The sequence below is a fragment of the Eschrichtius robustus genome, chromosome 8 (assembly GCF_028021215.1).
Source record: "Eschrichtius robustus isolate mEscRob2 chromosome 8, mEscRob2.pri, whole genome shotgun sequence".
Lineage (NCBI taxonomy): Eukaryota > Metazoa > Chordata > Mammalia > Artiodactyla > Eschrichtiidae > Eschrichtius > Eschrichtius robustus.
This window is the reverse complement of record NC_090831.1, coordinates 66,083,317-66,155,405: the sequence shown is the minus strand read 5'-3', so window position 1 is coordinate 66,155,405 and position 72,089 is coordinate 66,083,317.

Genomic DNA, 72,089 nt, shown 5'->3' with positions numbered 1-72,089 from the left:
AAACAAGATATATGAAGAGTAATTCCATGTTCATGAATTGAAAAATTCAGTATTTTAAAGATTCCACTTATACTCAATTTGATAAATATGTCTAATTCAATTCACTGAAAAGCCCAACATATTCTTTTTGGGTATTTATCAACTGGTACTAAAATTTATATGAAAATGCAACATCTCTAGAATAGTCAAGAAAATGATGAATAAGAAAAGTTCAGGATTGACCCTACCTGATCTTAAGACTAACTATAAAGATACAAAAAATAACAAAGCATGCAATTGACACAAAATAAACAAACAGATTAAAGGAGCAGAAGAGAGGGCTCAGAAATAGACACCCCTTTGGTGATCATTTAATACGTGACTAAAATATGATTGAAGCAGACACAAAGAATACACATTGTATGACTCCATTTGTATAAAGTTCAAAATCAAGCAAAACTAATCTATAGGTTAGGAATTAACATAGTAGTATTTGGGTAAGAGGACAGTAACTGGGAGAAGAAAGAAGAGAACTTTGGAGGCTCTTGAAATGAACTATTTCTTGATTTAGGTGCTGGGGTGTTCACTTTGTGGAAATTCATTACACTTACAATTTGGGCATTTTATTTATGTTTGTTATACTTCAACAAAAAGATTACATAAAAATCAATAATTATTGTATCAGCGATAACCAAATACACATTTTATTTTAAAAAATAGAACTGATTCAATTTATGAAAAAAAAAACCAACTGTAAGATATCTAAGAATAAATTTAAGATGTGCAGAATCATTAGGAATTACCAAATGTTATAATAGAGAAGACTTGAATAAATGAAATATATACTCTGCTCATAAATGAGAAGGCACAGTATCATAAATGTTGATTAAACCTCAAGTTAAAATACAAATTCAATAGGAAAAAATATCAACATCACTTCTCATGGAATTTCCCAAAATGACTACTTTACACAATAAATTTCAAAATAGCCAAGATTAATCTAAAAAATAAGATAAGAAAGGGTATTTGTCCTAACAGGTATTAATTAAATTTAAAAATCTTAAGTCAGAGACAGACAAACAGATCAAAAGAACAGCAGAGTTCATGTAAACATACATATATGGAAACTTAGTGTACAGGAAACCAGCAAAAAATGGGTAAACTACTCACTATCTGATGTGGTAATAATTGACTCTTGGTATGGTGATGATTTCCTACCTTGAAAAATATTCAAAAACTAAATTCCAGATCTAGTTCTATTAAAAACTCCAAATAAAAAATTAAACTTTATAACTGCTAGAAGAAAACATAAAATGGTTATCTTTATGATCTCTGTGAAGGGGAAGTATTTCTTAGAAAAGTTGCTCAAAACAGAAGACACTAAAAGTAATAAATTTGAACATATCAAAATCTAAATATTCATCTAACAAAAAAAATACCCATAAAGAGGGGGACTTTCAAGATGGTGGAGGAGTAAGACACGGAGATCACCTTCCTCCCCACAAATACATCAAAAATACATCTACATGTGGAACAATTCCTACAGAACACCTACTAAACGCTGGAAGAAGACCTCAGACTTCCCAAAAGGCAAGAAACTCCCAACGTACCTGGGTAGGGCAAAAGAAAAAAGAAAAAACAGAGACAAAAGAATAGGGATGGGACCTCTGGGAAGGAACTGTGAAGGAGGAAAAGTTTCCACACACGAGGAAGCCCCATCACTGGCAGAGACAGGGGGTGGGGGGGGAAGCTTCAGAGCCAGGGAGGAGAGCGCAGCAACAGGGGTGCAGAGGGCAAAGCAAAGAGATTCCCGCACAGAGGATCAGTGCCGACCAGCACTCACCAGCCTGAGACACTTGTCTGCTCACCCACTGGGTGGGTGGGGGCTGGGTGCTGAGGCTCCGTCTTTGGAGGTCAGATCCCAGGGAGAGGACTGGGGTTGGCTGCGTGAACACGGCCTGAAGGGGGATAGTGTGCCACAGCTAGCCGGGAGGGAGTCCAGGAAAAAGTCTGGACCTGCCTAAGCGGAAAGAGACCATTGTTTCGGGGTGCACGAGGAGAGGGGATTCCTTCTTTGTCTGCCCACAGAAGGCAGAGCACCGCCTAAGCGAGCTCCAGAGACGGGTGCAAGCCACAGCTATCAGCTCAGATCCCAGAGACGGTCATGAAATGCTAACACTGCTGCTGCTGCCACCAAGAATCCTGTGTGCAAGCACAGGTCACTATCCACACCTCCCCTCCTGGGAGCCTGTGCAGCACGCCACTGCCAGAGCCCCGAGATCCAGGGACAATTTCCCCAGGAGAACACACGGCACACCTCAGGTTGTTGCAACATCATGCCAGCATCTGCCAGCACAGGCTTGCCCTGCATTACAATTATGACTACCTTACCCCTCCCTCCACCCATCCTGAGTGAACAAGAGCACCCAAATCAGCCGCTGCTTTAACCCCCTCCTGTCTAGGCAGGGAACAGACACCTGAGGGTGACCTACACACAGAGGTGGGGCCAAAATCAAAGCTGAAACCCAGGAGCTGTGAGAAAAAAGAAGAGAAACAGAAATTTCTTTGTGCGGCCTCAGGAGCAGCAGATTAAATACCCAAAATGAACTTGATGTACCCTGCATCTGTGGAATACCTGAACAGACAATGAATCATCCCATACTTGAGACAGTGGACTTTGGGAGCAACAGCAGGCTTGGTGTTTGCTGTCTGTGACTGATTTGATTCTGATTTTTATGTTTATCTTAGTTTACTTTTCACTGCTTGTTATCATTGGTGGATGTGTTTATTGCTTTGGTTGCTCTCTTTTTTTAAAAAATATTTTTAAAAATTTATTTATTTATTTATGTATTTATTTATTTATTTATTTATTTTTCTTTCTTTTTTTCTCCCTTTTCTTCTGAGCCATGTGGCTGACAGGGTCTTAGTGCTCCTGCCTGATGTCAGGCCTGAGCCTCCAAGGTGGGAGAGACGAGTTCAGGACATTGGACCACCAGAGACCTCCCGGCCCCACGTAACATCAGTTGGCGAGAGCTCTCCCAGACATCTCCATCTCAACACTAAGACCCAGCTGCACGCAATGGCCAGCAAGCTCCAGTGCTGGACGCCCCATACCAAACAACTAACAAGACAGGAACATTACCCCACCCATTAGCAGAGAGGCTGCCTAAAATCATACTAAGTTCACAGACATCCCAAAATACACAAACGGACGTGGCCCTGCCCACCAGAAAGACAAGATCCAGACCCACCCACCAGAACACAGGCACCAGTCCCTTCCCCCAGGAAGCACACACAACCCACTGAACCAACCACACCCACTGGGGACAGGCGCCAAAAACAACAGGGACTACAGCCCTGCAGCCTGTGAAATGGAGACCACAAACACAGTAAGTTAAACAAAATGAGAAGACAGAGAAATATGCAGCAGATGAAGGAGCAAGGTAAAAACCCACCAGACCAAACAAATGAAGAGGAAATAAGCAATCTACCTGAAAAAGAATTCAGAGTAATGATAGCAAAGATGATCCAAAATATTGGAAATAGAATGGAGGAGATACAAGAAACGTTTAGCACGGACCTACAAGAACGAAAGAGCAAACAAACAATGATGAAGAGCACAATATATGAAATTAAAAATTCTCTAGAAGGAATCAATAGCAGAATAGCTGAGGCAGAAGAACAAATAAGTAACCTGGAAGAGAAAATAGTGGACATAACTACCGCAGAGCAGAATAAAGGAAAAAGAATGCAAAGAATTGAGGAGGCCTCTGGGACAACATTAAATGCACCAACATTCGAATCATGGGGGTCCCAGAAGAAGAAGAGAAAAAAAAAGTGTCTGAGAAAATATTTGAAGAGATTATAGATGAAAACTTCCCTAACATGGGAAAGGAAGTATTCAAACAAGTCCAGGAAGCATAAACGGTCCCATACAGGATAAATCCAAGGAGAAACAAACCAAAACACATATTAATCAAACTATCAAAAATTAAATACAAAGAAAAAATATTAAAAGCAGCAAGAGGAAAACAACAAATAACATACAAGGGAATACCCATAAGGTAAAGAGCTGATCTTGCAGCAGAAACTCTGCAAGCCAGAAGGGAGTGGCAGGACATATTTAAACTGATGAAAGGGAAAAACCTACAACCAAGATTACTCTACCCAGAAAGGATCTCATTCACATTTGATGGAGAAATTAAAACCTTTACAGACAACAAAAGTTAAGAGAATTCAGCACCACCAAGCCAGCTTTACAACAAATGCTAAAGAAACTTCTCTAGGCAGGAAACACAAGAGAAGGAAAGACCTACAAAAACAAACCCAAAACATTTAAGAAAATGGTAATAGGAACATACATATTGATAATTACCTTAAATGTAAATGGATTAGATGCTTCCAACCAAAAGAAATAGACTCGCAGAATGGATACAAAAACAAGACTCGTATACATGCTGTCTACAAGAGACCCACTTCAGAGACTGAACCAGGAAGAAATAGAAAATATAAACAGACCAATCACAAGCATTGAAATTGAAACTGTGATTAAAAATCCTCCAACAAACAAAGGCCCAGGACTAGATGGCTTCACAGGCAAATTCTATCAAACATTTAGAGAAGAGCTTACAGCTAACCTTCTCAAACTCTTCCAAAATACAGCAGAGGAGGAACACTACCAAACTCATTCTATTAGGTCAGCATCACCCTGATACAAAAACCAGACAAAGATGTCACCAAAAAAAACTACAGGACACTATCACTGATGAACATAGCTGTAAAAATCCTCAACAAAATACTAGCAAACAGAATCCAACAGCACTTTAAAAGGAAAATACACCATGATCAAGTGGGGTTTATCCCAGGAATGCAAGGATTCTTCAATATACGAAAATCAATCAATGTGATACACATATTAACAAATTGAAGGATAAAAACCATATGATCATCTCAATAGATGCAGGAAAAGCTTTCAACAAAATTCAATACCCATTTATGCTAAAAACCCTCCCGAAAGTAGGCAGAGAGGGAACTTACTTCAACATAATACAGGCCATATATGACAAACCCACAGCCAACATCATTCTCAATGGTGAAAAACTGAAAGCATTTCCACTAAGATCAGGAACAAGACAAGGTTGCCCACTCTCACCACTATTATTCAACATAGTTTTGGAAGTTTTAGCCACAGTAATGAGAGAAGAAAAAGAAATAAAAGCAATCCAAATCGGAAAAGAAGAAGTAAAAGTTTCACTGTTTGTGGATGACATGATATTAAACATAGAGAATCCTAAAGATGCAACCAGAAAACTACTAGAGCTAAACAATGAATTTGGTAAAGTAGCAGGATACAAAATTAATGCACAGAAAGCTCTTGCATTCCTATACACCAGTGATGAAAAATCTGAAAGAGAAATTAAGGAAACACTCCCATTCAACAATGCAACAAAAAGAATAAAATACCTAGGAATAAACATAAGGAGACATAAGACCTGTATGCAGAAAACTATAAGACACTTATGAAAGAAATTAAAGATGATACAAACAGATGGAGAGATATACCATATTCCTGAATTGGAAGAATCAATATTGTGAAAATGACTATACTACCCAAAGCAGTCTACAGATTCAGTGCAATCCCTGTCAAATTACCAATGGCATTGTTCACAGAAGTAGAACAAAACATTTCACTATTTTTATGGAAGCACAAAAGACCCCAAATAGCCAAAGCAATCTTGAGAAAGAAAAATGGAGCTGGAGAAATCAGGCTCCCTGGCTTCAGACTATACTACAAAGCTACAGTAATCAAGACAGTATGGTACTGCCACAAAAACAGAAATATAGATCAATGGAACGGGATAGAAAGCCCAGAGGTAAACCCACGCACATATGGTCACCTTATCTTTGACAAAGGAGGCAAGAATATACAATGGAGAAGACAGCCTCTTCAATAAGTGGTGCTGGGAAAAATGGGCAGCTACATGTAAAAAATGAAATTAAAACACTTCCTAAGAGCTTCAAGATGGTGGAAGAGTAAGACGTGGATATCATCTTCCTCCCCACAAATACATCAGAAATACATCTACATGTGGAACAACTCCTACAGAACACCCACTGAACGCTGGCAGAAGACCTCAGACTTCCCAAAAGGCAAGAAACTCCCACGTACCTGGGTAGGGCAAAAGGAAAAAGAAAAAACAGAGACAAAAGAACAGGGATGGGACTTGCACATTGGGGAGGGAGTTGTGAAGGAGGAAAGGTTTCCACACACTAGGAGGCCCCTTCACGGGCGGAGACTGCAGGTAGCGGAGGGGGGAAGCTTTGGAGCCATGGAGGAGAGCGCAGCAACAGGGGTGCAGAGGGCAAGGCAGAGAGATTCCCGCACAAAGGATCGGTGCCGACCAGCACTCACCAGCCCTAGAGGCTTGTCTGCTCACCCGCCGTGGCGGGCGGGGGCTGGGAGCTGAGGCTCGGGCTTCGGAGGTCGGATCGCAGGGAGAGGACTGGGGTTGGCTGCATGAACACAGCCTGAAGGAGGCTAGGGTGTCACAGTTAGCCCCGAGGGAGTCCGGGAAAAAGTCTGGAGCTGCGGAAGAGGCAAGAGACTTTTTCTTGCCTCTTTGTTTCCTGGTGCGCGAGGAGACCAGATTAAGAGCACCGCTTAAAGGAGCTCCAGAGACGGGCGCGAGCCGCGGCTATCAGCATGGACCCCAGAAACGGGCATGAGACACTAAGGCTGCTGCTGCAGCCACCAAGAAGCCTGTGTGCAAGCACAGGTCACTATCCACACCTCCCCTCCCGGGAGCCTGTGCAACCCCGCCACTGCCAGGGTCCCGTGATCCAGGGACAACTTCCCCGGGAGAACGCATGGCACACCTCAGGCTGGTGCAACGTCATGCCGGCCTCTGCCACCACAGGCTCGCCCGGCATCCGTACCCCTCCCTCCCGCAAGCCTGAGTGAGCCAGAGCCCCCGAATCAGCTGCTCCTTTAACCCCGACCTGTCTGAGCGGGAACAGACGCCCACAGGCGACCTACATGCAGAGGGGGGTCCAAATCCAAAGCTGAACCCCGGGACCTGTACAAACAAAGAAGAGAAAGGGAAATCTCTCACAGCAGCCTCAGGAGCAGTGGATTAAATCTCCACAATCAGCTAGATGTACCCTGCATCTGTGGAATACCTGAATAGACAACAAATCATCCCAAATTGAAGAGGTGGACTTTGGGAGCAATGATATATATACATTTTTTCCCTTTTTCTCTTTTTGTGAGTGTGTACGTGTATGCTTCTGTGTGTGATTTTTGTCTGTATAGCTTTGCTTTCACCATTTATCCTAGGGTTCTGTCTGTCCCTTTTTTATTTTATTACTTAAAAATTTTTTTTTCTTAATAATCATTTTTTATATATTTTTAATAACTTCATTTTATTTTATTTTACTTTATTTTATTTTATCTTCTTCTTTCTTTCTTTTTTTCCTCCCTTTAATTCTGACCGTGTGGAGGACAGGCTCTTGGTGCTCCAGCCAGGCATCAAGGCTGTGCCACTGAGGTGGGAGAGCGAAGTTCAGGACACTGGTCCACAAGAGACCTCTCAGCTCCACATAATATCAAACGGTGAAAATCTCCCAGAGATCTCCATCTCAACGCCTAGAACCAGCTCCACTCAAAAACCAGCAAGCTACAGTGCTGGACACCCTATGCCAAACAACTAGTAAGACAGGAACACAACCCCATCCATTAGAACAGAGGCTGCCTAAAATCATAATAAGGCCACAGACACCCCAATACACACCACCAGACATGGACCAGCCAAACAGAAAGACAAGCTCCAGCCTCATCCACCAGAACACAGGCACGAGTCCCATCCACCAGGAAGCCTACACAACCCACTGAACCAACCTTAGCCACTGGGGACAGACAACAAAAACAAAGGGAACTGTGAAACTGCAGTCTGCGAAAAGGAGACCCCAAACACAGTAAGTTAAGCAAAATGAGAAGACAGAGAAACACACAGCAGATGAAGAGGCAAGGCAAAAACCCAGCAGACCTAACAAATGAAGAGGAAATAGGCAGTCTACCTGAAAAAGAATTCAGAATAATGATAGTAAAGATGATCCAAAATCTTGGAAATACAATGGAGAAAATAAAAGAAACGTTTAACAAGGACCTGGAAGAACTAAAGAGCAAATAAACAGTGATGAAGAACACAATAAATGAAATTAAAAATTCTCTAGAAGGGATCAATAGCAGAATAACTGAGGCAGAAGAACGGATAAGTGACCTGGAAGATAAAATAGTGGAAATAACTACTGCAGAGCAGAATAAAGAAAAAAGAATGAAAAGAATTGAGGACAGTCTCACAGACCTCTGGGACAACATTAAATGCACCAACATTCGAATTATAGGGGTTCCAGAAGAAGAAGAGAAAAAGAAAGGGACTGAGAAAATATTTGAAGAGATTATAGTTGAAAACTTCCCTAATATGGAAAAGGAAAGAGTGAATCAAGTCCAGGAGGCACAGAGAGTACCATACAGAATAAATCTAAGGAGAAACACGCCAAGACACATATTAATCAAACTAACAAAAATTAAATACAAAGAAAAAATATTAAAAGCAGCAAGGGAAAAACAACAAATAACATACAAGGGAATCCTCACAAGGTTAACAGCTGATCTTTCAGCAGAAACTCTGCAAGCCAGAAGGGAGTGGCAGGACAAATTTAAAGTGATGAAGGATACAACCAAGATTACCCAGCAAGGATCTCATTCATACTGACGGAGAAATTAAAATCTTTACAGACAAGCGAAAGCTAAGAGAATTCAGCACCACCAAACCAGCTTTACAACAAATGCTAAAGGAACTTCTCTAGGCAGGAAACACAAGAGAAGGAAAAGACCTACAATAACAAACCCAAAACAATTAAGAAAATGGCAATAGGAACATACATATCGATAATTACTTTAAGTGTAAATGGATTAAATGCTCCTACCAAAAGACATAGATTGGCTGAATGGATACAAAAACAAGACCCGTATATATGCTGTCTCCAGAGACCCACTTCAGACCTAGGGACACATACAGATTGAAAGTGAGGGGATGGAAAAAGATATTCCATGCAAATGGAAACTGAAAGAACGCTGGAGCAGCAATTCTCATATCAGACAAAATAGACTTTAAAATAAAGACTATTACAAGAGACAAAGAAGAACACTACATAATAATCAAAGGATCAATCCAAGAAGAAATAAGAATTGTAAATATTTATGCACCCAACATAGGAGCACCTCAATACATAAGGCAAATGCTAACAGCCATAAAAGGGGAAATCGACAGTAACACAATCATACTAGGGAACTTTAACACCCCGCTTTAACCAATGGACAGATCATCCAAAATGAAAATAAATAGGGAAACACAAGCTTTAAATGATACATTAAACAATGTATGGACTTAATTGATATTTAAAGGACACTCCATACAAATACAACAGAATACAACTTCTCAAGTCCTCAGGGAACATTCTCCAGGATAGATCATATCTTGGGTCACAAATCAAGCCTTGGTAAATTTAAGAAAATTGAAATCGTATCAAGTATCTTTTCCAACTACAATGCTATGAGACTAGATATCAATTACAGGAAAAAATCTGAAAGAAATACAAACATATGCAGGCTAAACAACACACTATTTAATAACCAAGAGATCACTGAAGAAATCAACGAGGAAATGAAAAAAACCTAGAAACAAATGACAATGAAAACATGATAACTCAAAACCTATGGGATGCAGCAAAAGCAGTTCTAAGAAGGAAGTTTATAGCAATACAATCCTACCTTAAGAAACAAGAAACATCTCAAATAAACAACCTAACCTTACACCTAAAGCAATTAGAGAAAGAAGAACAAAAAACACCGCAAGTTAGCAGAAGGAAAGAAATCATAATGATCAGATCAGAAATAAATGAAAAAGAAATGAAGGAAACGATAGCGAAGATCAAAAAAACTAAAAGCTGGTTCTTTGAGAAGATAAACAAAATTGATAAACCATTAGCCAGACTCATCAAGAAAAAAAGGGAGAAGACTCAAATCAATAGAATTAGAAATGAAACAGAAGTAACAACTGACACTGCAGAAATACAAAGGATCATGAGAGATTACTACAAGCAACTCTATGCCAATAAAATGGACAACCTGGAAGAAATGAACAAATTCTTAGAAATGCACAACCTTCCAAGACTGAACCAGGAAGAAACAGAAAATATGAACAGACCCATCACAAGCACTGAAATTGAAACTGTGATTTAAAAATTTCCTACACACAAAAGCCCAGGACCAGATGGCTTCACAGGCGAATTCTATCAAACATTTAGAGAAGAGCTAACACCTATCCTTCTCAAACTCTTCCAAAATATAGCAGAGGGAGGAACACTCCCAAACTCATTCTACGAGGCCACCATCACCCTGATACCAAAACCAGAAAAACATGTCACAAAGAAAGAAAACTACAGGCCAATGCCACTGATGAACATAGATGCAAAAATCCTCAACAAAATACTAGCAAACAGAATCCAACAGCACATTAAAAAGATCATACACCATGGTCAAGTGGGGTTTATCCCAGGAATGCAAGGATTCTTTAATAAAGGCAAATCAATCAACGTGATACACCATATTAACAAATTGAAGGAGAAAAACCATATGATCATCACAATAGATGCAGAGAAAGTTTTTGAGAAGATTCAACACCCATTTATGATAAAAACCCTCCAGAAAGTAGGCATAGAGGGAACTTTCCTCAACATAATAAAGGCCATATAAGACAAACCCACAGCCAACATTGTCCTCAATGGTGAAAAACTGAAACCACTTCCACTAAGATCAGGAACAAGACAAGGTTGCCCACTCTCACCACTATTATTCAACATAGTTATGGAAGTTTTATCCACAGCAATCAGAGACGAAAAAGAAATAAAAGGAATCCAAATTGGAAAAGAAGAAGTAAAGCTGTCACTGTTTGCACATGACATGATACTATACATAGAGAATCCTTAAGATGCTACCAGAAAACTACTAGAGCTAATCAATGAATTTGGTAAAGTAGCAGGATACAAAATTAATTCACAGAAATCTCTTGCATTCCTATACACTAATGATGAAAAATCTGAAAGTGAAATTAAGAAAAGACTCCAATTTACGACTGCAACAAAAAGAATAAAATATCTTGGAATAAACCTACCTAAGGAGACAAAAGACCTTTATGCAGAAAATTATAAGACACTGATGAAAGAAATTAAAGATGATACAAATAGATGGAGAGATACATACCATGTTCTTCGATTGGAAGAATCAACATTGTAAAAATGACTCTACTACCCAAAGCAATCTACAGATTCAATGCAATCCCTATCAAACTACCACTGGCATTTTTCACAGAACTAGAACAAAAAATTTCACAATTTGTATGGAAACACAAAAGACCCCGAATAGCCAAAGCAATCTTGAGAAAGAAAAATGGAGCTGGAGGAATCAGGCTCCCTGACTTCAGACTATACTACAAAGCTACAGTAATCAAGACAGTATGGTACTGGCACAAAAACAGAAATATAGATCAATGGAACAGGATAGAATGCCCAGAGATAAACCCACGCACATATGGTCACCTTATCTTTGATAAAGAAGGCAAGAATATACAGTGGAGAGAAGACAGCCTCTTCAATAAGTGGTGCTGGGAAAACTGGACAGCTACATGTAAAAGAATGAAATTAGAACACTCCCTAACACCATACACAAAAATAAACTCAAAATGCATTAAAGACCTAAATGTAAGGCCAGACACCATCAAACTCTTAGAGGAAAACATAGGCAGAACACTCTATGACATAAATCACAGCAAGATCCTTTTTGACCCACCTCCTAGAGAAATGGAAATAAAAACACAAATAAACAAATGGGACCTAATGAAACTTAAAAGCTTTTGCACAGCAAAGGAAACCATAAACAAGATGAAAAGACAACCTTCAGAATGGGAGAAAATATTTGCAAATGAAGCAACTGACAAAGGATTAATCTCCAAAATTTATAAGCCGCTCATACAGCTCAACATTAAAAAGCAAACAACCCAATCCAAAAATGGGCAGAAGACCTAAATAGACATTTCTCCAAAGAAGATATACAGGTTGCCAACAGACACATGAAAGAATGCTCAACATCATTAATCATTAGAGAAATGCAAATCAAAACTACAATGAGATATCATCTCACACCGGTCAGAATGGCCGTCCTCAAAAAATCTACAAACAATAAATGGTGGAGAGGGCGTGGAGAAGAGGCAACCCTCTTGCACTGTTCGTGGGAGTGTAAATTGATACAGCCACTATGGAGAACAGTATAGAGGTTCCTTAAAAAACTAAAAATAGAACTACCATACGACCCAGCAATCCCATTACTGGGCATATACCCTGAGAAAACCATAATTCATAAATAGTCATGTACCACAATGTTCACTGCAGTACTATTTACAATGGCCAGGACATGGTAGCAACTTAAGTGTCCATCGACAGATGAATGGATAAAGAAGATGTGGCACATATATACAATGGAATATTACTCAGCCATAAAAGGAAATGTAATTGAGTTATCTGTAGTGAGGTGGATGGACCTAGAGTCTGTCATACAGTTTGAAGTTAGTCAGAAAGAGAAAAACAAATACCCTATGCTAACACATATATATTGAATCTAACAACAACAAAAAAATGGTCTGAAGAACCTAGGGGCAGGACAGGAATAAAGATGCAGACGTAGAGAATGGACTTAAGGACATGGGGAGGGCAAAGGGTAAGCTGGGATGAAGTGATCCAGTGGCATTGACATATATACACTACCAAATGTAAAATAGATAGCTAGTGGGAAGCAGCCGTACAGTACAGGGAGATCAGCTCGGGGCTTTGTGACCACCTAGAAGGGTGGGATAGGGAGGGGCGGCGGGAGACCCAAGACGGAGGGGATATGGGGATATATGTATACATATAGCTGATTCACTTTGTTATATAGCAGAAACTAACACAACATTGTAAAGCAATTATACTCCAATAAAGATGTTAAAAAAAAAAAAGATCCATGATTGTTCCTTGAGGACATTTTAAGGATTGCATTAAGGCAAAAATAATACTGTCGTAAATTTAATGCTTAATATGTCTTCCATTGTTACTACCGTCATAAAATCATGAATTCGGTTTCCAGTTTTTAATTGCTTAAAGGACACATTATTTCACTAATATCAATCTCCCCCATAGTACCAAGTAGAATAACAAAGTATAAATTTGTTGTAAGAGACATGTTTTAACAAATTAAAATAAGAAACAACTCTGCTCTTCTTTAGCTATAAAAAAAAAAGTCACTCCTGTTTTGTTTTCAACAAAATTGCAAAAGGAGAGGGAAATACAGCGGCTATTCAGATACCTCAAAAACTTTAGCCATTTTTTTACATATATATATTTATATATATATCTATATGTTTACACACATATAGATATGTATACATATATAGTGAGCACACTGTATGTATGGTGAGCACAAGAAGCAGAGTGTAATTTGATTCCTGCTGCCTAAACCTCTAAGTACCCTTGCTTATTTTCTCAAACCTGTTCTCTTAACCTCTTCTCAATTCTTTGAGCATCTTCCACAGATTTTTTTCTAAGTAATTCTTTTTTTTTAACTAAACATAGAGTTATTTTCTGTTACTTGCAACTCAAAACCTTACTGATATGCTAATAATCAAGGTAAAATTATATAATTCAATTGAAAACCTTAGTAAAACTGGCACATAGTACATAATTTAGTGATGGTAGTTGTTTTATTATATTTATTACTTTTCTTGTGATTTTTTTCACAAAGGACTTATAAATGCTAGAAGTATTTAAACATCATCTTTACATTTTCCTCAGGAAGAACATCCCTATGAGCAAAACACATTGCTACGAACCTAGAATAATACGTGCGTGTCTCGTTTAGCATTTTATCTCAAGTTCTTAGCAGTGTGCTTTGTACATTGGGGAGCTCAATGAATATTTGTATAACGGATGAATTAATAAAAGCCTGGCTGAAAGAATGAATAAATTAATGAATGTGTAAGGATGTTCTTATTTTTCATGTACTCTGCTCTAGGCTTCCTGAGGATCATGTGTGGAACATTGTACTAAATGCAAACAAAAACTGCATGAGTTAGATGCTATTCAAGTTCATTTTCAGTTAAGAAAACTGAGGCACAGAGAGATTAAGCAAGTTTCTCCAAATCACAGAGTTAATAAATGACAGTTTTTGTTAGAACCCAGGCAGTCTTATTCCAATACATTCTCTTACTACGTACTGTTTGTGCTTTCTTTGGAGTTACTTAATTGGAGAAAGGAACACGAAGAAGGAAGAGAGGGAAAAGGTGGAAAGAATGCAAGGAGGAAGAAATAACTAATTGCTAACAAACCTCCTTTAAAAAACCCTATTATTTTAACCCACTTAAAAAAAAAATCTTACTTGGCTCACACAGAAAATATTATGTTGAAATAATTATAAATTTAACCATACGTACTGCAAATTAGCATTGTTCTGCCATGTCTTGGTAATAAACCATATCAAATCCATGCTCATCTAAAACTAAAAATACATTTCTACTTTTATCACTATTATGTTTGTTGTATTTTAAACCAAATACAATGTAATAGTTTCTCTCACAAAAGCTTTTGACTTAATAGGAAAATGTTGCCTGATAAAGTTTCACTCACTCTCAAAGGCCAGAAACATCACTTGAAATGCTAAAAAATATTATCATTTATGAAAATATCATTTAATCTTTTCCAGGTAGGATCTATGGTAATCCTAGAAAACAGAAAGTAGCAAGACAAAGTGATTGATGATAAAGTCCATGGGACCAACTGATGAACACTGAAACTATGATCACCATTACACTTTTCACTAACAGGACTCCAGCAGTCTGACAAGGCTATCTTTTGGTTGTGAGTTAAAACAGGGCAGGCACAGCTGGAAGAGCTGGAAAAATTGCTTTGAGGCCCCGTTTACTCATGCAGAACAAATGCTGCAGGAGAAAAAATGAGTCCCAAGTTTAAGTAATTTTGGGTAATGAAGCAAAACACACTCCCCCATTGAAGATCCACATGGTACATTAGTATATTGAAGATTACGATAAGTCATACAGTAAAGGAAGTGATTCAGTTTTGTTTATTCCATGATTTTCAATTTTTATTTGACCACAAACTTCACCATTTTTATATAAAACATTTAAACTTTCAACAGCACTAGTGTTCCTTGGAACACACAATGAGAAATAATGCTTTGAGAAATAATGCTTTAAGGAATGCCTGAAGCACCCTGATAAACTATGTACCATAAGACACCAAGAGAAAGATGGTAGTGGTAGCAACTTAGTTTTTTAATTTCTTCAAATTCCCCCATTAAACATACAAAATAACTAAGCAAAACAAAACAAAATGACAAGATTTAAAAATCATATGGTAAAATGTTATCTCCAGGAACCACAATAGATAAATAGATGTGTTCCAACTATTAATAGCTTTAAGACATGACTGGTGTAGCATATTAACAAATAAATAATATTAATAAATAACTGAGATATTTGGAAAAATATCTCAAAGTATGAGGCCATTTTTCAACCACTTCACAAGCAAAAGAAGAGGGATTTCTAGAGCAACAAAGCCAAAAAGGAAATGTTGATCCATGCTTACTTCTAAAAATATAAGAGAACATTTTTACCTAAATACAAACACTAGAAAATGATTACAGTCAAATCCTACACAATATTATTATAAGAAAAGAAAAAAGTAAGAAATTACATCTCCACACAAAAGGAAAGAGCACCAGAAAAAAATGTTCAGAAAACTAATGAAAATTTAACAATGCATATTTCAAAACAGACCAAAAGAAATTGAGAAAATGGAAAAACCTATGAAAGAATCATGGATAGTGCCATAAGAAAATTGAGGCAAATATATAAAATATTTCAAAAGAGAAGTTATAGAACTGAGAAAAACATTTTAAAATTAAAGAAAAATTCATTTCAAAAATGAAGTGTAAAATAAAATAAAAGTAGAAGAACAAATATTTAAATTTAATGGGGAATTCCTTAGGAAAAGCAGAAGATGGGAAGGATGAAATTTTCCAAACTCTAAAAGCAAAGAAGAAAGAGATTAAAAAAAAAAAAAAAGAGGAATTTCAGAGAAAGTAGTAGAGAACATAAAGAAGATCCAATAAACCTATAAGTTTCTTAAGAGGGACACATTAATGGAACACAACAAGTATAAAAAGTGTGACTAAAGAAAATTTTACCAAAGAAAAAGAAATGTTAAACTATATATTGAAAGAATAAACTGCACACTTGAAAAAAAAAATCAAAGCAAGATGACCAAAACTGAGAAAATTTTAATAAAATTATTGAACTGAAAAAAGAAAAAAAAATCCTTTAAACTTCTAACCAAGAAGACCAAGTTAAGAGGAATGAAAGAAAAACATATTATTATTAGAGGTTTTTGTTGTTGATGTTGTTTTGATATGTTTTGTTTTATTTAACAGCAACACTTTATTCCAAAGACATTGGAATAATGTGTTTAAGTTACTCAAGGAAAGAAACAATAAGCAAAGTTTTTATATGCAGTTAAGGTGACCTTTCAGTAAAAAATGAAAAGCATGCTGCCATCAATGTGGAAGAACACAAGAATGTTTTATTAATCTGTTTTTGAGGATTCTCCTAGAGAATGAGTTTCATACAGCCAATGCTAGAGAGCTATTGACTTATGGACTGGTGGTGATTCATTATATATATTTATATATATTATTTACTGCAGAACTAAGATAAACGATGAATTAAAGGAAGCCAGTATAGAATATAATGGCTCTATGCTCTGACCACTTGTTTTGATAAATGGGACAAAAATGTGAGAGTAGAAAAACTAAGATAAATTCACTGATTAAACTATAATTAAAAGCATATTATTTAAAATGAGATGATGAGAAAATAGAGAGCAGAGCGGAAGACATGGTTACTAGCTAATTTCAATATTATTCATAGAAGTGAACCTTTTCTTGCTTATAAAAGGAGTAGGACTAAGGCTATTATATAACCATTAGAACAATACCAAATAATGTGGAGGTAGGAGGAATCATTATTATGTGCATGTAAGTTGAACAGATGAAGTCAAGCAGAAAGGACAGGAATAGAAGCTAGACTTATTAGAATATATTTTGTTTTGCAAATTTGACTTTGGTTAACTGCATTTTACATACTGTAAACTTCAAGACCCTAAAACTGTAAAGGAAATAAAACAACTAAACTCATCATGTGTTGAATTGGTGGTGTAAGTACACAAAGACCATTTACTTCAAAATTACTTTAATACAATATACTGTAATGTGATTGTACGATTTTAATGAGATATATCCTAGGGACAACAAAATTTTAAAATCTTACTTTGTAAGCTATTTTCAGTAATAATCCTGTTGGTACCTTTTTACTTAGTTTTATTCTGAAACTATTTTGTGAGTATATGGGATAAAGCAAATGAATATTTAAGCTGATGTTCTTCACAACTGGGATTTTCAGCTTGGAAGAAAAAAGAGATCTGAGATCTGTGACACTGGAATAATACTCCATATTATTGAATTTGATTTTGAAATGTCAGTATGAATTCATAATGTATTTTATCTTTTAAATAAATATATGTATATACACACACCCACCCACACTCACTTGATATCTCTGTTCCCAGGGAAAGCCTAAAAACAATGTACCAATGCAGCTTAGACATTTCTACCATTTTTTTTTTTTGGCCGTGCCACGCAGCTTAGTATATCTGGGTGGCAATCCACAGACAATATCTCTTTTATCTACATGGATAAACCAACTTTTTAAAGTAAAGTTACAGGTCAAATATGAAAGTAGGAATTAGCATTACTGATAGAATGAGGAACTAGGTTCCTATTTTTTAGAGACATTAATTAAAAGGCCTGCTTCCATGCATTTCTGGACTGAAATGTGTAACCATACTTACACATCTAAAGCTTATAATTTCTATAACAAAAGCATCACTGAGAAACAGTTAATAGTGCACACATGCATATATATTACTTTGAAAAAAGTACTTCATAATGATTTTTTAAATGCCTCCTGTGTGTTCCAACTTGTTTCCTACGAGCATTCTGAGTAGGAATTAACACACTCACTAGTTAGCATTTCAAATAACTATAGCTGTGATGAGCTGAACAGAAAAATTCATAGACTTTGGAGTCAGATAAACAAGTTAAATATCGTCTCTGCCACATAATACCTGTGCAAAGTTGGAAAAGTTATTTAATTTCTTTTAACCTAAATGTCCTCCTCATATAAAATGGAAAAAATAATATTACATATATTATATATAACACCCAGCACATAGTAAGTACTCACTCAGTAGTTATTACTAGTGTCATTATATTGGAATTCGTATATTTCTGAAATAATTCTTCAACTGCCTGTAGAAAGATCTAAAAATGAATTTTTCACTATTAAAATTTTTTCTATTTATAGTCACTTGAGTTCATATTATCTCAAAACCATTTATGGAGAAAATGAATTAATTCACTCAATATATGAATACAAATGGGCTTACACATTCATTTTTCACCTCTGGAAACTTCCGTTCAAATCCTTGCTTCAGTCTTGAGTGAAAATGAATTTAATGGTCTGCCTCATCAATAGACCCAATATCACAAAGCTGCCATGCAAGTCAGTATAATTTAGTACAGTTGCCATTCTGTCATTCTCTGCTCAAAATTAAGCCAGGATCAAAAATAGCAAATTGTTTTACAATTCTTCACAGCACATTGACAGAGCAGTATCCATAAGTCCTGCTGCCCATATTATTTTAGCTCTAAGCAATGTCATAAAGAAAGTTTATTCATGGCTTAGAGGCTCCAGAGATATGGTTTTCAAGCTGGTCTCAACATTATAATCAACTGTAACTTTTTAAGAAATATTTATGCCCAGACTCAAATCCAGAAATTCTGATTTGTTGGTCTTGGATTGGAGTCAGGCAAATAAAAATTAAAATTATTAAAAAGCAAATAAGTAAATGCTCAGGGGATTTTCTTTGGTGAGAAAGATTAGTCTCTTGCAACTCAAAGTTGGTCTGTGGACCAGAAGCTTTGGCATCATCTGGAAACTTGCTAGAAATACAGAATTACAGGTCCTACCACAGCACTGCTGAACAGAACCTGCATTTGACAAGATCCCCAAGTGAATCATACGCACGTTATAGTTTGCCGAGTACTGTCCAAGTTTGCCTAGAATTCACTGAATTTCCTTCCACTTAGGCTATAAATTGGGGCTCTACACAAGGTTCACTAATTAATCTTTTTGGTTACATTAGTAGAGAACGTAGAAAAAATGAGGTGAAGGTAGTATTCACACAGTTATAAATTATTTCAAGCCTGATAAAAGAATATTTGGGTGCTTTAGAAAAGAAAACTCAGAGCATGTTTAAGCATCACCATCATCATCATAAATGGGTATTCAAATTTTCCACTGGAGTACAAGAAATGTCATCTGAATCACACGTTAGAATTATAACTGAGCATTTAGATGAAGAGCAAGTAAAATTTTGGAAGTTTTTAAACAGATTGAATCAAGTAGTTTATATTCAGTTCCTAAAAGAATATGCGTATCAATATCTATAGATAAATATATATGGTATTCATTTTATGTTCATAGAGGCTGTATAGAAATTATCACAAGTCCACACACTTCCGAATCACGATTCTCTTCCTTGAGAATAACCAACATAGGTTTTAAAAAAACCTGAGTGAATTTATATAACATGAGAATTTAGTTGAAAGTTTTTACTTTCATTCCTTCCATTCTTAGCTATACAGCAGAGTAATATTTTAAAACATAAACCTGATCATTAAACTTCCCTGTATAAAATTCTCCAAAAGCATTCCATTCCATTAAAAACAAAACAAAACAAATAAACAAACGAACAAACAACCCATCTTAGTCTGGCATAAAAAGCCCAGGCTAGCTCTCCCCTTCACTTACTCACACACAGAGATCCACCTTTTTTCCCTTGGTCACACCAAGCTCACTTCCTACATGGAGCCTGGGGACAGTTCCCTCTGCTATAAGGCTCAGCCCTCTGGCTTTCCCATGCTTGGCTCCTTCTTGTCATTTAAATCAGAGACCTGCTCTAAATACCCAACCTACAATAGCTACCTAGCCACCCTCTATCGGACATTTCAATCTATTTTCTTGTTTATTAAGTTATTCATTTTTTATTTTCCGTTTTACCAGTTAAGGATATAAGGCTCATGAAAGAAGGGGCACTGCCTCTATTGCTCACTACTGTAACAAGAAGTTTTAAAGAAGCATTGTACAATTATAAACCCCATAGAAAAAAAATAGAGGCCAATCAGAATCAGTTAGATGGGTATGTGTAAAATTTTAATATTAAACATTAAAATACCTCATTTATTAAGCATCTACTATACCAGGCTCTGTACTGGGGCGTGATACACACCATCTCTAGTTCTCACAGCAGCACTCAAATAGAGACAAAGTCGGCACCCTTTTACAACAGATGAATTTGTGACTCATAAAGATAGTAGGATTTATCAATATCCCCATGACTACTAATATTGAAACAAGGATTTAAACCCAGAATACCGGGTACCCAAAATACCCAACCCCATGCTTCCTCCCATTAAAAAGGTTGATGGTCCATATAAAACAATCTAACAATTTTAGGGCACCTCTTAAGAGTCAGGAACTTTTAAATATAATATTGCTCATAGCTTGATTCTATTAAGATTAGTTCTATGCTATCATAATTCTATGCTCTACATCAGAAGACAATATGAGATGTACTTACATGTATAAAGCTTGTGATATAAAAATTTATTTACTCATTTAGGTTAAAGCATAGATATGATACATTAGTCAGGAATTAATTAGACCTTTGCATCATTAATTCCCTCCCTGAAAATTCTACAAATGATTTTTAAGTACTCAAATTTCTCTCTCTCTTTTTAAAAACAGTTCTCATTTCAGCACAGTTATAGATTTTTAGAAAAATTGTGAAGAGGGTATGGAGCATTCACATATACCTCACACCCAGTTTCCACAGTAATGTCTCATGATAGTATGGTACATTTGTTATAATTAATAAACAAATATCAATACATTATTATTAACTCAAGTCAATACATTATTCAAATATCCTTGGAGTTTTCCTAATGATCTTTTTCTGGTCCAGGATCCTATTCATGATACAATGTTATATTTGTCATCATGTCTCCTTAGATTTCTTTTGTTGATAATAGTTTCTCAGAGTTTCACTGCTTTTCATGACCTTGACAATTTTGAGGAGTAAGGAAACTAAACAGATATTTCACAGAATATCCCTAAATTTGGAATGTCTGGTACTTCTCTCATGATTACACTTGGGTAACGTGTTTTTAGGAGGAAGACCACAGAGTAAAGTACCATTTTCATTACATCTTATCAAGGGACTATTTATTTTCAACACTTAACATTGGATATCACTATTGATCACCTGACTGAGATAACATTCATCAGGTTCTCCACTGAATAGTTAATCTTTTTTCCCTCTTTCTATATTTTGTTCTATGGAAGGAAGTCACTATGTACAGCCCACACTTAAGGAATGGGGAAATATGGCCTCCCTCTTTGAGGGAGGACTATCTACATAAACTATTTGGAATTCTTTTGATTAGGAGATAAGTCTACCCCCCCCCCATATGTTTGTTTATGTAATCATTTATTTATATAAATATGGAACCATAGTTTATTTTATGCTTTGGGTTATACAGATGGCCAGTGACTTACAATTGCTCAACTTACAAGTTTTCAACTTTACAATGGTGTGAGAGCGATACATATTCAGTAGAAATCATACTTCCAATTTTGAATTTTATCTTTTCCTGAGCTAGCAATATGAGGTATCATACTGTCTCATGATGCTGGGCAGTGGCAGTGAGTCAGAGCTCCCAGTCAATTATCATGAGGGTAAACAACCTATACACTTACAATCATTCCGTACCCATACAACTATCCAGTTTTTCACTTTCAGTACAGTAGCCAATAAATTACATGAGATACTCAACAAGATACTCAACATTTTATTATAAAATAGGCTTTGTGTTAGAGGATTTTTCCCACCTATAGGCTAATGTGTTTTAAGCACGTCTAAGGCAGGCTAGGCTAAGCTATGATATTCGGTAGGTTAGGTTATTAAATGCATTTTCGACATGATATTTTCAACTCACGATGGGTTTATAGGGATGTAACCCCATCATCAGCTGAGGAAGATTTGTAATCCAATATAGCTTTTTTTGGTGGTGTTGTTAAAATTATTCCAACTTTGGCCATTGGGAGCTCTTTCAGTAAGCTCTTACGGCCCTTTGGCATATCTCCATAATTGTGTGTTGTTGTGTTTTGTTGCTGCTGTTTTTGAGCACTTTCTTACTCTCTGGCTTTACAGGATATTCCAGGCTCATTTTGTACAGTTTTTGCCGAAGTCTTAAATTCAGCCATTTTCCCGAGGATCCCTGATTTATTTTTTTGGAGAACAGTATGAGAAGCCAAGAACTGGGCTCTAGATGTGCTCATTGCTACTAGAGTGCTATTGCTTCTAGGCCCTCTCAGCCAATGAATAAAGGATATACATGTGTTTATACTTACCTATGTATATAAACGTTACCTATGAATATTCTAAATGTAACCATCTGTATCTACATTAAGCTAAACTTGAGTTCATCCTTATGTTTCCAACTTTAATGCATGACCACATGGATCATTCTAGCCTCATATTCTTGATTATCTGTAACTTCTCATTTCCATAGTGAAAAACCTGGATCACAACATCCATTTACTCAATTGTTCAATTCTGGAATACATGTATAGTGGTATCAGCATTACTAACCTGTACCCCCCATGGGAAAAGACTTTATCAACTAGGGTGCATTGTTTATGTAGAGTTTATTTTGCCTTCAGTCTTACACAATCCACTCATTTCCGAAGTTACTTAGGCATGTACATTTTCCCACATACCCTTAAATAATATTGTTTTGTACATTTGCAATAGTTAGATGGCTTTGTCATATTTTGTACTCCATCCTGGGAACTCACAATCTCCTAAATGTTTTTCTAATTTTGCATACAATAAGTTCACTTTTTGCTCTGTAAAGTTCTATGGGTTTGACAAATGCATAGTGTCATATATCCAACATTAGCGAATGAATAGTTTCACCACTCCCTACTTAGGAAAATAGTGAATCAAAAGCAAAACAAAAATTTAAATAATACAAAAAAGCAATACTGCATACCTGAATATTTTGCAGAGATTAGTGCCACATTCAAGTCTTGAAGGTTACAGGGGTGGTGCTCGGCCAGATCCAGCAGATCTAGTGGTGCAAACAGGGATGCTCTTTGGATCTTTTGGCAGGCTCCTACAGGGGAATCACATTGCAGACTCAGGATTTTTGAGCAAAGCCCTACCATCTTCTGTGGATAACTGTTCCTGTTTTGGAAAACAGCTTTTGGCTTGCTGTTGGGCCTTAGTTGAAACTGAATGCTTAATCATAGGCCATCAAATTCCATGTGACCTGAACTGCTCATTATAAACTTAGTGCTGTCTGATCCACCAAGCCACAAAGTCGGGCAGGCACAGTAGCAATCCATCATCAAATGGAAGTAATATATATGGGATCAGACTCAGGTAGGCCCTAACGGGACAAATAAGTTACATGATGAAGTGGCACAAATGCCCACGGTCCCCACTTCTGCTACATTATCTTCTGTCTCCAGTCTACATATATGGCCTCACGGAGAGTTCCTTACAACCACTTGACGGAAGAAGAGAAAACTTAGGTCTGGTTTACTGTTGGTTCTAGGCACATAGAACCAGCCACCTGGAAGTGGACAAATTCAGCACTACAGCCCTTCTCCCTGAAGGACAGCGATGAAAGGAAACACTCCCAGGGAGCAGAACTTCGAGCAGTACACCTGGTTGTTCATTTAGTAATTTTTAGTGTTTAAGGGGCATTATTGAGACCCCTGAATCCATAAAATATATGTTTCTGAAAAGAAAAAGATTAATAATTCTTCAAAAAGTCCTTAAATTTTACTTAATTATTAGATATGAGAATATTTTGCACTACATTATTAGGCTGAGTTTTTGGAAAAGAAAATCAAACTTAAAAAGTCAAAATGTAATTGTTCTCAAAAACATTCAACCAGAGATTTGCCATGAGCATAGTCAAGGTAATACCAATACAGAATGTATTTTTGTATCTCTTTTCCTAATAGCCTGTTATGTAATCCTTAGGGGGCAAGTAATTTTTCATAATGATAGTAATTTCAATAGAGTTTAAAGTGGCTGAAAGCCAAGGCCATGTCAAACTTTTATGTCAAAGAAATGGAACGCTAAAGAGGGGTGGCAGAGGAAAAGGAAAATAATGGAAAAAAAGAGAAAATGTGTGTGTGTTCCATCATTGTAGACATGCAATGAAAGTGAAGTATACCGAGTTTAAGACTATTACCATGAAATTTGCTTCTAGCATATTTTTTAGTGTGAAGAGTGCTATATACTCTGGTGTGTGGTGACAGAAAGTAGAGAATATTCCATTGCTAATTATCCCTTCTAACAAACACATTTGACAGCAGTATGATGAGGGAATTCAGTGATCTACACCTATTTTTGAACTTTGCAAATGGTTGGCATAATGTTTTAATCAACTATAAAGCAAACCTTGCACAGCCACAGGGAGAAAAGTAATTGCCTCCTTGCCATAGATCCCAACAAAGTAATATCCTTTCCAATATCAGAAAATGGGCCTGGTGTAGAATACAATATAATAGCAACTGTATGTTACTCTATAGTTTATAAAGATTTTCCACATAAAACATCTCATTTACTACTTGCAGCAACTCTTTAAAAGAGGAATCATTAATATGTTAAACAATTTGCCCAATTCACAGTTCATATGTAATGGGACCTTACTGACTACCTGAAAGAAAAATCTTCTTACCATTGCATAATCAAGAAATCCCAGAAGTAAAGAAAATTGTAGCTGAATATTAAAGATCCAAGTAGACACTTTCTGTCCTTTTATGTAGCACAGAGATGGTTGACCTAAGATGACCAGCAGCCTCTCCCAGAGAGAAGAGTCACTCTTTTCCATATTTTCTGATGTTCACTGACCTCCCTCCTTGCTGAGGATAGACACATTTTAAAATATTATGTTCTAACAGAGGATATACCTAGGAGTCTTTTTTAGAAAAAGTTACCTTGCTAAGTTTGGGGATACCCAAATGTTGTTTTGATAAAATTATATTTATGTTGAGTCCTTGAAAGAAACTATAGGCCATATGAAGAATAGCAAGATATCATTTTTGATTACTAAGAAAATTTTGAGGATAGGTGAGCAAAAAACTTAAGCTGTATACAAGGATTACTCTCACGTCCTTAGAGATATGGACTCTGCTTCATTCATCTAGGTAGCTCTTGTATGAGGAATTAACTCAATTCAATGGTAGTGTACAAGTGTACTACTATGAAAATCACTGTGGAACATTACTGTCATGGAACAGAATGGCTCATAGAATTAAAGTAGTCAAATCATACAGACTATTAAATCAATTTAAGAAACAAGAGTAAAGCTTGGGTAAGTTAATACACTTAGGATAAAGTACAAGTGGATGGAAGAACCACACTACCTGAATCCTGAGTACCTAACATTTATTTATATCCCATCTATGGCCCACATGAGCCATTCCCAGTGATAGCATAATGTTTTAATTACATGTATTATATGTTATCTGTATTACATGTGTTTGTCTTAATTACATGTATTATATATAACTATATGTTTTTAGTTATAAGGACCAGGGTTGTGGTTAAACAAAAAAGATCACAGACAGAAGGTTCCCTGGGCCCATGATGTAACCTTGCTTTATTAGAGAGACACAGAGACAAGGTTGCCTGACTAAAAGTTGTAGCTTGCTGAATAGCATGGGTTTTATTTGCATTTGTGGGTAGAGGACATATGGGGTTAGATTAGGTATCACAGTGGGTGGTCAGATTAAGGCATTGTGGATATTTAAATACTTACAGTAACATACAGACATGGATACAGATATAGATACAGATATAGATATGTAGTAGATGTATACAGTATGGTATACATATTTATTACTTCATGAATATTAAATACCTCTGCTTCCTTTCATCCCTTTCTATGCATTTTTAAGATACCATATTGTGTATTTATACCTAACACATCTTATGAGTTTCATCCATCCAATTAGCTTTCTTCTTTTCTAAAGCAGAATTGAATATTCAGAAACAATAAAGAAATTCACATTGCAATCGCCCCAGACTTATCACTTTGGATAAGCCCAGTAATGCGTTTTCTTATGCAACCATTCTCCTTTTTGTTTTTGAAAGGTCTCCACCACAATGGCAACAAATTATCCTTACTCAATAAAAAAAGGATTTTCCCATACCCTATATAAAGATCGTCATAACATTTGGAAAATTTATAATATAAAACATAATGAGAATATGAAAGATAACTTGTATATGAGAAAGGAAATCATAAGACTAGTTGCAAAAGAGTGTGTATTTTAATATTGTAAAAGCAAATATTTTGTTTTGTTACCAAAATCATGTTAATCCATTACAGTAAAAACCCTAAATTTTGAATAACACCATCATGTTCTACAAGATTTTACAGTTCACTTATGAATTTGCCTACCAAGTCAACCTTATGTTAACACTGGTATCTGAGTACATGCGTATCAGAGATGTTCTATTTTATGTTACTGAGCTATTCATTACTCTTCCTAAAGTATAATGCTACAAGGCATTCTTAGTAGAATTTTGTGTTTCCATTTTGAGAGAATTTATGCAATTATATGCTAAAGAAAATGGTCCATCTAAAGAGAGAGAAAAGTAAACTGCAATCATAGTAACATAGAGTTTATACAATTTTTAGAAGAATACATGCATTCTACAGTATTCTTAGGTTGTCATGATAGATCAAGAAATTATATCAGTGAGGTACTTGAGAAAAAAAACTGATATAAATTTTAGTGATTATTCAGAGGCTAAGTGACATTAGGTATTAGATATTACGTATTAACTCCTTAAACTGGTTAGAATATATTAACAGTGTGCTGAAGCATTAAATAAATGGACTTCTCTAACTTAACTTGCTATTAGTAAATCATTAGACAATAGGAGCAATTGGCACCAGGATATATTAATATGCTTGCAGTGCTGGATGAGTGGATGATATCATATGAAAAATATCATATATAAATAAAATAGATACAATATGTAATATATATATAAAATAAACATGCATACAGATGTTTACATTTAGTAAAAGGCGCTCTTTTTTAGTGCTTTGTATATAGTATTTTCCCTGTACAGCACAAGTCTTTCTGTTATTTGGTTCACTCTCACTAGCAAGCCAACAACCTTTTAAAATCTGTGTTGTCATCAACTATGAGCACCGTCAGCTGTACCATCTTGCCTGCACTAGGAGTTCTTTAAGCCTAAAAATACGCACTGCCAGAGCACTCATTTAAAGCTTTATTTGGAATATGCAAAATTAATTTGGAGAAAAGAGGAGAAATTATATTTGTTCTATCTAAGCTATAATCACATATGTATTTTATGGCTCAACTTTTGTTTGGGGATTTTTTATTTGTTTGTATGAATGTATGTCTCTCAAGAGGACCATACACCAATTTATTTTTATTTCTTTAAGGCTTTTTACAAGACACATATAAAACAGGATTTCTCCTCTGCATATTCCCAGGTCACCATGTCAGACAGCATTCATCACATCTAATTTTCATCATTTAATTCCCTCATCCTCAGTTTCAAAGGAACTTTTTGTTCTTTCCAGATTATTATGATCAAAAAATTACGGCTGATTGAATTATCTTAAATATCTACTGGTATGTAATCTAGTCTGTTAGAAACTATCACCTTATAACCAAATTTTACTCTTCAATCTAAGTAGTATTCATCATCCTATCTTGGCTATTTTTTCTCCAAGCTCAATCTCTTTCACTAAATACAGAGGGCAGATTAATCTCAACAGAAAGCTTTCAACTGTAAACTTTAATAGCACTTTAAAGAGCTTCAAAATGTAATTTCTTCTTTAATTAAGAAGATGTTACTTTGTACATCATAATCGAAATACATCAAAAAGTTCCTTGCTAAAGCTCAAGATATATTTCGAAGCCATCCTACAGCACGGCTTCAGGGCTCTGCTAATTGGAAGAATGACAGATCAAATTCCCGAGAAAGTAATGTCAGTTGGAATGCTAGAGATGGAGCAGTTTATTTAAATTACATACTCAAAACAATAAGGAAAACATGTCAAACCACGTTGTTTTATTTTGTTAAAATGCAACACAAACTAAAATCAAACGTCAACAATGCGCCGTCTGTCTTTATGAGTATGTGTATATGAGGACATGCATATATGGAGAGAAATTTAATATTTCAAACGTAATATCACAAGTTTATATATCTTCAAACTCACCAGTCTGGAAATTCTCTTGGAAGAAAGAATAAACTTTTAGAATCAAATCAAATTTTATCACTGAAATTTGACATGAGGGATTTATTGTAAATAACCAATGTGCTTTAGAAAATACCGTTTTCATTAAAGTTCCAAATTATCAGCTGTCTGATTTTTGGAGATTTCTCAATTACGAGCTGCCTTTATTTGTTGATTAAAAAGTGTTTTCCAAAACCAAAATATTTATTTCTACCTATATTTAGTAAAAGTTGTTTGTGCATATTATACACTGTCCAGGGCAAAGCTAACATATTTCTCTATTCAACTCTCTCTACCATATTCTGAAGCTACTATTTTCAATCTTCTTTTCAAATGTTTCACTGAAGACGTACCACTAGCCCCAGGTGCTCTTGGAGAACTACCTTACAGAGACCTTACCTAACTTCTCCTAAACGCTTCCACATCCTCGTGTCCTCCACCTCCTCCAAAACAGAGGAAACAAAGGCATGCTCCTCCTCCAAAGACAACTCCCTCTGTGGACCTTCTCCAAAATCTGCTTCTATTAATCATCACTTCCTGTCCGTTTTCAGCCATCTTTACTGTATTCAACTGCTCCCTCTCAACTGCATCTGTCTAATGGCATCTTAAACATGCTCAGTATTTTGTCCATTTAAAAAAAAAAGGGGGCGGAGAAGAAAAAAAAGTCTCCTTCTAGCCAATGTTCCCATCCTATCCATTACTACCCTATTTATTTTTCTACTTCTTTATAGCCATACTTCTAAAAAGAGCTGCCTTTTTAGACAACTATTCACTATCTTCATTTGCTTGTGTATCACTCACTCTCCAACTCACTCCAGTTTGGCTACTGCTCCCACCACACCAAGTCCAGTTGACACACATCAATCCTCGCCTTATGCTCTTGCCCTCTCAGTGGTATTTGTTACTGTTCATTTACCAACTCAATCACTCACTGTTAGTTATTAATTCCTGGAGGGCATACTATATGCCAGGCCTTAAACTAGGTATAGGGGATACTAGAGTGAATGAAAGGTACACCCACCATAGCCCATAGAGGAGAAGAGATCCATAACAAAAAAACTAAATAAGTAATACATTAGATGAAAATAAAATAAAGCAAAGGAGAGAAATAAAGAGTAGCCTGGGGTGAGTCTGGGTGGGAAATGCAAATTTAAACAAAGTGGTAAGAAAAGATTTAATATTAATGTGACAGGGAAGTGATGGAGTGAAGCTGGGGGTGAACGGGAGAGGGGCTTTCCATGACAGAGAGCAGCAATTTTAATGCCTAAAGTCAGAACATGTTGAACATTCTCTCCTGCTGTCCCCCTGGCTGCACATTTCTGGTTCTTTTTCTAACTCTCATTATTTGTCTTTTTGCTTGCAGGCTTCTTCTCCTCTACCCAGCCTTTAAATGTTGGAATGCCTTAAAACTATGCTTGGCATTCTTCTCTTTTCTTTTCTAAATTCCCCTTTTGATATTTCATACAAAATGATGATGTCAATAATCATCAACATGGTTATCTCTAGCTAAAACCTATCCTTTGAGATTATAACTTTCACATCAAACTGCCAACTTGGCCTTGTGCTTTGGAGGTCTCCAGGGTAACTTACAATCGATTTTCTGCAAGAAATATGGTCTTCCTTCCACTGTTCTCTAGCTTAGTGAATGACACTATCTTCCTTTAAGTTTCTCAAGCCAAAAACTTGACAGTCATCATCAATAACTCATTCTTTTATCATACCACAGCCCCATCATTCACCAAGTTCTTTCATTTTAACACACTTAACATGTCTCTATTCAATTAAATTCTCTCCACCTACATTTTCTCCTTTCTAGTCCAAGAAACCATCATCTTTTACCTGGAATACTGAAACATTCTTCAGATAATTCCCATCTTTAAAATGATCTTCATATTGCTGCAAGGTTAATCATGCATTTCATCCTATTGCTTAAAACTTTCAGTAGTTCCCCATGCTCTTATGACAAAATCCAAAGTACTTAATATGGGATACAAAGCAACAAAATCTGATCCCAATAACCTCTCTGACCTCATCAGTCACAATTTCCTTCTCCTTGTTCTGAATTCTTGACAAAGTGACCTACTTTTACTTCATCAAATAGGATGTGTTCCTACACTAGGATCTTTGTACATGTGCTGCTGTTCCTCATATTGGACTTTTATTCTCAACCCCTTTGCCAACCTAATCCATTTTTATCCTTCCCACTCCATTTCAAAGCTGAATTCTTCACATTACTCATGACCCACCCATCAGAATACCTTGGAGCCTATGTTATATACTTCTGCAGACCATGTACTTCTCTTATCAAATGTCAGCACACGTTATTCTTCATGTATGTGTGCTATTGTTTGCTGAATGTCTATCTGCTTAATGTAACTGTGAATTCACTAAGGATTGGGACTGTTTTGATCTTGTTTTAGTGCTGTGCACCTAAAACCTAACACATTGTCTATCACTGAGTACACATCCATATATTTGTTGGATAAATAAATGGATAAAAGAGTAAATGAGTAAACACATGTAAAATGTCATTTACCTTTGCCACGAGACTTTTTTAGCAGTGGTTGGTGGTAGCTTTTGTTTTGCCACTGTTCCTTTAGGCAAGTTATAATAACCTCATTAAATCTTAGTTCTGTCATCTATAATTTGAGGAGAATTATATACCTACTTCACAGGTTAAAATTAAAGTAACTTTACCCTTGTAAAGGACATAGAGTAGCACCCTGCACATAGTAAGTGCTCAATAAATAATAGCTTTTGTTATTTTTTATCTTATCTAAATCGCTTAAAGCAAATCCGTAACTCCAAAATTCCACTTTGATTCTTAATTAATTCAGTAGTTCATTTTTTTAATGAAAAGCATAATTCCCCAGAGATTAGGATAATTTTTGAACTGCAAGCATTATATTGAACTGCCATAAGGTATAAGTTTTCATTATAAGGTTTTAATTACTTCATATGCATGTGGAGGGGAGAGGTCGCTCCAGTTCTGACAGTTTATCGTCTCCAACAGGTTTGTTTTTTTTTTTTTTGCTGTCGGAGAAGAGATCAATTAATTAATGACTCTCCAGCAATGCAATTAGCCCTCAGTAAATCCCTGATTGAGAAATAAATGAGAGAGAGAAAGATAGGGAATATGGCACCAGTAAAGTTAATGCTGTCCCATTGACCAGTCAAAAATCACCCTAGAATAGCAAAGGAAATAAAACAGAAATGAAAACTCTACCTTCTACAGAACTAAAATACACATGTAGTCCCAAATAACAATAGAAAAGTAAAGGATGCTAAATAAAATAAAAGTGATGTTGCATGCCAACAGATGTTCAGAAAGAAAACTGGTGGAACACTGTTCTTCAAATGTAGGTGTCATATTCAGGAGCAGAAGCCAAATATTTATTCTGGAATGATCAGAAGAGAGTACTTGGAATATTGGCAGGACCTTTCCTGGATCAAGTTTGTCACAACGAATAAGCAAAGACGAAGGCACAAAAAATCACAAGAAGCTAAATACTTCTGTACGGTTTCCAAGAAGTAGCCTCTTAGTAAGAAGAGAGAAGGATAAATATTCTGCACTATGAATAAGATAGCTGACAATTTCTGTTGGTAGAGGCAACTAAATGTTAGATAGTACACCCAGAGAAATTTATGTTATAAAGAACTTTACTGTAAACCAGGAAGAACTGCCACCAGCATGGAAATCATCTGTGTCCATAACTTTACAATAATCTCCTTGAAAGAGCTTGTCTAGTAAGACCTTACCTTACTTCACTTAAGGATTAAGTAAACAAGAGTTAGCATGGACTTTATACAAAAGTACTGTAAGGAAAAAGAGGAGGAGGGAAGGAAGAAATTGGGCAAAAAATAGTGGCAGATTAAAAAACACTCACTAGAAAAATTTGCCATGAATCAGATAAAATTGTGACAAAAATTATTCAAATGAGATCATAGATCTAAATGTAGGATGCAAAATTATAAAACTCTTAGATGATAACTTAGGAGAAAATCTAGGTGACCTTGGGTTTGGCAGCAATTTTTTAGGTATAACATCAAAAACACAATCCATGAAAGAAAAAACTGGGAAGTTAGAGTTCACTAAATTTTTTCCAGGTTTATTAAGGTGTAATTGACAAAAACTGTAAATGCTTAAGGTATACAATGTGATGATTTGATATGGGCATATATTGTGAAATAATTGCCATAATCAAGCTAATTAACATACCCATCACCTCACATAGCTACTTTTGTGTGTGTGTGGTGAGAATACTTAAGGTTGAGCCTCTTGGCAAATTTCAAGTATACAATATAGTATTAGTAACTATAGTCACCATGTTACACATTAGATCCCCAGAGTTATTCATCTTTTTACTGAAAATTTACCTTTTGACCAACAAATATCTCCTCTTTTCTCCCCCACCTGCCAGCCCCTCCCTGGAAACCACCATTTTACTCTCTGCTTCAGTGAGTTTGACTTTTTTAGAGTCCACATATAAGTGAGAGCATACAGTATTTATCTTTCTGTGTCTGGCTTATTTCACTTAGCATAATGCCAAGAAGGTCCATCCATGTTGTCAAGAATGGCAGTATTGCCTTCTTTTATATGGCTGAATAATATTCCATTGTATATACATATACATGCATAATATATATCTCACATTTCCTTTATCCACTTATTCATTGACAACCACAGTGTTAATTAATGTGTAAGATTTTAACCAAATTAACCTTTTCCCATGAAGACAGAGATTGCCTCCTCTTCCTCAATAATGAATTATGCAACAAAAATTAATTATAATTAAGTATAAAAAGTAGAAATTATATGGATCATATAGTTTGATAATACACAACATTATAAATAATTTTTAAAGCCTACACCTAACCAAAATTGTATTTTCCTTGATAATTAAGACAAAACAGAACCAAATCTGAGTATTCATAAATTATTTAAAATGAAAACTCTTACCCATGAAATTTTATGTGGTAGTGGCACTGGAGAAGGAGAGAAAGAGAAAGACAGTAAGAAAGACAGAGACACAGAGGAGAAAGAGAGAGAGAGACAGAGAAAAACACGAAGAGGGAGAATAATAAACCAGGTAAATGAGCTCACAATGTTAGCAAGCAATGAGCTCAAAATGTTAGCAACTGAAGAAACTAGCAATCAGAACAAGCAAATAAACAATAAGCAAAACCAGATGATGAAATAATAAAGGTAAAGAGAAAATTCACATTTAAATTTATTTATATTAAAAAATACTTTTAAAATATACTAAAGCCCAACAAATATAACTGATAAATGATTAAAGAATTCAGTGAAACATCTAAAATAAGAAAATTAGAATGGATTTTAAAAAGTAATGAGAATTTTTTAAATTATAGGACAATATAGCCCATCCTGCTAATAACTATTATAGTCTTTAAAAAAAATCAAGCAATAAAAAAACTGCATATTACAGAAAGAATAACGTGACCCACTAGACAGTTTCAAATCAATTTCCCTGAAGTAATTTCATTAATAAAAAACGATTTATAGTTTTCAGTGTGTTCTCTTATTGCAAGCAAAAATGATAAGCTGGTTCACCAAAAGTGAGAAAACATAAGTAGCACTGCCCTTTGATGTAAAACAAAGCAAGTCTCAACAAATAGCATAAAACCATTACCATTTATGCAGATTAATTCTATGTCTAAAATGAAATTATATATGGATCTATCAATAAAAATTAATAAAGAAATCTTCACAATTATTTATAGTTGTAAGGCACAAATCTAAATAATTATGGGCAAAGGAGAAATGCATTTTTCACAGAACTAGAACAAAACATTTTAAAATTTGTATGGAAACACAAAATACCCTGAATAGCCAAAGCAATCTTGAGAAAGAAAAACGGAGCTGAAGGAATGAGGCTCCCTGACTTCAGACTATGCTACAAAGCTACAGTCATCAAAACAGCATGGTGCTGGCACAAAAACAGAAATATAGATCAATGGAACAGGACAGAAAGCCCAGGAATAAACCCATGCACCTATGGTCTATTAATCTATGACAAAGGAGGCAAGAATACAGAAATGGAGAGAAGACAGTCTCTCCAATAAATTGTGCTGGGAAAATTGGGTAGCTACATGTAAAAAAAATGAAATTAGAACATTCTCTAACATCATGCATGAAAATAAACTCAAAATGGATTAAAGATTTAAATGTAAGACCAGATACTAAAAAACTAGAGGAAAACAAAGGTAGGACACTCTTTGACATAAATTGCAGCAATATCTTTTTGGATCCATCTCCTAGAGTAATGGCAATAAGAACAAAAATAAACAAATGGGACCTAATTAAACTGAAAAGCTTTTGCACAGCAAAGGAGACCATCAACAAAATGAAAAGAAACCTACAGAATGGGAGAGAATATTTGCAAATGATGCAACCGACAAGAGCTTAATCTCTAAAATATACAAACAGCTCATATAGCTCAATATCAAAAACACGAACAGCCCAACTAAAAAATGGACAGAACATGTAAAATGACACTTCTCCAAAGAAGACATACAGATGGCCAAAAGGCACATGAAAAGATGTTCAACATTGCTAATTATTATGGAAATGAAGACCAAAACTAAAATGAGATGTCACCTCACACCAGTCAGAATGGTCATCACCAGAAAATCTGAAAACAATAAATGCTGGAGAGGGTGTGGAGAAAAGGGAACCCTCTTGCACTGTTGGTGGGAATGTAAATTGGCACAGCCACTATGGAGAACAGTACAGAGGTTCCTTAAAAAACTAAAAATAGATTTACCATATGATCCAGCAATCCCACTCCTAGTCATATATCCAGAGAAAACTCTACTTTGAAAAAATACTTGCACCCCAATGTTCATAGCAGCACTATTTACAATAGCCAAGACATGAAAGCAAATTAAGTGTCCATCGACAGATGAATGGATAAAGAAGATATATAAGAAATATTACTCAGCCATAAAAAAGAAGGAAATTATGCCATTTGTAGCAACATGGATGGACCTAGAGTTTATCATACTAAGTGAAATAAGCTAGACAGAGAAAGAAAAATATCATATGATACCGCTTATATATGGAATCTAAAAAAATAATTCAAATGAACTTATTTACATACCAGAAAGAGACTGAAAGAAACAGAAAACAAACGTATAATTACCAAAGGGAAAGGGGGGTAGGGGGAGGAATAAATTAGGAGGTTGGGATTAACACATACACACTACTATATATAAAATAGGTAACCAACAGGGACCTACTGTATAGCACAGGGAACTCTACTCAATATTTTGTAATAACCTGTAAGGGAAGAGAACCTGAAAAGGAATATATATATATATATATATCACTGAATATATATATATCACTGAATATATATATATCACTGAATATATATATATCACCAAATATGTATGTATCACTGAATATATATATAACTGAATGACTGTGCTATATACCTGAAACTAACATGATACTATAAATCAACCTATTCTTCAAATAAAATTTTTTTAATTAAAAAATAAATTTAAAAAATTAAAAAATATTTTAAAGTTAAAAAAATATATATGCTTTAAAAATAAAAAAGAAAACTACTTTAGTATTGAAACATAAATAAACACTACGTATCAGAATTTGCCAAAGTAGCAGTAAGAGTTAAATTTTGAGCCTTAAAATGTGCTTACTGAAAAAAGAGGAAAAAACCTTGAAAAGTAAGTTTCTTATTCAATAGATTAGAGAAGTAAAAACAGAACAAGAACATACCTGAAGAATATGAAATAAAGGGGTATTAGTTGACTAATGTTGAAGAATGTAATGAAGAAAAAAGAGCCAATATAAATAACCAACAAACTAAGGGTTGAATTCTGAACGTACTGAAAAATCAATAAGAAATGAAAGACCCAAATATCACTTTCACCAACTTGAAATTAATTGACATTTATATATCACTTCTCCCAACAATATCATATTACGGAGAGAGCTGCCTAAAGGCTGGTTGGGGTGGTGAGGCATGAGGTAGCTGTGTGGCTGACAGGATCTTGGTGCTCTGGCCGGGTGTCAGGCATGTGCCTCTGCAGTGGGAGAGCCGAGTTCAGGATATTGGTCCACCAGACACCTCCCAGCTCCACGTAATATCAAACGTAGAAAGCTCTCCTAGAGATCTCCATCTCAATGCTAAGACCCAGCTCCACTCAACGACCAGCAAGCTACAGTGCTGGACACCCCATGTCAAACAACAAGCAAGAAAGGAACACAACCCCACCCATTAGCAGAGAGCCTGCCTAAAATCATAATAAGGCCAAAGACACCCCAAAGGACACCACTGGACACGGTACTGCCCACCAGAAAGACAAGATCCAGCCTCATCCAGCAGAACACAGGCACTAGTCCCCTCCACCTGGAAGCCTACACAACTCACTGAACCAACCATACCCACTGGGGGCAGACACCAAAAGCAACAGGAACAACGAACCTGCAGCCTGTGAAAAGGAGAACCCAAACACAGTAAGTTAAGCAAAATTAGAAGACAGAGAAACACACGGCATTTGAAGGAGCAAGGTAAAAACCCACCAGACCAAACAAATAGAGAGAAAATAGGCAGTCTACCTGGAAAAGAATTCAGACTAATGATAGGGAAGACGATCCAAAATCTTGGAAATAGAATGGAGAAAATACAAGAAACCTTTAACAAGGACCTAGAAGAACTAAAGAGCAAACAAACAATGTTGAACAACACAATAAATGAAATTTAAAATTCCCTACAAGGAATCAATACCATAATAACAGAGGCAGAAGAACGGCTAAGTGACCTGGAAGATAAAGTAGTGGAAATAACTACTGCAGAGCAGTATAAAGAAAAAAGAATGAAAGAATTAAGAACAGTCTCAGAGACCTCTGGGACAACATTAAATGCACCAACATTCGAATTATAGGGGTCCCAGAAGAAGAAGAGAAAAAGAAAGGGAATGAGAAAATATTTGAAGAGATTATAGTTGAAAACTTCCCTAATATGGGAAACGAAATAGTTAACTGAGTCCAGGAAGCAAAGAGAGTCCCATACAGGAAAAATCCAAGGAGAAACACACCAAGACACATATTAGTCAAACTATCAAAAATTAAATACAAAGAAAAAATATTAAAAGCAGCAAGGGAAAAACAACAAATAACATACAAGGGAATCCTCATAAGGTTAACAGCTGATCTTTCAGCAGAAACCCTGCAAGCCAGAAGGAAATGGCAGGACATATTTAAAGTGATGAACGGGAAAAACCTAAAACCAAGATTACTCTACCCAGCAAGGATCTCATTCAGATTCAAGGGAGAAATTAAAACCTTTACAGACAAGCAAAAGCTAAGAGAATTCAGCACCACCAAACCAGCTTTACAACAAATGCTAAAGGAACTTCTCTAGGCAAGAAACACAAGAGAAAAAAAAAGACCTACAATAACAAACCCCAAACAATTAAGAAAATGGTAATAGGAACACACATATCGATAATTACCTTAAATGTAAATGGATTAAACGTTCCAAACAAAAGACATAGACTGGCTGAATGAATACAAAAACAAGACCCATATATATGCTGTATACAAGAGACCCATGTCAGACCTAGGGACACATACAGACTGAAAGTGAGAGGATTGAAAAAGATATTCCATGCTAATGGAAATCAAAAGAAAGCTGGAGTAGCAATGCTCATATCAGAGAAAATAGACTTTAAAGCCTATTACAAGAGAAAATAAGGACACTACATAATGATCAAGGGATCAATCCAAGAAGAAAATATAACAATTGTACATATTTATGCACCCAACACAGGAGCAGCTCAATACATAAGGTAAATGCTAACAGCCATAAAAGGGGAAATCAACAGTAACACAATCATCGTAGGGGACTTCAACACCCCACTTTCACCAATGAACAGATCATCCAAAATGAAAATAAATAAGGAAACACAACCTTTAAAGGATACACTAAACAAGATGGACTTAATTGATCTTTATAGGACATTCCATCTAAAAACAACAGAAAACACATTCTTCTCAAGTGCACATGGAACATTCTCCAGGATAGATCATATCTTGGGTCACAAATCAAGCCTTGGTAAATTTAAGAAGACTGAAATCATATCAAGTATCTTTTCTGACCACAATGCTAGATATCAATTACAGGAAAACAATCTGTAAAAATACAAACACATGGAGGCTAAACAATACACTACTTACTAACCAAGAGATCACTGAAGAAATCAAAGAGGAAATCAAAAAATACCTAGAAACAAATGACAATGAAAACACAATGACCCAAAACCTATGGGATGCAGCAAAAGCAGTTCTATGGGGGAAGATTATAGCAATACAATCCTACCTTAAGAAACAAGAAACATCTCAAATAAACAACCTAACCTTACACCGAAAGCAAGTAGAGAAAGAAGAACAAAAAAAAACCCCAAAGTTAACAGAAGGAAAGAAATCATAAAGATCAGATCAGAAATAAATGAAAAAGAAAGGAAGGAAACGATAGCAAAGATCAATAAAATTAAAGGAGGTTCTTTGAGAAGATAAAACAAAATTGATAAACCATTAGCCAGACTCATCAAGAAAAAAAGGGAGAAGACCCAAATCAATAGAATTAGATATGAAAAAGGAGAAGTAACAACTAACACTGGAGAATTACAAAGGATCATGAGAGATCAATACAAGCAACTATATGCCAATAAAATGGACAACCTGGGAGAAATGACAAATTCTTAGAAAAGCACAACCTTCCGAGACTGAACCAGGAAGAAACAGAAAATATAAACAGAACAATCACAAGCACTGAAATTGAAACTGTGATTAAAAATCTTCCAACAAACAAACGCCCAGGACCAGATGGCTTCACAGGCAAATTCTGTCAAACATTTAGAGAAGCGCTAACACCTATCCTTCTCAAACTCTTCCAAAATATAGCACAGGGAGGAACACCCCCAAACTCATTCTGCAAGGCCACCATCACCCTGATACCAAAACCAAACAAAGATGTCACAAAGAAAGAAAACTACAGGCCAATATCACTGATGAACACAGATGCAAAATTCCTCAACAAAATACTAGCAAACAGAATCCAACAGCACGTTAAAAGGATCATACACCAGGATCAAGTGGGGTATAACCCAGGAATGCAAGAATTCTTTAGCATACGCAAATCAATCAATGTGATACACTATATTAACAAATTGAAGGATAAAAACCATGTGATCATCTCAAAAGATGCAGAAAAAGCTTTCAACAAAATCCAACACCCATTTATGATAAAAACCCTCCAGAAAGTGGGCATTGAGGGAACTTATCTCAACATAATAAAGTCCATACATGACAAACCCACAGCCAACATCATTCTCAATGGTGAAAAACTGAAACCATTTCACTAATATCAGGAACAAGACAAGGTTGCCCACTCTCACCATTATTATTCAACATAGTTTTGGAAGTTTTAGCCTCAGCAATCAGAGAAGAAAAAGAAATAAAAGGAATCCAAATTGGAAAAGAAGTAAAGCTGTCACTGTTGCAGATGCCATGATACTATACATAGAGAATCCTAAAGACACTACCAGAAAACTACTAGAGCTAATCAATGAATTTGGTAAAGTAGGAGGATAAAAATTAATGCACAGAAATCTCTTGCATTCCTATACACTAATGAATGAAAATCTGAAAGAGAAATTAAGGAAACACTCCCATTTACCACTGCAACAAAAAGAATAAAATACCTAGGAATAATCCTACCTAAGGAGACAAAAGACCTGTATGCAGAAAACTATAAGGCACGGATGAAATAAATTAAAGATGGTGCAAACAGATGGAGAGATATGCCATGTTCTTGGATTGGAAGAATCAACATTGTGAAAATGACCATACTGCCCCAAGCAATCTAAAGATTCAGTGCAATCCCTATCAAACTACCAATGGCATTTTGCACAGAACTAGAACAAAAAATTTCACAATTTGTATGGAAACACAAAAGACCCGAATAGCCAAAGCAATGTTGAGAAAGAAAAACGGAGCTGTAGGAATCAGCCTCCCTGACTTCAGACTATACTACAAAGCTACAGTAATCAAGACAGTATGGTACTGGCACAAAAACAGAAATATAGATCAATGGAACAGGATAGAAAGCCCAGAGATAAACCCACGCACATATGGTCACATTATTTTAGATAAAGGAGGCAAGAATATACAATGGAGAAAAGACAGCCTCTTCAATAAGTGGTGCTGGGAAAACTGGACAGCTACATGTAAAAGAACACTCCCTAACACTATACACAAAAATAAACTCAAAATGTATTAAAGACCTAAATGTAAGGCCAGGCACTATAAAACTCTTAGAGGAAACATAGGCAGAACACTCTATAACATAAATCACACCAAGATCCTTTTTGACCCACCTCCTAGAGAAATGGAAATAAAAACAAAAATAAACAAATAGCACCTAATCAAACTTAAAAGCTTTTGCACAGCAAAGGAAACCATAAACAAGATGAAAAGACAACCCTCAGAATGGGAGAATATCTGCACATGAAGCAACTGACAAAGGATTAATCTCCAAAATTTACAAGCAGCTCATGCAGCTCAATATCAAAAAAACAAACAACCCAATCCAAAAATGGGCAGAAGACCTAAATAGACATTTCTCCAAAGAAGATATACAGATTGCCAACAAACACATGAAAGGAAGCTCAACATCACTAATCATTAGAGAAATGCAAATCAAAACTACAATGAGGTATCATCTCACACCGGTCAGAATGGCCATCGTCAAAAAATCTACAAACAATAAATGCTGGAGAGGGTGTGGAGAAAAAGGAACCCTCTTGCACTGTTGGTGGGAATGCAAATTGATACAGCCACTATGGAGAACTTTATGGAGGTTCCTTAAAAAACTAAAATTAGAACTACCATATGACCCAGCAATCCCACTACTGGGCATATACCCTGAGAAAAACCATAATTCAAAAAGAGTCATGTACCACAACGTTCACTGTAGCTCTATTTACAATAGCCAGGACATGGAAGCAACCTAAGTGTCCATTGACAGATGAATGGATAATGAAGATATGGCACGTATATACAATGGGATATTACTCAGCCATAAAAAGAAACGAAATTTAGTTATTTGTAGTGAGGTGGATGGACCTAGAGTCTGTCATACAGAGTGAAGTAAGTCAGAAAGAGAAAAACAAATACTGTATGCTAACACATATATATATGGAATCTAAAAGAAAAAAAAAATGGTTCTGAAAAACCTAGGGGCAGGACAGGAATAAAGACACAGATGTAGAGAATGGACTTGAGGACACGCGGAGTGGGAAGTGTAAGCTGGGACGAAGTGGGAGAGTGGCATGGACTTACATACAATACCAAATGTAAAATCGGTAGCCAGTGGGAAGCAGCCACATTGCACAGGGAGTACAGCTCGGTGATTTTTGTCCACCTAGAGGGGTGGGATATGGAGGGTGGGAGGGAGATGCAAGAGGGAGGAGATATTGGGATAAATGTATACATATAGCTGATTCACTTTGTTATACAGCAGCAACTAACACACCACTGTAAAGTTATTATACTCCAATAAAGATGTTAAAAATTGTTTTTAAAAAAATCATATTACAATTTTTTCCCAAGTATATGTAGAGTTTTCATAAAGTAAACCATATGCTTAGCTATAGTAAAAGCTTAAAAAGATAAACTAATTGAAATTATATAAAGTATACGCTAAAATCATAATTTAATCAAACTACCAATCAATAATAATCCCCATTCAGGAAAATTCCCAAGTACTTTTAAGGTTAATATATTTTGAAATAAGTCATTCGCCAAATAAGAAATCCCAGCGAAACTGGAATATAGTTTGAATTGAATGAGAATGAAAAGACAACATCAATATTTGTGGAATGCAACTAAGTAAATTTGGAAAGAAATTTATTATGTAAGTGCATATATTATAAAGAAGACAGATCCTAAATGAATAATTCAACTTCCTGATTAATAAACTAGAAAAAGATGGGAAAATAAACCCAAAGAGCAGAAGAGAAAATAATAAATATAATAATAGAAATCAATGAAATTAGCAACACTAACAATAGAAAAAATAATTAAAAGCAAATACTCGTTCTTTGAACGTATCTCTAAAATGGATAAAACACTAGCCAGAATTACCAAGACAAAATTGCAGGTATCAAAAGTGAAAAGAAGATATCACTAAGGATTCCATAGATTTTGAAAGGCTAATAAGTGAAGTAAGAAATCTGTGCCCATAAATATAACTTAAAAGAATGCAAAATTCCTTGCAAGACACAACAGATTAAAACTAATTGAAAAAAAATTTTATACCCTAATATTCCTAAATCTATAGAAATCATTGAATTAAAGGTTATAACCTTTCCAGAAAGAAAATTTCCGACCCAGATGGCTTCCTTAGTAAACTTTACCAAAATTTAAGAAATTCTATATAGAGTCAACCAGAATATATAAGAGGAGGAAACATTTCACTTTTTTTTTTAAATTACTTTTTAAATTTACTTTCTTATTTATAGACTATGAATTACAACATGTTATAGATCTGTGTTACTACCACTACAATCAGGATACATAAGAGTTCCATCACCCCCTCCCAAACCATTTTGTGCTGTTCCTTTGTAATCACACTCTTCCCCAACCCTGACCTCTCTGAAACAATTGCTCTATTCATCGTTATAGTTCTGCCTTTCAGAGAATGTTTTATAAATGGAATCATAATCTGTGTAACCTTTGAGAGAGACTGAGTATTTCACTCAGCGTAATGGTTTTGCGATTCGTCCATGCCATGTGCTTCAATAGTTTGTTCATTTTTATTGCTGAATAATATTCGTTTGTATGGATTTAGTAGTATTTCTTTACATGGATTTGCTATAGTTTTTTTTTCCCATTAATCCACTGAAGACATTCTGGAATTTGGGATGATTATTTAAAAAAGCTGATATAAACCTTTTTTTACAGGTTTTCCTGTGAACATAAGTTGTCAATTCTCAAAGGCAGGATTTCTCAAGCTTGGTGCTACTGACATTTTGGCCACATAATTCTTTGTTGGGGTTGTCCTGTGCATTGTGAGATATTTAGGAACTTCCTTGTCTTTACCCACTAGATGGCCGTAGTGACCTCCTCCTTCCACACTGGAGCAGCCAAAAATGGCTCCAGACATTAAGATGTGTTCCCTAGGTTCTGATGCTTTTTCAACACCAGAAATTCTAAGATAAATACCCAAGAGTGAGATTGCTAGGTCATATGGTAAGTGTATTATTAACTTTATGAGAAACTGACAACTGTTTTTCATAACGACTGCCCAATTTTATATTCCCATCAGCAATGTACGAGTGATCCAGCTTCTGTGCACCCTTGCCAGCACTTGTGTTTTCACTATTTTTTATTACAGCAATTTTTAATAGTATTCAGTGGCATTTCATTGTGATTTTAATTTGCTTTTCCCCAAAGCCTAATGATATTGAGCATCTTATAATGTGCTTATTTTCCATCTGTATGTCCTCTTTGGTAAAATTTCTGTTCACAGTTTTTGTTCATTTTTAAGAGGTCTTCTTTACTTTCTTGCTGTTGAATTTTGCAGGTTCTTATATTCTGGATACAAATCATCAGATAGGTGATATATGATTTTCAGGAATTTTCTTCCATTCTGTAACTTGTCTTTTCATTTTCTTGACAGTGTCTTTTACAGAGCAAAACACTTTTTTGTCTGTGGATATATAGTCTCAAAAATTGAGAAAAAACCCTACTGAATAACAAGCAAGTGAACAAGCAATTATGACACAGTCATTTAATTGACATCATACAAATATTAAAGTTTTTAAAGAAAGGGAAATGCCCTAGAAAAATCATGATATAATAGTAAATTTAAAGAGCTCAAGATTCAAAACTGTTTGTATGTTTATATTAAACTATATTCAAGAAATTGAACATAATATAATAATAATTATTGTCTATTTTATTTGGGTGATTTACATTTTTTTTTTGCAATAACATCCCTTCTTTCTTTCTTTCTTTCTTTCTTTCTTTCTTTCTTTCTTTCTTTCTTTCTTTCTTTCTTTCTTTTCTTTCTTTCTCTTAACATCTTTATTGGAGTATAATTGCTTTACAATGGTGTGTTTGTTTCTGCTTTATAACAAAGTGAATCAGCTATACATATACATATATCCCCATATGTCCTCCCTCTTGCATCTCTCTCCCACCCTCCCTATTCCACCCCTCTATGTGGTCACAAAGCACCGAGCTGATCTCCCTGTGCTATGCAGCTGCTTCCCACTAGCTATCTATTTTACATTTGGTAGTATATATAAGTCCATGCCACTCTCTCACTTCGTCCCAGCTTATAATATGTTTATTTTTAAAATTTTATATTGTGTCTGACTTTTATAGTCAGCCCAAACTTCAAACAAAAAAATTCCATGAGAATTCCACAAATTTAATTGCTATAGAGAAACTCAAGTTCACTGAATACAGGAATTCAGTCAGACTCATATTTTATTTTATTTTTAATTAATTAATTTATTTATTTTCTTGAAGTATAGTTGAATTACAATGCTGTATTAGTTTCTGGTGCACAGCAAAGAGATTCAGTTATATGAATACAGCTTTTTCATATTCTTTTCCACTATAGGTTATTATAAGATATTGAATATAGTTCTGTGCTATACAGTAAGACCTGTTGTTTATCTATTTTTATGTATAGTAGTTTGTATCTGCTAATCCCACACTCCTAATTTGTTCCTCCCCCACTTTTCCCCTTTGGTAACCATAAGTTTGTTTTCAATGTCTGTGAGTCTATTTCTGTTTCGTAAATAAGTTCATTTGTACCATATTTTAGATTCTGCGTTAAGTCATATCATATGATATTTGTCTTTGACTTACTTCACTTAGTGTAATAATTTCTAGGTCCATCCATGTTGCTGCAAATGACATTATTTCATTCTTTTTTATGGCTAAGTAATATTCCACTGTATATATATACCATATCTTCTTTATCCATTCATCTGTTGATGGACATTTCAGTTGCTTCCATGTCTTGGCTATTGTAAATAGTGCTGCAATAAACATTGGGGTGCATGTTTCTTTCCGATTTAGAGTTTCCTCTGGATATATGTCCAGAAGTGGGATTGCTGGATCATATGGTAATTCTATTTTTAGTTTTTTAAGGACCCTCATACTGTTCTCCATAGTGGCTAAACCAATTTACATTCCCACCAACAGTTTAGAAGAAACATTTTCTCTCACTGGATGTAGCTCATCTCCTACTACATAAAAAGACTACTTTATAACCTGTGGAACATAGAATAAACCTTCGGAATCACCTATTCTAATGACCGTGTGACTGTACAGTCTAATGACTCTTCCCCTCCTTTGACGGAAAACTCTCTCACTGTCCTCTCAAAGTCAGAACAAATTAAAAGAAAAGATAAGAAGATTGGAGGGAATAATTGGTGAATATGCAATGTTGCTATTGCCCTCTATAACAAAAGGGAAGCTACTTAACTCAAATTTGTCATAGTGCTGTTAAACTATGGTGCATGCATTATTCTTCAAAACAACAAAAGCCCCTTGTAATCAGGATAGAGTTGAGAGAATATGGATAAATTCTAAACATGAGAATTTTTTTTTAATGTGGTAGACTTGGCAAGGTTTACCATGCATTCCATCACTAGATATTGTCCTGCATGTCAAAAAAGTTTTTTCTTTTTTTTTAGGTATCTGTTTACTCTTTTCTAATTAATTCATACTTACAGCATCTGATTGATTACAGGAGACAAATTTCTAATTAATTCAGCCTACTCACAGAGACAAGTATTTTCAATTTCTAAAAAAGAAAAGAAATATTATTGATAGTTTTCTCAGCAATCAAGGTGGACCCAGTGTCATCATTTTACCACTACATGAAGTTGCCCTCTTCAGGATCACTGATGACCTCAGTGTTGCTAAATCCAATGTAAGTTTCATCAGCCACAATCTTATTTGACTTTTCAATGGTGTTTTATACCATATCTTCCTTTTTGAATATTCTTTCTCCTTGGTTTTAATGGACACTATCTTGCTATATTTTCCTCTTACCTTGCTGCATGTTCCTCCCCTGGATATTTTAGAGCTCCTTTTTTTTTTTTTTTTTTTTTTTCCTTTTAAATCACAAGTGGACTTCCTCATGTGTCAGCAGTTACTGGCCAGTCGTATGGTATCTGGCTGGTCTCAGATGACCTCAAGTGAAGTAGGTCAAGTTGATTCTACTTGTCTCTTACATCCTTCCACCAGGCTAGCTCAGACTTATTGTAGTAGTGGCAGCAAGAATCCAAGAGAGGAAGTACAAACATGTTTTTAAGCATCTGCTTTTGTCAGGTCTTCCATTATTCCAAAGCCAAGTCACTTTGCCAAACCCAATGTGGGAGGGTACTCTATAAGTCATTAACTAGACTCTAATGCAATCTATTGACCCAACTCAACATGTCAAACTCACAGTTTATTGTCTACTGCCTACCTTCCCCTCCAGTCTTAGCCTCCTCTATTATTCTCCACTTGGCTCACTTTCACCTAGTTGGTCATGCCATTCCTGACTTTTCTGTCTGTCCCAACTACCTGCATTCAATATATCACACAATTCTATTGATTCTACCTTATAATCATCTATTGAATTTGTCAAGTTTCTTCCATCTACACTGTCACAAATGTAAGTGAAATCTCTACCATATTTTACTTCAATTACTTTAACAGTTTTCTAACTGGCCACTTTATCCTCAGACTAACCCCTGAAATCCAGAAACCATTAGAAACCACACAGATCTTTCTGAAATGTAAATATGATCAGGAGACAAAACAGCTGTAAATAAGCAGTTTCTCATTGCCCTTAGCATAAACTTAACTTCTTAATTTGACCTATAAGAACTTTCATGATCTGGTGCTTACATTTCCAGCTTTGTTTCTAGCCACTCTTATTCTCAAGTTCTTTGATCCAGTTATAATGAATTACTTTTAGTTGCCTGGATATAACACACACTTATTTGCACATATTAAGCATTTTGGCTAAAATGCACTTTTACATGACTGTTGGAAAAAAAAGAACTTTAGTTGTATTCTGCATGTAGAGCCAAGAAGTTACCTAGGATTTGAAATTTTCTCAACACACACAAGAAAGAAAATAATTTTACATACAGATAATTAATGATGTTCCAGTGTTAACTGCCACACAAAACTTAACCCAAAATTAGTGGCATAATGGGGGGAGGGACAGATTGGGAGTTTGGTATTGACATGTACACACTGCTATATTTAAAACAGATAACCAACAAGGACCTACTGTATAGCACAGGGGACTCTGCTCAATACTCTGTAATAACCTAAATGGGAAAAGAATATGAAAAAGAATAGATACATGTATATGTATAACTGAATCTCTTTGCTGTACACCTGAAACTAACACAACATTGTTAATCAACTCTACTCCAAATGCTTAAAATAAAATTTAAAAAAGACAAAAAAATTAGTGGCATAAAATAATTATAATTTATTATGCTAAAAAATTCCTTGGGTGGGGTATTTGGACAGGGTACAGGAGAGATGGCTTACTTCTGCTCTGATACTTCAGATAAGAAGATTCAAATGCATGGGGTCACGCAAATGGCTGGAAACTAGAACAACTTAGAGGTTTCTTCATGTATATCATCTGGGACTTGAGCTCAAATGGCATGAAGCCTGGATTTAGCCAGTTCTGTTGATAAGGGCACTTCTTTATGGATTCTCAGTATGGTGTAGGCTTCTCACCCCATGGTAACTGAGTTTTAAGAGGGAGCATCCTAAAGAGAGTTTCCAGAGAGCAAGTATTCCAAAACAACCCAGCAGAAGCACATGGACTTTTCTGACCAAACCTCAGAAGTGCTGAAGTATCATTTCCACTGTATTACATTGTTCTAAGAAATCACAAGCCCACACAGATTCAAAGGGAGGAGTGTAGACTCCAAGTCTTATTGAGAGAGAGGTCTAAAAATGTGTCATAGTTAAACAAAATGCAACAGTTTGTTTATTAAAGTTCATAAAATAAAAACTGGATTTCTTGCCATATACCACCAAAAAATAAAAGAAAGGAAAAAAAGAAAAAGAAAAATGCCCATTAAAATTTTATTTATTTGCTGAGTTCTTGCTTACTATAGGCCAAGGACCATATATGCCAGTTATTGCTCCTCTGTCAAAGTCTCAGCTTTGTATTGCTTTTCAGGAAGCCAACCATCATCATCACCCTCTAAGTCTAGGGAAGGTATCCTGTCTCTGTGTTCCCTTTACCATCCTGTTCTGTCCTCATTATTTAAAATTAATAGTACTTCCCCGTTCCGCTCTAGGCCCTAAGTTCTGCAGTGACAGTTCAATTCCTTTAACTAGTAGTTATACAGATCCCTCTATTTGTAGAAGAACCAGGATTAAAAATCAGGTCTTGGTGGTGTTTCTGCCTTAATTTATGGCTTTCTATAGCTAAAGATCAATAAACATGTTGAGTTTTGACTTTATAGTCTCTTAAATCACTTATAAAAATATTTGTTTTGCAAACAAGTATACAAAATGTAATATAGTGTTTTGTTTTGTTCAATTGTACTGTCTTAACTCAGTTTTGAAGTCCTGGCTAGAGACCGTTCAGTCTCTTTTCTTGACATGGAATATTATTCAGCCTTAAAAAGGAAAGAAATTCTGCCATTTACAAGTACATGGATGAATCTGTGGGACATTATGCTAAGTGAAATAAGCCAGACACAGAAAGACAAATCCTGTAGGATCTCAAATACATGTGAAATCTAAAAAAGGCAGACTCACAGAATCAGAGAGTAGAAGTGGTGGTAGCCAGAGTTTGGGGGGTAGGAAAAATAGAGGAGAAGTTGGTCAAAGGGTACAAACTCAGTTACACAATGAATAAGTTTTCAGGGTCTAGTGTATAGCATGGTGATTATAGTTAATCATACTATATTGTATATTTGAAATTTGCTAAGAGAATAGGTCTTAAGTGTTCTTACCATACACACCCATACAAACTAACTAAAAAAAGTATCTGTTTTTACTTGGGAGCTAACCGATAGATACATATAAGCAGAAAAACATATTACTGTTCCGAAATAAAACGTTTATTGGGTACCATTTATGGAACAGGTATAATCAGAGGTACTGGAGAGCACGGCCCTGACACCTACAGTTTACAGATGACCTGAAATCTCTGCTTAAATATATTTGATCCAAGCTTTGGTCACCTTATAAGTACTCTCCTCATGCACAAGCAAAGAAACTATCATGAGAACCATAAACATGTTACTACCACTGGATGACCAAGAGAAACTGTTAGGAAAAGAAAAGTGAAACTCCAGTGACCAAAACAACATGTTCATGATGCAGGACATCTACAATTCCATTTTCTAATCTCCAGTATATTAAACTGTACTTACTTCTCCAGCTTGAAAATATTGTTTGTTCTCACTTGTACTTTAAAAAAATGGTCCATTTAAATCTATTCCTTTTTTCTAAAGCAGTGAAATATTAAATCTGGAGAGGTGATTTTAAAAAGGCTGAAAACCATTGTTTTAGAAAATTAGCAGGGAGTGTCTGTTCCTCTCAAACATATGTAGGATCCACAGTGAGCCTCCCCGAAATGTGCCACTTTTGCCTGAGGATTGTTTTGAACTAAAGGCAATTGAGACCTTGCAAATTCAAGAGAAACTACTGCTCCTCCCTTAAATATCAAGAAGAATTTAAATTGGAGATTTTTCCCAGAAAAGAGTTATTGCCGGAGATAAATTTTATCTAAGAGGCCCCATCTATACTGCAGGGCAAACACCTAATTACTAAACATCTCTTCTTCCTATTGTCCTGTGAATGACCCTCCTGTCCTCAGAAGTCCCAGGGCCCCATTCCATGCCTTAGCTCAGGATGGCATATATACCTCATTTTGCCTTTTTATCTCTGAATAAAAAGGCAAAATGCATGTGGGTTTCCCATACACACGAAATTAAATTTGATTTTCTCCTGTTACTCTGTCTCAAGTCAATTTAATTCTTAGACCAGCCAGAAGAACGTAGAAGGATAGAGGAAAGCTTTCTTCCTCACTGACACATACATGTTAAATATAATTTGTGTTTTAAAAATGACTTTTGCTCCATCATTATGTATTATCAATTTTTCTATGATTAGCATTTGATTCACTCAATCTAGTATGAATTTATATTATTTTCTCATAAATGATATATAAATCAATATATAACAAGGTATTCACAAAACAAAAGGAAGAAAGAGAGAAAGAGAGAAAGAAAGAAAGAAAGAAAGGAAGGAAGGAAGGAAGGAAGGAAGGAAGGAAGGAAGGAAGAAAGAAAGAAAGAAAGAAAGAAAGAAAGAAAGAAAGAAAGAAAGAAAGAAAGAAAGAAAGAAAGAAAGAGAAAGAAGAAAGAAAGAAAAGGAAAAGAATATGGGAGCGCTCATCTTTCCTGTTGATAAACAAAATATTTAAAATACTCCAGATGGTATTCAGTTGCAGAGTCATCCATTATGTCATAGCACATTACATTAAAAGATTATGACAATTTGTTTTAAGTAAGCAGAGAAACATACATAGAAATGAAGAACTTGGAGAAAAAATGGATTTAAATCTTTTGGGGGGGAAGTCATACAGAAAGGAGAAAAAAGCACACTGCTTTCACCATTGATTTTAGGCAGCTGCTGCCTGAGTGATTAGAGCACAGCCATTCCTTGAGCTGCAGATGAAAATTTCCATATGCAAACTGAGTGGTTGCAAATTCTTTCATTACTTTTACGGTTATTTTGTAACCTCAAGCTCATATTTTCTGATTGTCTGCACTATGGCTTTAGCCAAATGTCTGGGTTTTACTGGAGGTAAAGTTCAGAAACAAAGAGGTCAAGGATTTACTGAGTGACTTAATAAAAACAAGGAGAGCTCCAGAGCACCCCTCCTTACACAGGGCTCAAGACTACTTCAAAGAAACAGGAAGGTGGGGGAAGGTCTGCACCCACATGCCAATTAGGTCTCACTTAAAATAACTCTATCTATTAATATCTTGAAAATGTCCCAAATTGTGATGCTAATTCCTAATTTGGTTTAATAATGTCCTCAGAAATACAAAGATGCTTTATTTGAAAGACAGAGTCCTATAAACTTGATGAAAGAATGGAAATCAACTCAAGAAGACATAAGAAAAATTGAGTCTTTCTCTACACTCACTTTCATCCACTATTTCTTGCATTCATTCATTCATTCATTTATTCAGCAAACATTATTTGGGGGGAAACTGGAAGCATGGTGGGCACTCATTATTAGTTATTGAACCGATAAATTAGTGAAAAGTAAATGCTTCAATGATATATTTACCTCTAGGGTGTTATTTCTTAGGCTTCATGGAAGCCATTTCTTAAACAAAAATTATCCTGTTAAATAAATCTACACAAAAATCCAAGTTTTGATAAGGATAAATTAATGATGACTATATTTGCCTTAGGAAAAAAATTAATTGTACAAAATGATTCACTATAGGAATCATTTAAATGGTGGGCTGCTATTCTATGCAAAATAATAATTCATATAAAATGAAAAATAATTTTTCTTTGTGGCAGAATTTCCCTAGCCTTTTCCTCAGAAGGCCTATTCTGTTAATATTTAACTTCAGGTGAGCAAGAAGTTTTACTCACTTAAGACAACCTGTTTGAATAACTGATCTTAAAAGGGTCCATCTTCTAAGGTCTTTGCTTTGCATCATGAGATGTATATAATTGCAGGCAGAGCAGGATTACTTAAAACAATAGAAGAGATTAAAGAGGCTTTGGGAGATAATATAGAGGATGAAGACAGTAAAGTGGGGAGAAAATAATGAAAGAGAACTAAATGCCTACAATGGGGATTTAATGCAATGAATTATGAGGCAAGTCGTTACTTCTCAGTCTTGTTTGTGAGAGGTTGGAAATTCTGGGAGATACAACTAAGATCTTAGTCTGCCCTCAGAGTGGATACAGGTGAGAGCAGACTGCTCCCAAAAGAACTCAATGTAAAATGCACACATAAACCATAGTTTATGCTCTGATCAGTTCATCAAATGTTATTAAACACCTACTAATGGCAGACATAGGGAGGTTCTACAAATATACAAAGAGAAGAATCTCTGCCTTTGTAGAAATGACAAGCATAACAAAATCATGAACTAACCAAGTTTTGACAGTACGCAAATGTATCATACAAAGTTCTAGAAAAGTGTCTTTTTTAGAAGCAACTCAGACTTTCTGAGGAGATAAGAAAAAATCATAGAAGAGGTAACATTAAGTTCAGCCTCAGTAAAAGAATTGTAGAACTGACAAATTAAGGAAACAAAAAATAGAGAAATGGATAAGGTTCATGTAGGAAGGTTCTAAGAAGTGAAAGAGACAAAACAGGAAAGAATGAGGGGATGAAAGGCTCCACAGAGTTGGAGAATGACAAGTGGTTATGCAAGCTTGAAGCACAGGATGCAAGCATCCAAATGTGAGGAGATGAGATCAAGTCAAACAGAAATAAGAGTAATGAAGGTTTTATGTAGTGTGTGCTACAAAATCTTAACTTCAATTCTTCATGAAGAAGCATGATCATAGAATAAAATGAGTTCTGGGTAATGTGCTAAAACCTACGACCACATGAAGGGGAGAGTCTTGACAAATGTTCCCGCTCCAATGAAAGAGGGAAAAAAGGAGTGTCTGATTCTCCCACATTCACAACTCAGAGATTCCTATTAAAATTAAGCTGCTTTCTTGTAATTAGAAGAGTTGCTTCCTATTCAGCAAACATTTACATGCTCAGAACTTCGCATATATGTATCGTCATACACATCCATAGCACGATAGCCTGTAAAGGAACAAAGTATGGCAGTTCACAGTATAGAGGACTATGTACTGCTGGATAGGAAGTGACTCTAAGGTACCTGAATGCAGCTTTGGAAAATTATTTAGTTTGCTTATTTTTATCTTCAAGGACCTAATTTAGGATGTTTATTTTTAGATTCTTTTTACTGTCATCTTAATGATCAGGCACTGTAGAAAGAAAAAATTATTCTGACACTTGTTAAAACAGTAATGACAACATTACTCAAGACTACCGCAATAGAGGAGAGAGATCAGGCTCAACTTTGAATACAAAGATATGTGGAAATTTATAGCCAAGGAGCAGAGTAAAATTACTAAGAGTAGACATCAAAGGTGGGGGATTCTTGCTAAGTGACCTGTCAGAATTCTTGCTAAAGAGAGGCCAGGACTTCTATATCACAGGTGGGGCATGAGGAATTTAATCAAATATTAGAGTGATCAGACATCAGTGGTGGGGGAATTCTCTATAAACTGACCTAGCCAGATTCTTGCTAAAATGGGGCCATACATGTCTAACAAAGACAGGATGACACAGAAAGTCAAGGTCAAGGCCTATTCAAAAAGAGGCCTCAGAAGAGCCTAACTAAAGTTTGGTCAAGGTCGAGCTGGATTGGGGTGAGCTATAGCAAGCTTTGCTCTGTCTGTTATGCAGATCTGGATAAGACACTCCAGATAAAATGAGATGAAATTCAAAAATCTGCTAAATTGCACACGGCCACTAGGGAGTGAAAAGCTTCTGTACATAACACATCTTTGATCTCATGTGTGTACTATTTGCGATCAAGCAAAGAAGACATCAGACACTTCAACATTTATGCCAAAACTATATAAATATTTTTTATCCTTTTCTTCTATATAAGGTTTTTTTCCTGCTTCTTTTTGTTTCTAAAGCTCATTTTCTAGTTAATATTAAACAATGCTTTATACAAAAAGATAAAAACAATTCTTTTTAAGTAGCTGTAATTGCCTGTTAAGTTTCTGGAGGAAAGCTCACCTTTAGTTATCCACTCAAATTCAACTTATTAATACTTTCATGCTACACTGAATATACTTTCTTGCTTGGGTCCATAGACCACTTTTAAAGAAAAAAGTTAATAAATTCTAAAAGTAGAAATTTATCAGACTGTATTCTTCATAACACAGTTTTAAACAAAACCCACCAAAAAAGCACAGAGCAGTGACAAAGTCCATATGCATGTTTTTAGATATGCTTTGTACATTCCTCCATTCTCTGCAAAAATTTTAATTTTTTAAGTTTATCTGGGTATCTTCTTCCAAATTAGCACTTAGATGTCTTTAAAAGCAATCCCACCAAGGGGAGGAAAGTGGGGGGGGGGATGAACTGGGAGATTGGGATTGACATATATACACTAATATGTATAAGATGGATAACTAATAAGAACCTGCTTATTAAAAATAAAATAAAAAAAAAATTTTTTTTAAAAAGCAATCCCAAATAATTAACAGAAAACACAATCAGAGGCATAGGGACTTTCTGGTCACTCTCACAAACATAAAAACAGTCTTTTAAGTAAATACTATTTAAGTATTTTTTAGTATTTAAGTAAATACTAAGTTGCAAAAAAAATTTTTAATGCAATGAAAGATGATTTTAATATACTGGAACAAAAATCTTAAATAATCAATAAACATCAAACATGGCCAAATTGTTTTATATTTTGCATGCTAGAGTTAAGGGAAAATGAATAATAAACTAAGCACCCAGCTAAATAATTTAACTAACTATAATAATCCAAAGGAAGCCATGAGGAAGTATATAATGAACATAAAAGCACACAGACTTGTCAAACTTCCCTGCAATGTCTTCAAATTACATCAAACAGAAGGTGTCACCTTCTTGGCATTATATTTCAAAGTAACCAAATTCTGGACAAAATCCTGACAAAGTGATTATAACATTCATTGAAAAGACCAAACACCTGTTTTTTGAAATACATTCTCTTTCCTTAGCTCCAATGATATAATGTTCTCCTCATTTTTCTCCACACCTTATCATATTTTCTTTGGTTTTAAACACTGGAGTTCCTCATGTACATGTACTAGGCCATTTCCAGACTCAGTATTCAGTTCATAGAAAATATCCTTTAAGTCATGCTTTAATATATTTCTAAAATCCTATGAATTGCTGATGCATTCTTCACTGAGACCTCTTGTATGTGCCAACACTATATTCCAGTCTGCTCAATGACTCCACAAGCACATCATAAAAGCTTGTTAAACCAATGAGTCCAAAATTGAATTCATCTATTTCCCAATAGCTGCTTGAATATGGTTCCTTATCTCAATTAGCGGACATTTGTTCCTATTCAAAATATTCATTGGACCAAATGTCCTGCAAGGCCTTATCTCTGTAGAGTTTACCATAATGCCATCCAGTTTCACAAAGGATCCCACATCACTCTGGCCACCTTCCTCTCTTCAACCTCATTGGAAAATTCAACATCAAAGCATTTGGTTTCACCTCCTGATTATATTTTAAATTTATCCAATTCTCTTCATTTCTTCCACCAATTTAGGCCAAGTCACTATTATCTTTCTCCTGAAGTCTTCCATACCCTTCTGACTGACCTGTCTCTTTCAGTTTTCTTCTTCTTCCAAATAATTCTTCATGCCACATACCAAAGTGAGATCAGCCTCCTCTAAGACTCTCACATTACTTTAAGGGAAATAGCAAAATTCTTAACTTGGCCTGTATGGCTCTGTGTGGTCCATCTACCACCACTCTCTACTATTTTGTCTTAAACTGTGTGTCCATACTATCTGTTGTAGCTACACTAGCCTTTAATCAGTGCTTAAACAACCCACATACGCTTCCATTGCATGGCCGTTGCCTCAGTTAGGTTTTCTCCAAATTCTTGTCTAGGAGTTTTATAGTTTTGGGTTTACATTTAGGTCTATGATCCATTTTGAGTTAGTTTTTGTAAAATGCTAATTTTATCAAAGGAATAGAGAAAAAGAACTTCCCAATAGATGATGTGGCAAAAAAATGAACTGAATATTAATAAAGAGAAAATAGACCTATTCAACATACAGAAAGATATTCAATATAATAAATAAAAACTTCAAGGAACAAAGCATATAACATTTTTTACCCATGAAATTATTATAATGTCAGAAAAATCAGAAAACCCCATGTTGATGGATGTATGGTGAAAGGAGCACTCTGTTACTACTATTTGGAAAGTCAGTTTTTAGTACAATGGAGAAAAGACAGCCTCTTCCATAGTGGTGCTGGGAAAACTGGACAGCTACATGTAAAAAAAGGAAATTAGAACACTCCCTAACACCATACACAAAAATAAACTCAAAGTGGATTACCTAAATGTAAGGCCAGACACTATCAAACTCTTAGAGGAAAACATAGGCAGAACACTCTATGACATAAATCACAGCAAGATCCTTTTTGACCCACCTCCTAGAGAAATGGAAATAAAAACAAAAATAAACAAATAGGACCTAATGAAACTTAAAAGCTTTTGCACAGCAAAGGAAACCATAAACAAGACCAAAAGACAACCCTCAGAATGGGACAAAAAATTTGCACATGAGGCAACTGACAAAGGATTAATCTCCAAAATTGACAAGCAGCTCATGCAGCTCAATATCAAAAATACAAACAACCCAATCCAAAAATGGGCAGAAGACCTAAATAGACATTTCTCCAAAGAAGATATACAGATTGCTAACAAACACATGAAAGGATGCTCAACATCACTAATCATTAGAGAAATGCAAATCAAAACTACAATGAGATATCACCTCACACCAGTCAGAATGGCCATCATCAAAAAATCTACAAACAATAAATACTGGAGAGGGTGTGGAGAAAAGGGAACCCTCTTGCACTGTTGGTGGGAATGTAAATTGATACAGCCACTATGGAGAACAGTATGGAGGTTTCTTAAAAAACTAAACATAGAACTACCATATGACCCAGCAATCCCACTACTGGGCATATACCCTGAGAAAACCATAATTCAAAATAGTCATGTACCACAATGTTCATTGCAGCACTATTTACAATAGCCAGGACATGGAAGCAACCTAAATATCCATCAACAGATGAATAGATAAAGAAAACGTGGCACATATATACAATGGAATATTACTCAGCCATAAAAAGAAATGAAATTGAGTTATTTGTAGTGAGGTGGATGGACCTAGAGTCTGTCATACAGAGTGAAGTAAGTCAGAAAGAGAAAAACAAATACTGTATGCTAACACACATATATGGAATCTAAAAAAAAAAAAAAAGGTTCTGAAGAACCTAGGGACAGGACAGGAATAAAGATGCAGACGTAGAGAATGGACTTGAGGACACGGGGAGGGGGAAGGGTAAGCTGGGACGAAGTGAGAGAGTGGAATGGACATATATAGCCTACCAAATGTAAAATAGATATCTAATGGGAAGCAGCCGCATGGCACAGGGAGATCAGCTCAGTGCTTTGTGTCCACCTAGAGGGGTGGGATAGGGAGGGTGGGAGGGAGGCTCAAGAGGGAGGAGTTATGGGGATATATGTATATTTATAGCTAATTCACTTTGTTATAAAGCAGAAACTAACACACCATTGTAAAGCAATTATACTCCAATAAAGATGTTAAAAAAAAAGTCTTAAAATATACACTCCCATTCATTCAACAATTCCAGTCCTGGAAATCCCTCCTGAATGATCCTATATACTGAAATAGATAAATGCTTGAATTTATTTTTCAAAGTGGTATTTAAAATACAGAATTTGGAAACAACTTAGATACTCAATAATAGGGAACTGACTTATTGAATTATCACATATTCTAACAGGGAAGTGACTTAAGTTATGACATAGTCATATAATAAATACATATTTTAAAATAAATAAAAATTTAGTCTTTATTTTCAAGTAATAAATAGGAGAAATTCCTACATTTAATCTAAATGCAAAAGCAGAATGAAAAATTATTTAAATCATATGATTGCCTCTATTTAAGCCATCATCACTAAATCCATCACCCATATGAACATCTTTATGCCATACATTCTTTAAGTACAACAAAACTGCTAGTGTTTGCATTGGATTCAAAAATTAGATATGGTTTTATTTTTATTTATACAAATTCCAGAAAATTGAGAGGCATTTCCTCTCTTTCTCATGGAAAACAGTATATTCTGGATCATCATGTACTTGAATTTAGTATGTGGCAAGTATTTCTAAGATTCTATCCAAAAAAGTCTTTCAGTTACTAAAAATATAAAAGGACATCACTTTAGTTTGTATCAGTTAGAAAGTGGTCTCACATGAGAAAATAATTTTAATTTCAACTTAGTAAGGAAAGATCTAGGGACATTTATCATAATTTATAGATAATAATATTAACAGCTAAAATGTGTTGAGACAATTGTGTTACGTTCCTTACATGCATTTCTTCATTGAATCTGCACACAACCACAAGAGATAAAATACTATTATAATCCCTCTATTATTAGTGAGGTCACTGAGTCACAGAGAAATTAGGTAATGTATACAGGGTCACAAAAATGGCTATTGAAATAAATACCCATGACACATTGAAAGCATTCAGTTTTCAGAACAAATATATCTATAAACTTTTTAGTTTATATTTCTTCATAAATGATGTACTAACAATCATCAACATCCCTTTTGAACAGATGAATATTCTTGGATGTATTTCTGCATTGAGTGCCAAAACTGGGACTGCAAACAGATTTCCTGACTCCTGGTCCTGTAGTTTACTCACTAGGCTCTGATGAGCTGGATAAGCTCTCCTGCAAACTAAGATGAATCCTGCTACGTTGCACAGCTGGTACTCAAAAATGTCACTGTTGATTAGATATTTTTAGTCATTTAATTTTTGCTCTATAAGCTAGATTTCACTTCTCCTTCATGACTGACACATATTGTTTCTGTCTTTTTCTTCTGTCCATATTTTTCTTTAGGAGATTCATTATAAGAAACATGATATGTTATTTTTAATAATACATCATCTGCAGAAGGAAAGCAGTGAGAATAAAGGTACAGTCTTACCCACTAAAAATATTGCTTTAGTTAACTTATCCCAATTTGAGTTAATTTTGTAAAATGTTTGCTCCAAGCTTAAAAAAAAGAAAAACCCTAAATCTGAAGTCTAAGTAGCAATGTAGAATAAAAGCATTATAACTTAATAGATTCATATAGGAAAATGTGAAGAAAACTCCAAAACCTTACAAGGGAATATTCTGTTTTTTCAACAAATATCTGGACACTTATTATGTGCCAAAAGTCATAGCTGAGAGTCTCACTTGTGGGAATATATGATGCTTTGGGTAAGAAGAGGGCACAATTTGGATTCATATATCAATTTTATTAAAAAGGAAGAAAATTTCAATTCCATAATACTAAACTCAATATGCATCATACTATGAAACAGGATACGTTTTATAAGTAAATATGACTAAAGAAGTTGAAATAAATTGAATAAAATTTATATTCTCTTGATTTGATTCTCACTTTTTCATACAATGTACATTTTCAATGTACATTGTTTGGTATGAAATAATTAATAATAACCAGTAAATTTTCAGAAAATATTTATAACTGTCAGAAACACTACTCTCAGCTAATCATTTTCATTTTTATATATAACCTTAGTCACTTTTACGATTTAAAAGAATGCTCATTGTAAACAAGTCAAATAATATATAAACCTTTAATATGAAAACCATATCTTGATACCAGAGTAAAATCACTTTATATACTATCACATGCATATGTACGTTTATTTCCATGAATAACACATATATATATATATATGCACATAAACATTTATAGTATATGACAGACACTGAACTAAGGATTTACATTTATTATCTAATTTAATCTTCACAATATTACAAAAACCCTGTGAGCTAGGAAACTGTGACAATATCCACAGAGTTCTCCACAATCTTTAAAAATTTAACAGAAATAAGGGATAACTGAGGCAATGTAACCTCATAATTTTATAATTTATTTAACAAAGTAGTCTATTCAATTTATATATATATGTATATATATACATATGAAGGTTTTGATAACTAAAATCTCCATTTAAAAAGGCTAGGGAATCTATAGATGAGGGTCATCCCTCATCACCCTTTAGTTCAGCTCACAAATTACATGAAACACTTCAATGAACTTTATTATACTGCTGTACTGAGCAGGTAAAAATGGAAAAATGCTTATTATGCTTTATGAAATAAAAAGAAACTTCTGTTGCATTTTCCTACCTCTTTCAATATGATTTGTAATCCTTGATATTCATCTGATATTTCTGTCCTCATGATAATCATAAGCAAAAAGTAAATGACTGCTTGTTTTAGCTGCTGAAATTTCAGTGTGAAGCAGCAGAATGATGTGGAACTAGATATTCTAACATTCCTCAATGAAACGCCTGAATTTGTGTTTCTATTTACATCAAGGAAGTACCTTTTCACGGAAAGCATTGGCTCTTCCAGCTCCACCCCTACCAAAAGTCACCTACACCAAATTAAATATGTGCGAAGTCTTCCCTTTTAAATCGAAATGAAACCAAGCTAGATCCCATGGCTATTACTCTTTAACTCAAGTAATTATATACTTTCATTGGCCTCTGACTAGTGTTGGACCCAGGGCAGTTCAGAGTGGAAATGAGTCTCATTAATTCCCATTTCTACGGTTTGCTCCAAAAACTGTGGGATGGCAACATTTTTTTCCCCCGCTATTAACTAAAGCAAATCATACAGAGACTCCAATCTATTTTGCCATTTAAATGATCTACTATTGCCAGAATAAATGGATTAGAGAAACATTAATCAATTATATTCAGCACCACCACCTAATCTTGCTACACACCCCAGACAAATGGATTCTTATTCCCTCTGGCTGGGTAGCAGAACAATCTTCAACAATTGGGACCATTGCTACTCAGTCCTTCTTTTAGTCTCATTTCACTTTGCATTGAACATTTAGTACTTAAGAATAAGGTCCTCTGAGCTACTGTTGCCAGAGAAATGTTTCATGATGTTACATAGGAAGTGTTAAGTTTGATTCATTTTATCTCACTGCATGTTATATATCGCATTGACCAGTAGAAGTATATGAACTACGTATGTAATTTTCCATTTCCTAGTAGCCGCATTAAAGAAAGTAAAAGGGAAGAGGTGAAATTAATTTTAATAATAATTTTTATTTAACCCAATGTATCCAAAATATTAACATTTCAACATGTAATCAATATAAAAACTGTTAATGAGATATTTATATTCATTTTTATACTAAGTCTTTGAAATCTGATACTTATTTTTCACTTACAGCACATCTCAATTAAGACCAGTCACATTTCAAATATTCAAAAGCCACATATGGCTAGTGGCTGCCATGTTAGACAATGTGTCTGTCTGTCTATCTATCTATCTACCTATCATCTATATCACCTTAAGCCCTCTCTAGAACAGGATAAAACAACTATTTAAGGTATAAAAAAAAAAAAAGAAACAATAGCTAATATTTGTGTGGCAGGTAACAGTTTGCTAAATATTCTAATATATACAAATATATTTGATTTGCAAATTAGCACCATTGTTTTTTGGGTATATCATAGCAATTCCTAAGGTAGAAAGTGTGATATACGTATACAGGAGAAAATTAAAGTTTATTTAGACCTAAAATTGACAGTAGCTATTTCTCCATTGAAAGATGAATTACATTATACATAATTTATATAATTAGAAGGTAAATAAGTCTTTATACCAGCTTCACCCCTTAGAAAGACATAAAAATATAATTCCAAAAAACTACTAGAGCTCTACAATGAATTTGGTGAAGTTGCAGGACACAAAATTAATATACAGAAATTTGTTGCATTCTATACATGAATAACAAACTATCAGAGAAACGAAGGAAACAATCCCATTTACAATCACATCAAAAAGGATAAAATATCTCGGAATAAACCTACCGAAGAAGGTAAAAGACCTGTACTCAGAAAACTATAAGACGCTGATGAAAGAAATCAAAGATGACACAAACAGATGGAAAGATATACTATGTCCTTGGATTGGAAGAATCAATATTGTCAAAAGGACTATACTATCCAAGGCAAGCTACAGAGTCAATGCAATCTCTATCAAAATACCAAGCGGATTTTTCACAGAACTAGAACAAATAATTTAAAAATTTGTATGGAAACACAAAATACCCCGAATAGCCAAAACAATCTTGAGAAAGAAGAACGGAACTGGAGAAATCATGCTGCCTAACTTCAGACTATACTACAAAGCTACAGTCATCAAAGCAGTATATAGGTACTGGCATAAAAAGAGACACATAGATCAACGGAACAGAATAGAGAGCACAGAAAACAACACATGCACTTATGGTCAATTAATCTACAACAAAGGATGCAAATGTATAAAATGGGGGAAAGACAGTCTCTTCAATAAGTGGTGCTGGGAAAACTGAACAGCTACATGTAAAAAAATGGAATTAGAACATTCTCTAACAACATATACAAAAATAAACTCAAAATTGATTAAAGAATTAAATGTAAGACCAGTAATCATAAACCTAACCATAAAACTCCTAGAAGAAAACATAGAGAGTTATCCTAGAAGAACACTCTCTGACATAAATTGTAGCAGTATTTTTTTGTATCTCTCTCTTAAGCAAAGGAAATAAAGCAAAGATAAACAAATGGGACCTAATTAAACTTAAAAGCTTTTGCACAGCAAAGGAAACCATCAACAAACAAAAAGACAACTTGCTGAACAGGAGAAAATATTTGCACATGATATGACTGATAAGGGGTTAATATCCAAAACATACAAACAGTTCATACAACTCAACATCAAAGAAAAAAAAAAATTTAAAAATGGCAGAAGACCTGAATAGACATTTTTCCAAGGAAGACATACAGATGGCCAACTGGCACATGAGAAGATGCTGAACATCATTAATCATCAAAGAAATGCAAATTAAAACCACAATGAGATATATCACCTCACACCTGTCAGAATGGCTATCATCAGAAAGACCACAAACAAATATTGGGGAGGACGCGGAGAAAAGGGAACACTCATGAACTGCTGCTGGGAATGTAAATTGGTGCAGCCACTGTGGAAAACAGTATGGAGGTTTCTCAAAAAACTAAAAATAGAACTATCATATAACCCAGCAATTTCACTCCCGGGTATATATCTGAGAAAATATGATAACACTAAATTGAGAAGACACACAAACCCTGACGTTCCTAGCAGCATTATTTACAATTGCCAAGATATGGAAGCAACTAAGTGTCCATCAACAGATGAATGGGGAAAAAGATGGTATGTATATGTTTGTGTGTGTGTGTGTACAAAATAGAATACTACTCAGCCATAAAAAAGAATGAAATTTTGCCATTTTCAAAACATGAATGGAATGGACTTGGAGGGTATTATGCTAAGTGAAATAAGTTAGAGAAAGACAAATACTGTATGATATCACTTATATGTGGAACCTAAAAAGTAAAACAAACTAATGAAATATAACAAAAAAGAAACAAGACTCACAGATATAGAAAACAAACTAGTGGTTACCAGTAGGGGGAGGGGCAATATAGGGGTAGGGGAGTAAGAGGTACAAAATACTATGTATAAAATAAATAAGCTGCAAGGATATAATGTAAAACACAGGGAATATAGCCAATATTTTATAATAACTATATATGGAATATAACCTTTAAAAATTCTGCATTACTATGTTGTACACCTGAAATTTATACAATATTGTACATCAACTAAATCTCAATAAAAAATAATAATAATTACAAAAAATTACAATTCCAAGTTGATGCCTCTTTGTTCACCAAGGCATAGAAAGAAGTTCTGGATCATGCCCATAAACCCAGTTAAGTCTGGAGACTGGAGTTGGAGAGGGATGGCTTTTTCTACATCAGAATGTGTGTTGTGGTTAGTTTGGTTGATTGATGGTGGGTGTTATTGCTCAGTAGAAGGGGCAGGTGCCATAGGCATGACCAGAGGGCAAAGCTCATTTTGGCAAAAATATCCAAGGGGATTCTCAGAACCAGACCTCTTAGTCTTCTGTTCCTTGCCTTATTAATAAAAATAGGGGCTTCCCTGGTGGCACAGTGGTTAAGAATCAGCCTGCCAATGCAGGGGACACAGCTTCGAGCCCTGGCCTAGGAAGATCCCACATGCCACGGAACAACTAAGTCCGTGCACCACAACTACTAAGCCTGCGTCCTAGAGCCGGCGTTCCGCAACAAGGGAGGCCACGGCAATGAGAAGCCAGTGCACCGCAGCAAAGAGGAGTCCCTGCTTGCCTCAACTAGAGAAAAGCCCAGGTGCAGCAACAGAGACCCAGTGCAGCCAAAAATAAAAAATAAATAAATTAAAAAAAAAAAAAAGCAGAGCCTTAAAAAAATAATAATAATAAAATAAATAAATAAAAATAACCTCTCACTACTTTCACAAGAACTAACAAGTCCATATTGTTTCATTTTTTAAAATTCTCAATTCTTATTAGACTATCTCTGTATATTACTTGCCACATATCTTTCTGCCTTTTTCCTCACCCATTTTTCTGGCCTTATTTTTGAATTGTTTTCTTTAGTCAAAGAGAATTGTGGTGTTAATAGGCTTCACTAACGATTGCCCACTACTACATTGTTTAAAATTATAATCTATTACATGAACTGCTGTAAGTTTTATTTGGTTTGGTTGTTGTTTTAAGTATCCAACCTTGGAGCAATTCTTCATCTAAACAAAAATAGAGTATTTTCATAAAAAAACAGCAATAATTGTATAGTTGCTCAACTCCTAGGAAATAGAATATTTTCATTAAAAAACAGCAATAAATGTATAGTTGCTCAACTCCTAGGCTACCAGTCTCATAAAAGTCTCACTAATATGCTTACTTCATCCTTTCCTTGTATTTATTTTTAATTCTAGCTCTCTGTTATCACTGCCTTGAGCTCTGCTTTCAATATGGGAACTATAGAGATGCAATGATCCAAAACAAAACAAAAAAAGTTGCCATTTGCTATTTCTTTAGCCTGGGTTCCTCATTCTCATTTCCCTGTGGTTATTTAGCAACCATAAGACAGGTTTTTGAGAGCAGGCAAGGGTGGCAAGCTCTATAAAGGAACAGGTAGATTTCAGAATGATCTTGCTGGGTTTTATACCACATTAGAGCTGACCAGGATTGGAGTCTTTTCCCTGGTACCTTATTTTTGAAGGTATGGTGGCATGTAGGATTCCACTTGGTTATTGATCGACCTCTTGAGAAACCATGCTAATTGTAGCAAAAACACAGCTGTTGGCAAAGAAACACATACTGGCTCTGTGGGATTAGGACATAATTTTAGATTAGAACCTAAAGTGGAGGCCACACTTTCCAGGGATGAAGCAAAGCAATCTCTTGGGGGAAATACAAAGAATATTAAAATTTAAGATTTAAAAAAATCTAAAATTAAAACAAGACTGATGTATTTAATATAAAAGATGACATATTGTATATATTTAATTTATTAACAAATATAAATATATTAAGGACGCCAGTTCAAAAATGTTCAAATGATGGGTTTGTGACTCATCAAAAATCTTGGAAACCACTGGTTTTAAAGCTTATCCTTCTAACTGGATACTGTTAGTTAATACCCACCATAAAAACTGCTGAATTTTTAGTAGTTGGGAAAATTCAAGGCCAGTCCAATGGAATAGACAAAATGCACCCAAATTTTCAAAGAGGTGAACAAGTGAATGGAAATACTCTTTAGGACTGTCTCTAGTTTGGGATAAATGCTTCATTTAGCTATTTATTACTTTCCTATAAACATATGACTGAGCTGTCTAAAGCATTAGCAATTCTTTGGCTTCACAAAATTAAGTCAAAATAAAACTTGGAGCAATATTTAAAGAAATACAAAGAGCCAGAGCTGTTACATAATCCAGTCTCAATTAAATCAACTACTAATCTTTGACTCATTATACTTTGCTTTTTTTCCCTGTACTTTGGAAATCTTTTCTTTCTCTCACTGCTAAGCTTTTGAAACGCTCTAGACTTTTACTTTCCACACAGTTTCCTAAAAGGCATTTTGTTTCTGATTAAAGAAGGTTCTTATAATTCCTTCTACTTCCATTATTAGATAAAAGTCATTGATGTCATAATTAAGGTGAACTGGTGTCTTCATCAATAAGCAGATCTTCTCCTACTGTGGTGATGTTTTGCTAATCTCTTGGGTGGCAATACGCTAACTACCTTTGTAAGAAATAGATCCCTTGATCTTTCTTATTCGAGATCCAGGAACTAGAAAAGATAATTGGCTCATATCACCCTATGTCATGAAAAACTAATATAATTTGTGATAAAATTCTAGTCCCGAAGAAGAATATTAAGCCACCAAAACACTTCTTTATTTTTATTAAAGAAAATCACATATGTGACAATGCAATAGTATACAAAGACTTATAATGAAACACTGGTTTGATGGTTTTTAAGTTTTATAATGTTAATGACATCATACTATGTGTACGATGTTTTCAACTAACCATTAGGTTTCTAAGATTCATCCTGGTTGATGTGTGAAGCTGTTGTTCATTATTTCACTGATGAATAGTATTTCATTGTGTTAGAATACAACAATTTATTTGGCTACTCTTCCTGTCAATGGGTATTTTAGTGGTTTACAGGTTGTTTGTTTTGTTATTAATAGCAATGTATCATGAACATTTCTTCCTGTGTTTTTCATTCACACATGGAACCGTTTCCCTAGGCAGTGTAGTAACTTTCAAACCTTTCAGACCACAATCCACAATAAAGTACAGTTTACATTTTAACACAGATTGTATATATGGGCACGCATACAAATAAAACTGAAGCAAGTTTCTACAAATAAGCTTACTACTTAAAAGGCATTCTAATATCTTCTATTATATTTCCATATTATATACATATAATTCTATACATTATTTTATAGTCTATTTTTGTTCTATTTAATTTAAAAATGCTTGTAAGATCAGTGAAATCGAGACCCACAGTTTAAAAATATAGCACCAGGTTATATACCTGGTAGTAAAAATGCTCAGTTTTAAAATAAGCACCTCTCCAATCTTATAAGATGACAACAATTATTTCCAAAATGTGATTGAATCAAATCCAAATTCACCACTACCATGAAACAGTTCATACTGTTCCACATCCTGGAGACACTTGATACTATAAGACTTTTTTTTTAAACCAGTATAGATGACATAAAATAGTATCTCATTGATATTTTTATTTGCATTCTCCTGATTAATGAGAAGTTGAATATCATTTCATCTTTTCATCTTCTTTGAAATGCTATTTGAATTTTTAATGTGATTTCTAGTAGCTTTGCTTTATATAGTGACTTGTGAGAAGGTCTGAGACATACTTGGTACTAATTCTATCCTAACTATATACATGTTCCATGTCTTATCTCAGTTTGGGTCCATGCTTGTTCAAAATCCCCTACCTCTTCTCTGTCAAGTCGAATCCAACCTTTCTTAATATGATGCCACAGTTCTATTTCAGTTTAGAATATTAAAGAGAAAAAAAAAAAAAAAAAGACTACCTGGACCCTCTCAAATTGAAAGCATTTCTCTAAAACTGTATATCAAAACACTCCAAACTTTCTATATTTCACTTTTTTAGTTGCACCTCCTTTAAAATGCTTGAACTATAAAATATCTCTATGACTATTAAATTTGATGACGTGATAACAAAATACAATTTAAATACTGATTTCACCATACTATAGCACATAAAAATATGAATGAGAGCTGGTCCCCTCTAAACAAGACTTTATGATGATACAATGAAAGTATCTGTGGTCCTTTAATCACTTCATACTATATTTTAGGACATTTTTGCTGATCTCTGAAACTCACTTCCTTTCCAGGTGCAGAATAATGAACTAAAGAAGTTACACTACTGCTATTTAAACTTCCACTGAACTGGACATAATAGAATATAATTTTCTTTCAAATCTCAATTATAAATCCCCCAGAATATCCCCAATAATCAGCTCAGGCTAAGATAAGGAAATGCTAAGAACATTTACCTCATAAATTTGAGCTTCAAAGGGTTATCTTGAACTCTTTCACTGTCACAGAAGTATCCAAGCAAAGGTCAGGCTCTCATTAAAGCTTATCTGAAGCCAGAGTTATATGTTATGGTTTATTGCCTCAAGTACCAATTAATACAGGATTAAAGAAATGAAAAACCAGTGATTCATACCTTTGCAGGCGAACCCTCATACTTCAGCATAAAGCTGAAATATTAATTGTCATTTTAGTCATGTAGTATTTTATTAGGCACTTAACTCTGTAAGCTTTATCAAAAGATATATAACATTTATTTTTAACAAAAGGCAGAGGAGATTTGGGCAACATTTACTCAAAATCTAATAAAGAAAAATCTTAGAGGTATTTTCTAACCAGCAGCTTAAACGTGGACATCAATTATTTATGAGGTTGAAATGCTTAATAATAGGGGACTAGAAAGAGGCTATAAAGTATTGCTGAAATATCACCATGATATCAAGGGTGATTATCTTCTTAGGAGGCATACAGAAAACAATAAAAAGCATAATTGCACACTACAGCATTAACGAATTTTGCCTGCAAGGCTGTTGATGGTGGGGAGAAGTGAAAGAGAGAATGATTAAAGACCAGGGGAGCGTGTAGAGAGGTGTTCTTCCCCCATTTCATTACTGTTATTTTATGTAACCTGGACACTTTCTCACCCTTCTTGTAGATAAATGGTAAACCATTATTACTAATAATCTCCTTCAAACACTCTCAGGTGCCTTTTACGTGTATACTGGTTCCATGATCAGCATTTGCTCCATATTACCAAGGACCCTGAACAAGTGCCCTCCAGCAGGCTAAACTCCTTATGCCTTTGCTCCTGGAGATCCCTAACCTCTGCATCCTGCTCTCATCATTATCTGTCACACTTGGAACTAAAAGCATACACACCATGTCTGCTTCTAGAAAATGAACACTGTCCCTCCAAATATTTAACATCATTATAGCAACTGAGTCTGCACATGAACTCGGAGGTAAAATTAAAAGAAAAATTCCCTGTGAACAGCAAGCAAACAAGGTTTTAGGAAGAAAATTATCCTTGATAAATTGAGTCTCCTTGGGATGTGCATAGATAAAGATGGGTTCTCACGTTATTACGGTCATTGAAGAGGCAGCTAAACTCATAAGCCTCTGAGGCCTTTTTGTGACTGCGATACTATTGCCCATTTTTGGAAATCCAATTTTGTAAAGACCTTTGCATTGGTACTAGCTTAAAATCTAGTGTACTTTGTCTGTTTTAATAAGGAATATATAGTTGAAAGTTGACGTCTTCTCTCTATTGCTTTACACAACAGAAACATTTGCCACAATAATTTGTCCATGTGTGATTGTACTGCTCAGCTGCTTCTTACTCTCAGTCTTTCCTTTTCCATCACCCTTTGCAGGCAAGCACAATGAACCCATCCTGGGCTAAAATGAGATAAATAAGGTAACGCAAAAAGTATCTAATATCTTTTCTGTAGGGATTAACAAACTCATTTCCTCAGTGTTCAGACCACATAATTTGTCTGAACGCATAGGGACACACCCTAACTGTTAAGGATTTCATGGACCTGGTAAAAATCAAACATTTTGTATATATTATCAATTTACCTCTAAATTCTCTGAGAATATTAAGTCTCTCTGCTCTGAAATAGAAAGGCTGATTTTTGCTGACATTTTCAAGTTGGAGATGAGTGAAACAGCACCATAGCTTAAATAGATAGCCATGGTGTAAATATAAATAATGTAAAGAACACTAAGCTTTTATCCAGTAAAGTCTGGAATTCAAGTTTTGCCTTTAATACTTACCAATTCTAGGTCCAATAACCTTACTTTCTTTTTCTCTCATCTGTAAGGTAGGAATAATAGTGTCTGCCAACGTAACAGAAATGTTATTAGAACTATGTGAAGACATTTAAAAAGATTAAGAATGGTGCTCACAGTGATGATGATGATGATGATGATTTTTTCCACTGAATCACTGCCTGAACAGAGTACTGTGTGTTGCCATTGTTGTGGCCATTGTTCTTTTTTCTTTCCACACTAATTTCATGATGGAAAAGCAAAAATAGTTTTCAGGACAAAGATTGGGTTTGATTGGATTAATCTGAAAACTAAAAATGCTGCCATCAATGTCTCCTCCCACTTTGGGGTTACACTGATTTCCAGCATTCTATCCTCATTTCCTCTCCAACTTCAAACTTCGAAAATTCCTGCTTTCTAACCACAACTTTCTCTACTTCATCCTCACTCTCACAAAACTTATTGTTGGGCCTCTTTAAAATCTATCAATCCTTGGGTTTCTAAAATTGCTATTCCATAGTATCACTCTCTGGATTCACTTGCATCCGCATCTATTGAAAACACTACCTTACTCCCTTGACCTGCCACTACCCCGTCAGCTAGTCACATTTCCTTGTCAAACCAACTTCTGTTTTGTGTTTGATTGTTTGGTTTTGGTTTTCTTATTCTGGTTACTGCTAGAGAAATTGCTCAGAGGTGCTGACTGACTGTTACCAATTTAGGTTTTCTAGACTTCTTTGTGTCTTTAAAGTCGTCTGATAGTAATCCTTTGAGGTTTGGGTCATTTCTATCAGCCATCACATACATTCAGTACAGAGTGATTCCAAACTTTTACCATTCTCTTAAGGTTTCTTTGATCAACTCCAACCCATTGCCTTGAGCAAATGATCTACCTTCTTATTACATCATGAACATGGAGGAACCAAATAGAAATATTCTCTAATGTCTTTCCTTCCCACTCTCAATGAAGGGTCTCAGTTCTTTTCTCCTGCCTTAGAAGTAAAGAAACCAACCTCTTTGAAGTGTGGGCTTTTCAGCCACGCTCATTATGACAATCCTTTCTTCACTCTCTAGCTCTGTGGTCTGTCAAGTTTTCCTGTTCCTGTGTCTCTAACTTCTTTCTTTTTACTGGTTCCCTCTTCTCAGCCAAAAATTTTGTTTAAATAAATGTTAGCGCAACCTTGCCTCCCATCAAGCTACTAACTGCTTACTTTTTTTTCTTCATTAACATCCTGAGAGAGGATGTGTTATAACTGGAAATTTGGGAGTGTCTGTAGAGACTGTTTCACTTTTAATGTTGCTTCATTACCCACCCTAGTCTCGTCTTCTCTCAGGGCTCACTTATTCTTTCCCATAGTCTCAAATACAAAATATACATACGAATAGTTTTAATCTCTTGACACTGTTAATGTCTATTATAATTTTCTTCAATTTTACCTGTTTTGCTGTAAGCATCTCAAATTCAGAATGTCCCAGAGTAAAATTTTGGATGTTCTTTCTTGACTCTACCTCTTCAATACAATTTTGTTAGCCACTGCTCTTAAATTAAGCTTCCTTCTTTTTCATCTGAACCCTCTAATTGCTGAACTCCTAAAGGTGCTTCAAGATACAAC